Raw genomic sequence first — 72,089 nt, forward strand, 5'->3', positions numbered from 1 at the left:
AGTCTTGCAGTTTCTCGAGCATCTGTGATTTCTCCTTTAGTAGAAACACAACTGAATATGGTGAGAAATCATCTTTTATTGTTAAAAAATATTTTTGATTACCTATGGTTGCTGGTAGTGGTCCAGATATATCGCTGTGGATCGGCTCCAGGGGTCTTCCTGTCTTCCTTTCACTCTACTTAGGAAATGGCTTGTTAACTGCTTTGGACTCAAGACAACGAACACATTTAGTTACAATGTCACATGGTACAAAATCAATGCTATTAGCTAATCCCTTTTCCTTCAAGTTCTGGATTGACTCATAGCTCCAGTGTCCTAGGCGTCTATGCCACAGTTGCAAGCAGTTTTCATGCAGGCATGACTTAGCAAGGTTCACTTCATTAGGCTGGTATGCCTCAGGTTTAGACCGGGCTGGTCTTTCTCTGTCTGTAGATTGCTCCTCCACACGATAAAGACCTTTGGATTTAGAGCCTACAAGGCAAACTTCTCCATTCTGGGTAATAACACGTTGTCCATTTTAAATATACAGTTCACCGCTTTGTTTCTCTAGCTTGGATATTGAAATCAAGGACCTTGAGAAGTCAGGGATATACAAAACATCTTTAAGAAAAAATGGTTTAACAGATCCATCCAGTAACTTACAATACAAAATTCCTTCGCCTTTCTTATTGGCTTTAATTGTAGTATTATTGCCCCAATAAACAGTCTCTTCAGGAATATCCAACAGTTCAATATAGAAACCCAGATTATTTGATATATGAACAGAAGAACCAGAATCAAAAATAAACTTTTCATCGCTTTGCATCAAGCAAATATTAAAGCTTTTGTTTGAATATCTTTCTGTAAACTTAAAATCCTGAAACACATTCTTCTTAGTAAAATTGGTCCTTCTTGTCTATTTCTTAGGACAGTTTGCCACCTTGTGGCCAAATTGGTTACACAGAAAACATCTAAAGGCATTCGTCCCAGTTGGCCTCATTTCAGGAGCAGTCTCCCTGCTGGCGGTCATGTGACCTCTCTCTCTGGACTGAGTTTCCTTGGCAACGAAGCCAGACCTCTTTGTATGTAAATGTGGGTGGCCCATGCAATTCCCTCTTGCAGCATTCCCTCCCCACCTTGGTTTTCCTCTGGAATGATCAATTGTTGCTTTAAGAGCAAAGTTACTTGCCAATTCACTTTCATAGCGTGAATTCAAAACTCTTCTTCTGTTTGCTTCAGAAGATAATGTTTCCACTGCTTTCTCAAAGCTTTGATTGGTGTGGGTTTCCAATTGGCCGATTATAATGCTATAGCTGGGAGGCATGCTTTGGAACAGAGCTTCCAGCTTCTGACTCTCTGTAAATTCCTCCCCTGCCGCTTTAAACTGAAAAAAGAAACTTCCAGAAATCCCATATATGTAGCAAAACAGTCCCCATCTTTATACTGGAGATCCTGCATTTTCTTTCTCAAGTTAAAGGTGTATGCCCACCCCTTTGTCATATGCAAGGAATCTAGCTTGCTTAGCATTTCCCTTGAGGTTCCAAGATCACATATCGTATAAAGGTAATTTTTACTCACAGAAGCTGCAATCAAAGCTCCAGCTTTAGAATCCTTGAGTAGCCATTCTTCTTCGGCAGTCTTCTCAGCAGCTGTGGTTCCATCTGCGGGTGGTGGTGGTGGTGGGGGTGTCCGCTTTAATAACTTTCTCGATTCCTTCTGCTTTTAGTGCAAGCCTCAATCTGGTTTTCCATTCCAAATTATTGACTGCGTTCAGGATAGTAAGCCTGAGTTTCGCCTCTAGGTAAGTAGCCATCCTCACTGGCTCCAAAAGGCAGTTGCTGTAGATTAGCAATTGAAAGTGTCCATGCTAGATTTCACTCGATCTCCTGGAACAAACCTAACTCTATAGTTGCAGTACACGCAGCTCAAAATACTGGGCTCCCATAACCAGTTGGAAATTCTCTGTGTTGAGAGAATCCCTCTCTCATTATAGCAGAGTGCACAGAGGCACAACACAGCGGATTTAGTTAGGATGCGTGTAGGCTGAGAGTAAAGTAACTTGGAGCCAATTCATAGTTTCAAATCAGTATAAAAGGCATTTATTAGAGAACTCCATTCTAGATAGGAAAGTGAGGATTTAGGATCTCTAATCTATCTATCTAGTTGGATGCAGATGGATTCTTCATCTTCTCTGCACACATGGTGCAGGGAGAGAGGCTTGCCATGTTGCAAGGTAGAAGGGCAGGTAGGGAAGAGAGAGAGAGGAAGGAAATTAATCCCTGAGATTAGCAATCTACATATCCAAAGGGATAGTGTCAGAGCAGTGGAGAAGTGATGACCAATGTCTTGACCCTCTAGCCCTCTTCCTAACTAGTTTGTTCTCCACTGTCTGAGACAAGAGACAGCACAAAGTCCTTTAACTTCCAACACCTCTGAGCCTGTGCCTCTGTGCCTCTGTGTCTGGGCCTCTGGGCCTTTGAGCCTTGCAGGCTCGGCTGTCTAGGCCTGGCCTTGCAGCCTATGCAGGTTTCTAGGTTTGGTAGGTTAGACTCATAGCTAGCCAAACCTTAGGTTGCGTCCTATATGACCCACAACTATACCCTTTAGTTTCTGGCAACAGAGTATTAGCCTCTGCCGCCTCGCCACGCCGTGCAGCCTCTGCCGTCTCACCGTGCCGTGCATCGCCTTCCCTCGCCTTGCAGCCTCTGACGCCGTGCCGTGCCGTACCTCGCCTTGCCTTGCATCCTCTGACGCCTTGCCTTGCCATGCCGTGCCTTCAGCCTCTGCCTCTTAGCCTATGCTGATTTCCAGGGTTGGCAGGTTAGGCTCATAGTTAGCCAAACTTTAGGTTCCCGTCCGTTTGACCAGGAGCATACCCCTTAGTTTCTGGCAACAGAATTTTAGCCTGCGCTGCTTTGCCTTGCCGCTAGCCTGTGGCAGGGTTGCCAGAACCTAAGGGGTATACTCTTGATTGAAATGTGCCGTAAGCGAGAATTTGGCTTTTTAAAAGCCAAATCTGGCCACCTAGGCCTATGCCGCTTTGCCTTGCCGCTAGCCTATTCCTTTTAGCCTATGCCTTGCAGCCTTTGCCGCTTTGCCTTTGCCTTGCAGCCTCTGACAACTTTCCTTGCTTTGCCTTGGCTTGCAGCCTCTGACGCCTGCTTTGCCTTGCCCTGCCTTGCAGCCTCTGCCACCTTGCCTTTGCCTTGCAGCCTCTGACAACTTTCCTTGCTTTGCCTTGGCTTGCAGCCTCTGACGCCTCGCCACGCCGCGCAGGCTCTGACGCCACGCCACGCCGCGCAGGCTCTGACGCCACGCCACGCCGCGCAGGCTCTGACGCCTCGCCACGCCGCGCAGGCTCTGACGCCACGCCACGCCGCGCAGGCTCTGACGCCTCGCCACGCCGCGCAGGCTCTGACGCCTCGCCACGCCGCGCAGGCTCTGACGCCTCGCCACGCCGCGCCGGCTCTGACGCCTCGCCACGCCGCGCCGGCTCTGACGCCTCGCCACGCCGCGCCGGCTCTGACGCCTCGCCACGCTGCGCCGCCTCTGACGCCTCGCCACGCCGCGCCGCCTCTGACGCCTCGCCACGCCGCGCCGCCTCTGACGCCTCGCCACGCCGCGCCGGCTCTGACGCCTCGCCACGCCGCGCAGGCTCTGACGCCTCGCCACGCCGCACCGCCTCTGACGCCCCGCCCCGCCACGCCGCCTCTGACGCCCCGCCACGCCACGCCCCGCCGCCTCTGACGCCCCGCCCCGCCACGCCCCGCCGCCTCTGACGCCCCGCCCCGCCGTGCCCCGCCGCCTCTGACGCCCCGCCCCGCCTCGCCGTGCCCCGCCGCCTCTGACGCCCCGCCCCGCCTCGCCGTGCCCCGCCGCCTCTGACGCCCCGCCCCGCCTCGCCGTGCCCCGCCGCCTCTGACGCCCCGCCCCGCCTCGCCGTGCCCCGCCGCCTCTGACGCCCCGCCTCGCCTCGCCGTGCCCCGCCGCCTCTGACGCCCCGCCTCGCCTCGCCGTGCCCCGCCGCCTCTGACGCCCCGCCTCGCCTCGCCGTGCCCCGCCGCCTCTGACGCCCCGCCTCGCCTCGCCGTGCCCCGCCGCCTCTGACGCCTCGCCTCGCCTCGCCGTGCCCCGCCGCCTCTGACGCCTCGCCTCGCCTCGCCGTGCCCCGCCGCCTCTGACGCCTCGCCTCGCCTCGCCGTGCCCCGCCGCCTCTGACGCCTCGCCTCGCCTCGCCGTGCCCCGCCGCCTCTGACGCCTCACCTCGCCTCGCCGTGCCCCGCCGCCTCTGATGCCAGGCCGTGCCGTGCCTCGCCGCCTCTGCCTTTTAGCCTATGCTGTTTTCCGGGGTTGACAGGTTAGGCTCATTGTTAGCCAAACTTTAGGTTCCCGTCCGTTTGACCAGGAGCATACTCCTTAGTTTCTGGCAACAGAATTTTAGCCTATGCCGCTTTGCCTTGCCGCTAGCCTGCGCCGCTTTGCCTTGCCGCTAGCCTGCACCGCTTTGCCTTGCCGCTAGCCTACGCCAGGTTTGCCAGAACCTAAGGGGTATACTCGTGAGTGAAATGTGCCGTAAGCAAGAATTTGGCTTTTTAAAAGCCAGATATGGCTACCTAGGCCTATGCCGCTTTGCCTTGCCGCTAGCCTATTCCTTTTAGCCTATGCCTTGCAGCCTTTGCTGCCTTGCCTTTGCCTTGCAGCCTCTGACAACTTTCCTTATATTGCCTTGCCTTGCAGCCCCTGATGCCTGCCTTGCAGACTCCGACGCCTTGCCTTGCCTTGCCTTGCTTTGCCTTGCAGCCTCTGCTGCCTTGCAGCCTCTGCTGCCTTGCCTTGCCTTGCCCGGCAGCCCCGGACCGCCCTTGCCTTGCCCGGCGGCCCCGGACCGCCCTTGCCTTGCCCGGCGGCAGGTTCCCACACCTCAGAAGGGGCTTCATTGTGACAGACAATGGCTCCAATGTAATGGCAGCAGTAGAGTCAGTGTTGGAGTGTGTGAACTTCCACTGCATGGCACAAACACTCCTTCTGGCTTTCAGGGGCACCCAGGTGAAGGCATCCAGGGGACAGGGCCTCCCCATGGTAGGTGCTGTTGCTGCCCCCATGGCTGCACTTATGGATAAGTCCCACAAGATTGCAGTCCATTTCCACCAGAGTGAGAAGTCCAGGCGCCTCTTGCTCTGCAAGTGACAGCGCATCCATGGGCATCTCAAACATCCCATGCCCACAGATGTGGATACCCAGTGGAACTGCACCTTCCTCTTGTTCCAGTGCCTGCTGCAGGAGGAGGCAGCCCTCGATAACCTGGCAAGGAACGGGTCCTTGGGCGTGTGTGACCTATCCAATGTGAAATGGAAGCTCATGTCCAAGATGGTGTTGGCACTCGAGCCCTTCCTGTTTGCCATGAAGAGCTTGTGTGGCAACAGCACTCTTCTGAGTCAGACCCTGTCCACGGCTCTTCTCCTGGAGAAGCTGATTGGTGACCTTGCTGGCCACGCCAGAGGGGTGGGCTCTGGCTGGAAGGTTGAGGACTGGGGTTGTCAACAGACTGGTCAATGAGTTGGGTGACCGGGAGGAGTATGTCCTGGCTTGTCTCTGTGACCCGACTGTCAAGAGCAATGTCACAAGGGCATGTGTGGCCCGGGACACACAGAGGTTCAGTGCACAGGCGCGCGGCCTCCAAAATGGCAGCTGCGACACCAGGAGAAGGCTGAAAACCAGCCGAATAGCGCCTGACAGGCGAAAAGCTGGCTGAACCGGCCAGAGGGGGGCATGTTGAAGGCCGGCGGGGGGGGGGGGACCTCCACAGACTCCCCCCCCCACTTCCAGAAATTCCCCAGAGGGGAGTAAAGGTAAAAAATATTTTTTAAAGACAGTATAACATTCACAACGCTCCCCCCCCAACCAAACAAGGGGGGTTTCAACGGGGTGCTGGACTGAACTGGTATGGTCGGGTTTGAGTCCGTTCTGGACTTGAACCGAACCAGGCCAGCTGGTTCAGTGCACACTCCTATTCAGTGTCTGCTTTTCAAGCTAGGAATGGCTTGACCATATTTCACTGCAGTGAATAAAGGGGCAGGGTCGAGGGAATTAAGTTTTGATAAAGATGTGAAGCAAGTTCTTCCTCTTCAGAATAATTTTTGGATTCTTTGAATTCAGAACCATAATTGCTCTACTCAACTGACTCCTTGGAGTGCTTTAGTGCTGAATCTTTCAGAGTGACTATATTGGATGTGATGCCATAGAAGAGCAATCCTAACTGTACTAGGGATATTGCAGGAATAGTGCCATCTCTAAACCTTTGGGAAAGCACTAATGCAGATGTCTTTGTAGAAAAACATGAAATAATAATGTTAGATAGTTTTCCTTTCTCTCCCCAACCATGGCAAGAAGATAGGACTAAAAATCTTCAAAACTTGAGAGAGAATAGCTCAAGATAAATAAGAGTTTGTCAGGTGTGTGAATGGAATAATATATCATATTCCCAGATGAGAGTTAATATGTTCTGGGAACAATTAGTTCATGACCAACCTTTTGTACATTTCACACTGCCAGAATCTCATGACAACTTTGCTTTCAAAATAATTGCAGTCTGTTAATTATTAACACGATTTAATACCTGTTCTTGTTTTGTCAATTAAACTGACAAAAGTGGTAGGTTACAGGAATGTGTTATTGTTTCTTTTTGTTCTCAAATAGTAGTGCTTTCCTGCTTGGGAATGTGTTCAGTTGAAATATGGTTTTTCTTGCTCTACTGCATTCCTTCTGAATGAGAAGATTCCTTGAGGAGACCCAACAGGGCATCTTAAAAGATCTAGACACCTTCAGAAAGATGCATTTGTGTGCAGGGGTGTAGCTATAATTGAGCGGGTGAGTTCAAAGAACCCAGACACTCGCATTCCTGAGGGTCTCCTGCCTCCACCTCCTTATCTTCTTCATTATCTCCCTAACTCCTAGGTGGCCTGTGTTCACCCCTCTCTCTGGCTACGCTCGTTTGTGTAGTTAGTGTCTGCATTGGGAGTGTTGGGATAGGAGTGAGGATGAGAATGTACAGATGGCTACAAGGTGACACTAGAGTTCAGAATACTGCCTGACTGCTCTTAAGCAACAGATGCCCTTTTCTAGTTGCAAATAGCAACTGTCGCCAGGAGCTGACACCGACTTGACGGCACACTTTATCTTTACTTTAGATTAGTAATTTGGTCTATGCATTAAGGACATGTTTATTTTGGAAGGAATGTTTGGTTCTGATGGGTTGTAATAAAGAATGAAAAGAAATTTTCAAGATGTTCTTTCCTTCTAACTTTGAGCAAAAGCTATTGTTTAATCTTATTCTCACACTTCCATAAATATCTCAAAGATGTTTATATTGAGGTTTTGTTGATGTGCACACTTATTTAAATTTAATCAGTTAATGAATCTGTTTAAAGCCAGATGGTTACTCAACTAAAATTCTCTTAATTGGTTGACAGTCTTAATTGGAATGCTGTGAAACATGACTGAATCTAACTGCAGAAAATCAACAGACAGTGAGCAGGTTGTTGAGAGACCCACCCAAATCCATTCAGTAAGCAGATGAGTGATTTTTACATCCACACTTAAACCATGGTTTGCATGTTTTTCTCTCTTCCAGCACTTGCCCTCTATAAACAATCAAACCATGATTTACAATTCTAGTTTGGAGAGCCAAATGCAAATCATAGCATGCTCATTTGATTGCAATTTCAAACTATGGTTTGCTACAGAAGTGACAGAACCAGAGCACATTAGGGGAAGATGAGATGTAGGAACACGTGAAGGCTATTCACACAATTGCAGAAAATTAGGCTAGCCTCCGCTAGCCTGATTTTCTGCAGCCGTGAGAACCACCAGGCTCGGCTGCGAGCCCGGTGGTTCTTGAGCGGGTAACCCGCTCCTAAAACTGGGTTTGCGGAGCGAGCGCTCTGCAAACCTGGTTTTTTAAAATTGTGAGTAGTTGCACCATGGCTCCGTGCCACGGTTACTCATGAGGAGACCCCTGGAGGGGAGGCGAAAAGCTGCCTCCTGGCTCCGGGGGTCTCACCAGCATGCCCTGAGTGCTCATACAGGGCATGCTGGAGCTTCTGGGGGACAATCGGGGGACAATTGGTCCCCGCACCCCCCAGCCGCTGCCGGCTCTGTCACAGAGCCGGCAATTGTGTGGGTGGTAAATCTGGCCTCCCAGGGCTCCTGGCCTGATCTTCTGCAAGGACAGTGGGCTTAGCCCGCTGTCCCCGCTGTGCTGCACTAAGCTCACTGAGCGTGAGAGGCTCATTACAGATGGGCTCAGCTGTTTTGTTTGAGTGCTTGTTGCAAGGTAACTCCTCATGCTCTACATCAGAGATTCTCAATGTTGGGTCCCCAGATGTTATTGGACTTCAACTCAGGGGCCTTGGGTTGGGGATTATGGGAGTTGAAGTCCAATAACATCTGGGGACCCAACATTGAGAATCCCTGTTCTACATTACAAAGTGCTATAGAGATAACCTTTTAACTAGAAAGTGTTCATGTCAGTGTGCCCCCAAAAGCTATTAAAAACATTGTTATACATGTATATTTATGAGAATGTTGTTTTTCGTTAGCTGATTGTAGCTTGTACCGTCCTAAAATTGAAAACTAATGCAGCATTTGTCAGTTGGCATTCTTGAAACAAAAACTTCTCAAACTCAGTGACTCGCATCCGATGCAGATTTATGAAGGTGGAGCAAGAGCTCCAGCCTCTCAGGGAGCCAGAACACTCGATGCATTGCATGGTAGCCCAGCAGCCAGGGAGTTGGACGGGGAAGCTCTTAAGGTGGATAGCAGCAAGGAATCAGCTGAAGCAGCTTGTGATATCCTATCACAGCTTGTGAACTGTTCTGTAAAAACACTTGGACTAATTTCTACTGCTTGACCAAGCTTCATGGATTTGCCAAAGGTATTGATTGCTTACTGAAAAACACAAATCCCAAACACATAAGCTAGAGATTTGAATATTTGGAGGGGGAGGAGAAGGTCGTGCCATCAGGGCTGGACTGGGGGCACTGAGAGGGCACTGAGGGCACTGATTCACAGCTGAGCAAGGGTTTGATCCTGGACTGACTCAAACACCAAGATATTACTACATCACAATAATGCCTTCAAAACGTATTGAGGCAGCAGTCGCCCATCCTGTCTCCCACTGAGCGAGAGCACAGGCACCAACCACAGCACTCCACTGAGTTTACATAATTTTACAGCAGCCACAGCAGCATTCTGGACTAGCTGAAGCTTCTGAACTGCCTTCAATGGCAGCCCCACATAGAGCGCAATCTGGACGTTACCAAAGCATGAGTGACTGAGGTCAGGTTCAACTTCTCCAAGTAGGGTTGCAGCTGGCGTACCAGTTTCATAGGGTCCAGAAACACCCCCAAGCTGAGGACTTTGTCTTTCAGAGGAAGTGTTACCCCATCCAATACCAGATTTACTTCACTACTCGGATGGTCAGTTTTACAAACCCAGAGCACTTCCGTCTTACCTGAATTAAGTTTCAGCTTGTTTGCCCCCATCCAGAGCAGAATAGCCTCCAAGCCCTGGTTCAGAGCATCCACTGCCTCCCTGGTGTCTGCTGATTTAAAAGATAGGTAGAGCTGGGTGTCATCAGTGTATTGATGGCACTTCAGCCCACACCCACGGATGACCTCTCCCAGGATTCTGTAGATGTTAAACATCATAGGGATAGGGAAACACCACAGGATAGATCCCTGTGGCACCCCACATGCCAAAGGCCAAGGGATGGAACAGGCATCTCCCAGCACCACTTCTGAATACAATCCTCCAGGTAGGAGCAGAGCCACCATATAACCGTGCTCCCAACCATGGCCAACGGTATTGAAAGCTGCTGAGAGATCCAGGAGAATTAACAGAGTCACACTCCCTCTGTTTATCTTGAGTTGTAGATCATCCACCAGGGTGACCAAGGCAGTTTCCATTGTGTGTCCAGATCAGAAGACAGACTGGAAAGGATCTAAGTAATCAGATTCATCCAGGACTGTCTGGAACTGAGATGCTACCTGAGACCATTTCTACTAGGAGGCAAGCAGTGAGTAGGAATCGGGAGTTGCTAATGTGGCCCTTGGACAAATGGTGATCTCTACAATACATAGTGAAAGACAGAATAGGTTTTGACCATGGCCAGGATTTAGCAAGGCACATGCATGAAAGACTTTCTGATTGGTTGGTTGCAGAATCCACTTGAGCCTAATAGAATGCCATTCTAGAATATTTCCTGACTCTGGAGGCAACCCTTGCATGTGCAGAAAACCATGTGTGGCTCTTGGATCTCTTACAAGAACCATAACGTTTCTTCATAATAGTCAGTAAAGATCTTAAAAGTCTAAGGGACTTTAGACTTTTTTGGTTTATTGAACAATAGCTTCTCCCATTCTCTATGGCAAAATCTTTTTTGAAACTCAGCAGGGTGTTTTTTTTTAAAGCTTTGTCATATAGTATTAAGTCAAATTTCATTGGCCAGCTTTTGAATCATGGCTAATAATACATCTTGACTAATGGCACTGGTGCAGTAAGAGAAGCAGCAGTACTTCTGAAGAATTTCAGACTAATGCTATACCAGTGCTATTGTGGGGGTCAGGGAATTTGGGTGACCTCCCTTTCCCACATAACCCCCCAGTGTCAACTGAAAATATCTTCTTAAAGGTATATTTTTGGGTGGCACACTATGCTTCTTGGGTAAGGATGAGTTACCCAAGTTACCCCAAGGATGAGTTATCATATAAGAAGTCATTGGAAATTGCTGGCACTGCTAACCAATAGAGTTAATCGATGTACCATAGCTCAGTGGAAGAGCATCTGCTTTGTATGCAGAAGGTCCGAGGTTTAATCCCTAGAATCTCCAGGTGGGTGAGAGACTAGGAAAGACTCCTGCCTGAAACCTTGGAGAGCTGCTGTCAGTCAGTGTAGATCAAGACTGCTCAACTTAGGTCCCCTCAGCTGTATTTGGACTACAACTCCCATAATTCCCAGCCACAGTGGCCAATAGCCAGAGATTATGGGAGTTGTAGGCCAACACCTGCAGGAGGACCAAAGTTGAGCAGCCTTGGTGTAGCTGGTACTGAGCTAAATGGACCAATGGTTTGACTGGGTATACGGCAGCTTCCCGTGTTCCTTCTGAGCTATGTAGCTAAGTTAGTTGAACTTCTCAGATGCACTGGTACATCTCCCATTGAAGAGAAGCTTAACATTGTGCTTCACCCCGCCCTTAAGAGATGAGCTGGGAGCCAGATTCCAACTGGTCTGGGTGAGAAAAAGCTCCACCCATATAGATAATTGCATCTGGTGTTTGCCTGGGGTCTTTCCATGAATCCCATAAGGGCAGCACACAGGAATACCAGAGAGCTGGGAAGATACTTCAATACAATGAGGCTGTTCACATGCACATGCAAAACTGGGCTAAGGGAGCCCAGCCCGGTTTTGCACGCATGTGTGAACCACCAAGATCGGGCCTGACCACAGCGCCAAACCCACCTATGGATTCACCCTTGAAAATGAGGTGAAGGGAGCGAGTGCGGTGCATTATTGGAGCTCTTGGGGGGCAGGGCCACACAAGGCAACACATCCTGGCACCCTGACTCTTGGAGCTGCTGGTGCTCATCTGGGCAGGCAATCCGCCTGCCCAGGGATAGCAGAATGATCATCTTCAAGGAGATAAGCTCTTTAGGGCTTCCTCCCCACAAACCTGGTAGCCCTTTCTCATGGCTTGTGCGAAAGGGCTCAATGTCTGTCTTAACTGCCCCACTGTTGACAGATGAACTGGGAGGTGTGTTCCATCTGGAGCTCTGCTTCTTTAAATCTGTTGTAAGCCACTTTGGAGATCATTTGATCAGGCAGGAATACATCTTAAAAAATAAAGAGATGTTTTTGGCACAACTGAAATTCTACAATTATTTTGAGTAAGGTTTGTCTGTTCCTAATTGCCATTTCTTAATTTCCCCTCAGTTTTTGATTAGCAATGGAATTGCAAGAGAGTGCTTCTGTTTCAAGAGCTTATTTGAGCAGGAGCAGCAGCATTTCAATTATCAATGAAGCCTTGCATTTTAAAGAACAAGTAGTGGTAATGTCTTAGGAGCAAAACTAGATGTGGTGGCATTTATCACTAGGGATGTGCAAAACGTTTCGGGCACAGAACGATCTGTGCCCGAAACAGTGAATTTTGGGTGATTCAGGGCCGAACCGAATCACCCACGAAAAGATCCGAGAAATCTCGGGCATGAGCCGAATCACCGTTTTGATCTATGACGTCTATTTGAATTTCCCGCCTTTTTGCATCCCATTGATTTCAATGCAAAAAGGTTGGATGTGATGTCTGCTCGAATTTAGGGTGCCAGGGGAAAAATAGTGGGGTGGGGTGGTAGTTCCTAATGGGTGGAGCTTACCACCCCAATTGCAGAGGGTTGGGCAGAGGGCTGATTTTTGGTGAATTTCTGAAGTTTACGCATCTTTAAGGTTTTCCCCGTGAAGGGTGTATCGCTTCCCTTCGGGGGGAAAGGGGTGTCCTAGAGCGGGTTGGGGTTGGTGGTAGTGCCGGGTTGGGGCAAGGAAGCTACCTGAATTTTTTCAAAGGATTTGGGCAGAGGGCTGATTTTTGGTTAGTTGTTGAAGTTTTCGCATCTTTAAGGTTTTTCCTCATTATAAGTTATAATGGAGCTTTCATCAGCCTCATAAGTGCACTTAGGGGGTGCTGAGGTGGCCCAGAGCGAGTGGTGGTGTAGTGCACATAGGGTGCCAACCACCCCCATGGGTTTCTAACCCATGGGGTACAGGGTTCTGTTGTTTCTGAGGTTTTCTGAGTGTGGATTCTATGATAGCAGATGAGATTTTCAATGAGACACCATGAATCCACTCTAATTTGCTATCATAGAATCCACACTCAGAAAACCTCTGAAACAACAGAACCACTCTCTCTGGGCCACCCCAGCACCCCCCAAGTGCACTTATGGGGCTGCTGAAAGCTCCATTATAACTTATGAGGAAAAACCTTAAAGACGTGTGAACTTCAACAATTCGCCAAAAATCAGCCCTCTGCCCAAATCCTTTGAAAAAATTCAGGTAGCTTCCTTGCCCCTACCCGGCACTACCACCAACCCCACCTGGCACTAGGAAACCCCTTTTCCCCCGACGTGAAGCAATACACCCTTCATGGGGGAAAATCTTAAAGACGCATAAACTTCAGAAATTCACCAAAAATCAGCCCTTTGCCCAATCCCCCTGAAATTTGGGTGGTGGCCTCCACCCATTAGGCACTACCAACCCACCCCACTATTTTGCCCCTGTGACCCGCTTTTCTGCCCCGAATCGATTCAGATTCAGACCCGAATAAATTTTGATCGAACCGAATCGGGGGGTGATTCAGGAGGGCCATATTTGGCCACAGAACAGAACGGGGGTGTTTTGGCTCAGGTCCGAGCCGAAACACCGAAAATCCGAATTGCACACCCCTATTTATCACATGTTTTGGTCCTGTATGTAAAAACTGTTGATCACTATGGAGGGTGAGAAAGCTTGAGAGAGAGGGAGTCTTTAGTCTTTTGCACCTGCCTGGTTTCAAACTGAAGTGGGAGAAAAATGAGTTGCATTTGTTATTTCTACAATATTTTCAGTTATATTTGATAACAAAATATTTTAGTTATATTGTTCATAGCAACCTGGTGAAAGCTCACTAGATTCCCATTTTGCATGAGAAAACCAGACCTGAGAAATAGTGACTGTGTGAGTATAACTAACATATGAATGAGACCTCCCCTTGGTGAAATTATAGTGTGCAAGTTAGACATTTCTTTAATGGGGGTTCACATCTTAATTCAATGTGGCAGCACATCTGTAAGAAAAAGCAATTACAGAAAAAATACTAAGATTCTTTTTTCCCCAAATTTTTATTAACTTTTAACAATAATAATAATAACCATAACAATCATAATAAACACAATTACAAAATTGACTTCCCGCACACCTCTTTTCATGATAACAACTATAAATTTTACCCTTATTATAAAATTATTTTTAAAAAACACAAATTTAAACCTTCCGCCACCATTAATCTGCCCAACCTGCATTTCAAATATCAAATCCTGCTGTAAGATCCATAGTAGGAAAATAATTCTTTAAATAAACCAAAAAAGGTTCCCAATCTTCCTTGAAACATTCTAAACTTTGATCTCTAATCAGTGTTGTAAGTTTTGCCATTTCTGCATATTCCAAAATCTTTATCAGCCAATCTTCTTTTGAAGGCAGTTCATTGGTCTTCCATTTCTGTGCATATAATATTCTGGCCGCCGTAGAAGCATACATAAAAAAAATTAAATTATTTATAGAAATTGCTCCTTGTGTTATTCCAAGCAGGAAGGATTCTGGCTTCTTAGGAAATGTCACTTTAAGTATCTTCTTCAATTCATTATATATCATGTCCCAATAGGCCTTAGCCCTCCCACAGGTCCACCACATATGAAAAAAACTACCTTCAATATGCCCACACTTCCAACATTTGTTTGAAACATTTTTATACATAAATGCCAGTTTTTTGGGCGTTAAATACCATCTATACATCATTTTGTAATAATTTTCCTTCAAAGCATAACAAGCAGTAAATTTTAAATCACTTTTCCATAACTTCTCCCACGCTGCCATTTCTATATTATGTCCAACATCTTGAGCCCATTTTATCATAGTTGTTTAAACCAATTCCTCTCTTGTCTCCTCCAAAAGTAATAATTTATACATTTTGGAAATTAATTTTTCATCGTCTTGACATAATTCCTTCTCAAAATTCAAAATCTGATCTTCAAATCCAACTTTAAGGTCTTTCTTATATATCTCATTTAACTGATAGTACTGAAACCAATCTCTGACCACATTTTGTAATTCAGTTAAAGATTTTAACTTACAATCCTTTCCATAAAAATACAACAGATCTCTATACGTACCCCCCGACATTTGTATATTTACTTCTTTACGTGATAAAGCTTCGATCGGGGATATCCATAACGGAGTTTTTGGTTCCAACCAATTTTTATATTTTAACCTTACCCTCATTAAACTCCTTCTTACATAGTGATTCAGAAAATCTTTATGTACTTTAGTTTTTTCGTACCATAGATAAGCATGCCATCCAAACCTTCTATCAAATCCCTCCAGATCAAGGACTCTAGGGTTTCTCAATGTTATCCATTCCTTTAGCCATGTCAAACATACAGCATCAAAATACAACCTTAAATCTGGCAAGGTAAGACCACCCCTTTCCTTTGCATCTGTTAAATTCTTAAAGTTTATTCTTGGTCTTTTCCCCTGCCAAACAAATTTAGTTATATCCTTCTGCCATTGCCTAAAACAAGTCAAGTTATTAATTATAGGAATAGTCTGAAAAAGAAATAACATTTTAGGCAAAACATTCATCTTGACCACTGAGATTCTTCCCATCAAAGATAAATTCATTTTAGACCATCTTTGCAAATCATTTTTCATTGAGTTCCATGTTTTAACATAATTATTTGAAAACAGCACAGAGTTATTATTTGTTAACCAAACTCCCAAATATTTCACTTTCTTCTCCACTTTTAACTCACTTATTTCACCAAATCTATCTTTAATTTTCTGATCAATATTTTTAGTCAGAACCTTAGTTCTGATCAATATTTTTAGTCAGAACCTTAGTTTTAGTCTTGTTTATGATTTTACATAAACGGGATTTTACCCGCCAAATTGCTGTATCTTGTCCAAAAGTTTTTCAATCTTATCCATTGGATTCTCTAAAAATAACACAACGTCGTCTGCAAAGGCTCTCAATTTGTATTCTTGTCTCCCGATTTTGGGACCATGTAATTCATCATCTTCCCTAATAGATCTACAAAGCACTTCTAAAACCAATATTAAAAGCAATGGAGAAAGTGGACAACCTTGTCTAGTCCCTTTTTGTATTCTACAATTGTCTGATAATTCTCCATTTACAATAATCTTGGCATATTGTTCCGAGTAGATAGTTTTAATTGCTCTAATGAAATGTTTACCAGCAGCTATTTCCTCTAATAGTCCCCACATGAACTGCCACAAAATATTGTCAAAAGCTTTCTCTGCATCCAAAAAGATCATCGCCATCTGTTTATCATGTTTTTCATAGTACTCCAATACATTCAAAACTGTTCTGACATTGTCTCTCAATTGTCTCTTTGGCAAAAAGCCAGCTTGATCCTCATGAATAAAGTCTTGTAATACCACTTTTAGTCTTCTTGCCAAAACCGCAGCAAAAAGTTTATAGTCATTATTTAAAAGTGATATTGGCCTATAATTTTTGACTAATGTTAAATCTTGATCTGGCTTTGGGATTATTGTAATATTTGCATGTTTCCACGAATCTGGCATAATCCCTTTTTGTAAAATGTCATTCATAGTCCATTGAAGAGGTTGTAAAATTTGATCTTTGAGTAGCTTGTAATACAAAGCTGAGAGTCCATCTGGCCCAGGGGCCTTGTTAGATTTAGCTTGATTTATTGCTTCTATTATTTCCATAACTGTTATTGGAGCATTCATAATTTCTATTTGTTGATGAGAAAGTTTTAGAATACTTTTAGTTCTGAGAAATTGCTCGATTTTTTTAATCTTCTACTATTTTGCCTTTATATAATTCTGAATAATATTTTAAAAATTCCATCCTTATTTCCTTTCCATTATAAGAGTGCCCATTTTTAGTAAATATTTTAGATATGAAGTTTTTCTTACTTTCAAGTCTAATTTTCCAAGCTAGCAACTTGCCTGGTTTATCTGCAAATTCAAATGATCTTTGCTTGATATACTTCAAACTCTGTTCAAGTTCATTTGCTATTAACATAGAGAGTTGTTGTAGTAAGATCTTAATAGCTTGAGAGATCTTCTTCTTATCTTTAGTCCATATCAGTTCTTTTTCCTTTTTGGAAATCTGCATCAGTAGTACCTCTTTTTTCAGTCCTTTTTGTTTTTTAAAATATGCATTTTGCTGTATGAAAAACCTCTCATGACCGCTTTACTTGCATCCCAAACAATTTTGTTATCCAATCCTTGGTTTAAATTCAGTTCAAGATAATCCTTTAACTTCTTTTTGGCTTTCTCAACGACATCTGGTTTTTTCAAAAGATATTCATTCAGTCTCCACCTAAATGAAGTCACTCCTTCCTTCTTCCATGCAAAACAAATTGCATTATGATCTGAAAATGTCCTAGGTAGGATATCCATTGTTTTCATATAAGTTATAATAGTTTTAGATGTCCAGACCATATCTATCCTAGAGTGTGATTGATATCTTTCAGAAAAGTAGGTATATTCTTTTGCATTTGAGTTTTTAATTCTCCACAAATCATAAAGATCCATATGATCTACTAATTCAAAGAATGCTTTAGGAAGTTTACCTTGTAAATTCTTTTCCGATAAATCAGATTTTCTATCCAGAGATGTCGAAACAACTCCATTAAAATCTCCCAATAGAAGCAAATTAGCATTCGATAAATCTGCCATCTTTTGATCCAAATAATTATAACATTCAACTTTCCTTTCATTTGGGGCATAGATTCCAATTATCACTGTTTTAACTCCAGATATTAAAACTTCCAGTGCTAGTACCCTACCTTCTTCATCTTTAAAGATCAATTTAGGTTCAAATTGTTGTTTGACATAAAATACTACTCCTCTTTTTTTTTTCTTATCTGAAGAAACAAATTCTTGTCCCAGGGCTTTATTTACCAAAAATTTTCGATCACATTTTCTAATATGAGTCTCTTGTAAACACACTATATCCAAATTTTGTTTCTTAAGAAAATGGAAAACCCTGTTCCGTTTAATTTCTGAATTCAGGCCATTTACATTCCAAGATAAAAATCTGTAAGATTGTTTGTAATCCATGTAGAGTGATTTAAGTTATATATTTATGGAGCAGGATGTTCAGAAGATAAGTCTTTCTTGTATTTCCGCCAGAATTCTTGTGCTTTAAGAAGCTCAGTGAATCTATTCCTCTTGCTCTTGTAAAAGAAGGAGATTCCCTCTGGTAGTTCCCATCTAAAACGTATTCCTTTAGCATTTAATGCATCAACCAAAAATTTGTAATCCTTACGCTTTCTTAAGATTCTGGCTGGAATCTCTTTCAGAATTTTTATCTGATGAGTTTGAATTGTTAAAGTTGTAGTAAAGTGAGCCTGAATGATTCGCTCTACTATTGATTTGGAGGAAAAATGTACTATGCAATCTTTAATTAATTTATTTCTTATTGCAAAATCCGAGTTTAAATGAAAGACTGTCTCAATCTGGGCATCCATCTCATCAGCCGTAATTCCCAAAAGTGATGCAAGTTCCTCTCCAAGTAGTTTTCCAATATTCTGATTAGGGGTTTCAGGGATTCCTCTAAACCTTAGAAATCTCTCTTTTTGTCTTAGTTCCAACAGAGCCATTTGATCCAGTAGTTTTTCTCTATCATCTTTCAGTGATTGCACATCCTTCTCTATAGCTTCAACCCTTAATTTAAATTCTTTATTGTCCTGTGCCAATTTTTTGACAGTCTCATCAATATTTGAGGTTTTGTCATTTATCTCAGCCATATTTTGCTTCATTTGAGTTACAGCAGAAATGACCTGTTTGAGGGCAGTGGCATTTGATGCCAAAGCAACTGCATTTGACTGCAAAATCTGTTTCATCTCAGTCAGCGTTTGGTCCATGGCTACAGCTACTTTAGCTTCCCCTGCACCTGTATCTGGAAGTGAAAGTTTCCTTGATTGATGTGTCTGGCTTAGATGAGGTTTCTCCCTACCTCTCATAATGACATGAAGGAGTTAAAGAAGAAAGTTCTTTGCCCAAGTATGTTGTCCTTGATCTCAAAACAGAAAGTAAAAAAACTGAGCTTGTTCTCAAATATAAACAATTCTGCAGCGCCTGTGTCTAATCAGTAGTAGAAAATTTTCTCACGGTGGTGTGGAGTATCAAATAGAAAAACAGCAGAACGTCTCTTCTTTAAACTTGAGATGTGACAATCCCCACTGGTAGAATTCTTTCCAGATATTGTAATCAACAGCTTGTCTCCAGTCTTAATAGTTAATAAACAGAAGAAGAAGAAAAAGGAAAGTCCTTTTTTAAATTGTAATCCAAAAGAGAACTTACAGGCTTATCTGGGGAAAAAATACTAAGATTTTAAGTTTAAAATGAGAATTTGGTTTTTTTTAAAGTTAATTTATTAGCAGTTTTATAAACACCGTAGAGGACAAATTATTGATGCTAGTCTGAAAAGCAAAATAAGTAAAAAAAACCAGCACAGATTAGCTGGCAGCAGGAAGAGGGGAATACACCACCACACTGAAAATTCCAGTCAGCAGCAGCTCACTAATTTAACACTCATGTCTCATCTAGTTACCTATGATGAGTAATAATTCCCCTCAAATGACCAGGCGCATCCTTGCTCTTTCTAGAACATACCTTACGAGTGTCCCTGAGCCAGGGCAGGGGGCCACCAAGGAACCTTGCCACCCAACTCCATTGCCCTCATTTCTCTCATGCAGCATTTCATGGGCTGAAGGTGAGGAGGCTGTTGGGTTTTCCTTCCTGGAACTGGGCAAGAGAATGAATGCAGGTGGACTGAGTGTGGCCAGCACAGAGTCTGGCCTCCACTGCCACAGGCAGGAACAAGGCGGGGGCAAGCAGGAGGAATGTTGCCCTGGTGGCAGATAGAAAAATGGGTCAGCAGGCGTCTGTCCCTGAGCTGCTACCCAGTTTACTATGCCCCTTCCTTGGCTGACAGCAGAGAGAGGAAGGTATGTTAAGTCATCTTAGCATTATTTTGTGTTTTCATTGAACATTACTATTGAAAACTGCATATGTGGTGCGCTCATTCTTCTATGCTTCAACCAATTGTCTCTGCAAGGGTCACTTCATTGAGGCAACAATTTGAAGGGCCACTCTAGACATTGCACTCTTACTGGTGACTGACATGTCCATGGCAAGTTTCATAGCTGCTAGCCATATTGTTGAGAATGGGAAACTCACTAAGGGAGGTTGGTTTTCAGATCTAAAAGGGTTTCTGCAAGTATTGGTGTCTCCATAATACATCCAATTGCCTCAGTTCTTCAAATCTTTTGAGATGGTAGAAATCATATGTGCATGCATGCAAACTTCATCACAAAGCAATGTGAATGTATAATTTAGGGGGTGTGGTCTGGTATTCTTAGGTTTCTGACAATGTGAACAACTGCTACCCAATGAATTTTGAGGTTCAAAATTGTGGTTCCTTTTTTTTTTTATGAAGAGGATTCATCTGCCCATCTTCTGACACAGAAGCAAAACACATTTAGTTCATTCTTCAGCTTGATTGTCCACTGTTAACTCCTCACTCCAAAAGAATTGCGGACTTAACAGACTCATGTGTGCCAACTCTGTTTTGAACCTCTACAATTATCATCCCATATCAGAGTGTTATGGTAAGGGGAACTGGGGCAAAGATGAAAGTGGAGACTCTTCAGTATGCAAGTAATTATCACACAAGAAAACTACTTGTGGGTGAAATGCAATTGGTATGCCATTTGAAACAGGCATATGGCAGAGTTTTGTTGGAGAATGCCAGTCAACACTTTAAAAAAAATTACACTAAATGTGCATTTGGCAGCCAGGCCTTGTGCAAAAGACTTCTTTTGTTTGTTCAGCATAAGATAAAACAGTTCAGATGATTATCTTCATCTCACTAGAGGAAAGGAATCTTTTCAGTATAAAAGCTCTACCAGCTTTTGAAGAACACTGCAATGACCATCTTTTGGGCACTTGAACTTGAACTATTTATATACCGCTTTTCAACAGACGTTCCCAAAGCAGTTTACATAGATATAAACAAACAAATAAAATGGCTCCCTGTCCCCAAAAGGCTCACAATCTAAAAAACGTCCTAAGTGATCAGTGTTTGTTTGAGTAGGAAAACTACATGCTAGATCTTGTGGTGTTTGAATTGGGTAATGGAATTTCTTCATAGGCAATTTTAATGAAAGGATATTTCATGGGCAAAAACCAATATTCAAGGCTGTAAAAGAGATAAAACTGATGGTTCAGAATCACTTCATCAAATATGTGCCAGAGGTTTATGAAGAACTCCTTGACTGAATGATAAGGCTTGAAGGGAGAATAGATGTCTCTAATAGCCATGGCTAGCAACTTGTTTCCTCATGGTCCAAATATAGATGTTTCATTCCCGAAACAAATGGACTCTCCACTGAAGAAGGTAATGGTGGTGTAATTAGTTTGTATCTTCTTAAAAAGAGCCCCCAATTCAGCCAGCTTCTGATACGTTCTGAGTACAAACTTGGAACACTCGTAAGACTCAGAGGCATATCTAGGGAAAATAGCGCCTAGGGCAAGCACTGAAATTGCGCCCCTTGTCCAAACATCCAGCACCCATCTTTCAGATAACTTTACCATAATATCAGCTGAAAAATACAAGTCAAGCTCGTTAATCTTTTAATTTTTCAAAAACAATTTAGAAAACTACAAATTTCAGTATGCTGGGGCTCATGAAATACCCAAATACTATGTGGAGGTATACTTGGAAAACTAATGTCTAATTCTCTACTATGCATTGTAGCATCACTATTACATAAGTTTTTAAAAGAAATTGAGAATTTGACTTTTCCCTATTTACTCTGAAAATAATTAAAAGATATGCAGAGTAAACTGTGTCACTGCTTGGAATATATTCTAGTATTTCAGAAAGACAGTTAAAATGAGAGAAAGAGAGGAAGAAACTCCCAGTGGGCCTTAATACTAAGGCTAATTAATACGAATTTCACACTGATTGAAAGACAAACTCACCATTAATAGCCATATTATTAAGACATCACATTTAACTCACTTATAACAAGAAGCAAAGAGCAAATGAATACAATCCTAGCTCATAAGCTTCAGCTCATTATTCACAAGCCCTGATTCTCTGTACATAGTGCCAAACTGAATATGTGTACAGTGACTTATATTATATTAATTAAAAAACAAACAAACCTGTAGCCCCTAAAGGCTGTGCAGTGGGTCTGCAAAGGTTCCCGCTCCCCTTGCTGGCCTCTAGGGCTTTGCAGGGACCATTTGAGCATGTGTGGCGGCCATTTATATATATATATATCCGCTGAAAACAAAATGGCTGCCACACATGCTCAAATGGCCTCTGCGAGGCCTGGCATGAGGGCCTCACAGAGGCCATTTGAGCATGCACAGTGCCCATTTTGTTTTCAGTGGCCATTTTTTTTAAAAAAAAATTTTTAAAAATGGTGCCCCCCTTCAAGTGGCGCCCGGGGCACGTGCCCTGTCTGCCCTACCCCTAGATATGCCCCTGGTAAGACTCGAACCACACTCTGCTATGCTCAGCTGGACTGTCTTTGACTGTCTACGGTTCATAGTAAATGCCAGTTTCGTTGTCATATTTCACCCATTTGGCCATTTGATTAAAAATAGCTCCTGCAACAGAGAGAAAATAGTATATATCAAACTTACAGGAAGAAGAAAAGAGACAGCTGGCATAACATTGAGAATCCTAAGGGCACAACTGCAAGTATGTTCAGCTAAAAAAGAAATGAAATTCAATGCAAAAACATTTGCTGAATTCTGTTTATTTTGCTCTTGCTAGTTATGGAGAGGCAAATTATGAGCTATGCAGGGCATGCAGTCCCACATCCTTGGCCATCTAGAAGTATTATGCAATTACCTGTTGCATGTATTGGTTATATGGCACTTTTGTATAATATATTTGTTTTAATTTTTGTTGGTCAAGGCCTAAAACAGAGATTTGCTTTGTTTTGATTGTTTCTTTTTATCATTCGGATATTGCAGTTAGTGTTCCCTCTAATTTTTAAAATCAGTGAGTAGAAAGAGTTTTGTCCTGGACGGCAACATCAAGTCTGTGTGCGCACATAACACTCTCTCTCTCTCTCTCTCTCTCTCTCACACACACACACATACACGTTAATGACTGTGAGTGTTATTATTTGCATGCCAAATTTTTAAACCCTTTTTTCCCGGGGGGAGCTGCCGCTGCCTCTCATCCTCCCCAGCTCTGGTCTCTCTGGGCGCTGCCGAGGGGAATCTGCTGCCACCTCCTGCCCTCCTCTCCCCCTCCTCTGGCTGCTCCATCTGAGCCACGGGGCGGGGCGGGGGAGGAAGCTGCTGCTGCCGCCACCTGTCCTCCCCCAGGCCCGATCTCTCTGGGCTCTATCTGTCTGGCTGGGCAGGGGAGCCGCCTCCTCTTGTCCTCCTCTAGATTATTCAAATCTCATAAGATCTGCAGGGGGGAGAGGGCAGGACAGCAGGGGCGTAGCAAGGTTGGAGTGGGCCCAGAGACAAGATTTTAAAATGCCCCCCCCCTCAAAGTCCAGGGCCTCCGCACACCCCAGGTCCCCAAGGATTTAAGTCTGATATTTCAAAATAAGTATGCTGCCTGGAAATACATTTCACTGAATACACACACGCCACAATATATAGTGATATACATTGAGTACTATACATCTGTGCTACTTTTAATGCCTAGAACACACTAGAAAGACAAATTATTAAAATGGACCCCTCGCTGCAGATTAGCAGAGGAGACTTTCAACCATGCAGGGTGAGCCTATGTTTGTTTTCTCAGAATTCTGAACAAATTCAGTCAAGTTCGATTCCAGGAGGTTTTTCACAGGAGGCTTTTAAAGCCCTTTAACACACATCTCCTCTGGAATGGAGGTGCTGCATTCACATGTTGGCCAGATTTACCCTGAAGTCCCTGCGAGTTATTGGGGAGCAGTTCACACACAAGAAAAATACAATAAAAGCACCACACATGCTTCACAGTTCTCACTCAGACCTTCTGGGTTGCAAAACAACTTGAACATAAGTGCATTTATAAATGAATGAATGAATAAATAAAATTAATAAAATACTGTTCCAGAAGTTGTTGCAATTTTCTGCCATGAAACAAGCCACTTATAGGACTTTTTAGATAGTTTTTTTTAAGTCAGCAAATTTTCCAAGCTGTTTTAAAATAAATAGTCAGAGACTTCTAAGTCCCAACACCCATATCAAAGCCCTATGGCAAGCAGATCCCTATATATCGGGGGGTGGGAAAGGTAACCACAAAAGGGAGTTCACACTCTACCTGGCAAATGCTGGGCTGGGCTGGGCAGGGCAGCAAGGGGTCTTCTGCTGCAGAGACCAGTGGTGGCCACTCTGGCTGCTTCCTCCTTCCTGTCTTGCTTGGGCCCTACTGGAGTTCAGGCTTCACAGAGGCCTACACAGAGGCCTCCGTGGAAGCTCCGCCCACCCACCGATCAGCTTAGAAGCGGGAGAAAAGGAGCTCTTTGCAGCTTGCCTGCTGCTTCCATTGCGGGCCAGGAGAACAAGCAGGAGAGACGGCGAACAGGGCAAGTGGCTGAGGGGCCTTGGGGCTGGGCAGGGGGCAATGGGGAGTCACATGAGGTGCCTCTGGGGGGCCCCTCCAGGCAGTGGGGCCCCTAGACAACTGTCTCCCCTTGCCCGATCGTTGTTACGCGTGTGGGCAGGAGGCGGTGGCGTGGCAGCGACCTGGCTGGGGAGAGGGGGAAGTGCAATAATGCTTCCTGGGCAGTTGGTGCGCATGCATGCACCTTAGAGAGAACACAGATTGCAGTACGTTATATTACAATTCTAGAAAAAGAATAGAATGCACACTGCCCTACCTATAGCACAGTGTCTGACAGATTCCTGTAGCACAGAGTCCCAAATCAAATTTAACATGAGGAAATGGCCATGTACTCATTTTACAGCAAGCCTTGCAAGAAGCCACTCATCTAGGATGAGGGACATTTCCTTCTGGATGGATAGCTTGCCAGACCTGCTGATCAAGCCATCCTGTGTGACATGCAAAGTACAGGTAGGCAGCTTGTACACAGGCATACACACCCTAAGGGTGCCTTTTGTGGTCAAAATATGGAGAGAGGGAGTTTCAGCATGAGCTTCTCTTCACAGAACTGAAAACGCTATATTTATGCTCAAATTAAATGTAAAAATAATTATTTTTACAATCTTGTAAAATTACACACTGCCCATTTGCAATTCTGCATTAAATCACACTTACTTTAGCCATAGCTAAGATAATAGGAATGCCTTCAGCTTTACATAACCCTTCCCTTTCATCTCTCCTACTCACACTCTTCCTTCCTTTCCTTTTTAGTGCTATCCATGGTTAAAATTACATCTGCCTTGCCTCAATAAAACAGTACTCCAAACTAACATTTAGCGATTCAAAACATGCTACAGGTTTCCTTCCTCTATTCCATTTCCTCATTGCCTCTAACCATAGGTTGCTACGATGTTTGAATCAGACTAGTATATTTAGCACTAACCTCCAAACCATGGTTAGGAAGATTGTCTGAATTGGTCTATGAGGATGTAACACTTAATCAGGGTAAAGTGGTGAACAGGGAAGGGATGAAAATTTTGTTTTCCAATTTAATTTTTATTAATCAGTCGATATCTCGGCAATGTAATGTGCATATTAACTTCAAACTCTCAACAAAAAGACCTTTTTATTGTGCAAAGAAAAACAAAAACTTGGTAAACATAAAACCATAAGACATTTTGGTGTGACACACCAGCCTCAGTTAAGTTAAAACAAACGAGCATGTTGAATTCCTTAGACATGATAACACAGTTTCCTGACTGGTGGAGAGATAATGGGTGGGGAGAGAAGGGGAACACCTGATTTTTCTCACAGGTTAACAAACTTCATGGCTCCCGAGCATTAATGTCAGGTCTCAGTTTCTCTATAAATAATGCTTTTGTAGGTTTCTTTCAGTCCCCAAAATAGATATTTTAGTGGGCACTATTTGGCCTTCATGCTTAATCCTCATATGCAATGACCAGATAACATACACATTCCCTAGCTTTCAGAACATTATATCTAATGCATATTTACTAAGAAGTAAATGCCATAGAATTTAGTGGGGCTTGCTTACTGTGTGCTTAAACACAGAAACACAGCTAGAACCACTAGCTGTAAAAAGGGATTGATTATACAGGAACCTTCCCAAGCATTTCATACTAAAGGATTAGTTAATTTTTCTCAGAATATACAATATATACTCTTGTTTAACAATTCTGGGCTTTTCTGGCAATGTTCGGGAAGCTTTCCAAAGGAAGGAAGGAAGGAAGGAAGGAAGGAAGAAATCTGTATGAGGGCCACTTCAGTCTTATTGGATGTCATAGGAACATAAGAACCTGCCTTATACCGAGTCAGACCATGGGTCCATCTCGCTCAGGATTGTCCACCCAGACTGGCAGTGGCTTCTCCAAGGCTGCAGGCAGGAGCCTCTCTCAGCCTTATCTTGGAGAAGCTAGGGAGGGAACTTGGAACTTTCTGCATGCAAGTGCTCTTCCCAGAGTGGCCCCATGCCCTAAGGGAAATATCTTACAGTGCTCACACATGTAGCCTCTCATTCAAATGCAAACCAGGGCAGATCCTGCTTAGCAAAGCAATTCATGCTTACTACCACAAGACCAGATCTCCTCCTGATGTCTCATCCTGGGCTAACAATCTCTACATTCACTTCAGCCTCTGTGTAGACATTCAAGTAGCAAATCAGAGACTGAAGAGAGAGAATCTCTCAAAAGCAAGCTGAGAGAATCCACAAGCCCAAGCAACAACATAGGCTCATGATGTACCTCTCTTTCATCCTGTGTACATGATCATGTAAACAATGGGTGCATTTGCACTGACGATTGACCCCGAATTACTGCTGGATGTCTCTTACCAACACATGAGTCACAGCTGATGAGCAAAAGTCATAATGCATATAAAATTAGCTTACTTCTGTTCCCCATGAGATGCTTGAAAGACAACACAAGAGTAGAGTGTAGCTAGTTCAGCCCTCCCAGACTCTTTCACCCTCCTTTCATTATTGCAAGGGACAGCCACTGCTGCTCTGGGGATAAAACAGTTGAGAATAGCAGCAGTTTACTCCTCACTGAATTGGGAGAGCAACAATTTCGAGGAATCTACTGTTGTTTGAAACAGTACATGCAAATACATCCAAGAGAGCTCTGGACATGCATTAGTGTGATGGGGTTGTGCTAGCACTAGCACTTAGCACAAAAAAAGGGAATGTGTGTTCCAGACTAGTCCTTGAGCTAGCAGGAGATGTTGACAACCGGCTATGCAACACACCACGCAATTTTGTATACGTCCAGAAAAAAAGAAAACATTCCTGGTTGTGCAACTTAGTGAAACACCATAACTTTGTGCAGCTTTACAAGCTGCTTCACTACCCTGGATATCAGCCAGGAAGTGTTCCAAGATCATCCTGAACTCCTCATTTGAATGAACAGGCACACAACCTTAGCATAATGATCAATAATGCTGAGAAGTAAACACTTCTGAATGTAGACTGCATAAACAATGCTCATGATCATAGTATAAAAGTTTGGATTTTTACCTGAGATTGTGGACAACAGGACCAAGGTCCCATTCTCTTTCCAGTGGGCATCATCTATTCCTTCATAAAAACAGGCAGCCCCTTGGTTGCACCAGAAAGGTTCAGGCACATTAGGCCAGAGATGTGGAAATGTGCAGTTTCCTAGTTGGAAAAGTTCATACCACTCCATTGTATAGTTCTTCCCAGTTAAGGATCTCGTGAAACCAACAGCATCATGCATGATTTTTTGAAAGAGAGAAATAACCAAACTGGTTTAGGCAATGGTGAAATCATAAGAAGAGCCTGGCTGGCTCAGACCAAAGACCTATCTAGCCCAGCATCTTATAGAGTACAGTGGCTAGGACAGGAGTCACAGTGGCTGACCAAATGCTTCTGGGAAGCTCACAATGGGGGTTTTGGTCACACTGGCTTAAACTGATTCTGTACATTAACTTTGAAAACAGGATATTGCTGCTAAAATAATGGAGAGTGAATATAGTATATATGGTTTAGAAAGCTGTCCTGACTTGATTGTATGCTGGATACTGCTATCAACAATAAATAGAACAATCTGAGCTTTCATTTAAGATAAATAGTGTCTCTTCCATTTTTGCAGAGAAAAGCCTAAAAATATTTGAGCAGTACAGTATCTGCTAATGTTTCAGAAAGCAAAGAGCATGTGGGTAGTAAAATTCTCAGATCTCCTTGTGATGCTCAGAGCTGATCTCCCTGTTATTCTCACTTCAAAGATGCCCCTAAAAACAGCATCTCTGTGGTGGTGGGCTTTCCAGCCCTGGCTCTAATATGAAGCAAAATTCACCATATTAAGTTAGAGCATCATGTAGTAAGTTTTTTTGACTTTCACCAGTAGTCACTAATGGCATGGAGCAGAACATAAGAACATAAGAACAGCCCTGCTGGATCAGGCCCAAGGCCCATCTAGTCCAGCATCCACCAGATGCCATTGGGAGCCTACAGTCAGGAGTTGAGGGCATGCCCTCTCACCTGCCATTACTCCCCTGCAACTGGTACTCAGAGGCACCCTGCCCTTGAGGCAGGAGGTGGCCTACAGCCCTCCGACTAGTAGCCATTGCTAGACCTCTGCTCCATGAAGTCATCCAAACCCCTCTTAAAGCCATCCAGGTTGTTGGCTGTCACCACATCCTGTGGCAGAGAGTTCCACAAGTGGATCACGTGTTGTGTGAAAAAGTACTTCCGTTTGTTGGTCCTAGACCTTCTGGCAATCAATTTCATGGAGTGACCCCTGGTTCTAGTGTTGTGTGAGAGGGAAAAGAATCTCTCTCTCTCCACTTTCTCCACACCATGCATGATTTTATAGACCTCTATCATGTCTCCCCGCAGTTGTCTTTTTTCTAAACTAAAAAGCCCCAGGTGTTGTAGTCTTGCCTCATAGGAAAGGTGCTCTAGTCCCCTGATCATCTTGGTTGCCCTTTTCTGTACCTTCTCCAGTTCAACAATGTCCTTTTTAAGATGTGGTGACCAGAACTGTACGCAGTACTCCAAGTGTGGTCGCACCATAGTTTTGTATAAGGGCATTATAATGTTAGCTGTTTTATTTTCAATCCCCTTCCTAATGATCCCTAGCATGGAATTTGCCTTTTTCACAGCTGCCGCACATTGAGTCGACACTTTCAACGAGCTGTCCACCACGACCCCAAGATCCCTCTCCTGGTCCGTCACCAACAGCTCGGATCCCATCAGCATATACTTGAAGTTGGGGTTTTTCGTCCCAATACAGAAAGGAAACTTTCTGTACTATCTTTCTTTTCACTTTTACACCCATAATGGATGAAATCCAGGGAAATGTAAACCTCCTGAATTATCTGAAAGCCAGTGGGGTTTATGCACTTAAACAGTTACTTGAAAATCAGTCCTACTGAATTCAGTGGGACTTAAATCTATGTATACATTTAGAAACAGGATGTTCATTCAAGTGGTTTCAATGTGACTAAGCAGTTTCCCCCCCAGATTAAGCCTACTTCCAAGCCTCCAGACCCAACAACAAAAAAGGATAAGGTTGTGCAACCAGAATAAAATGTGATATTAAAATAATGTGAGCAAATTCACCAGCTCCATCTAATATATAATCTTCACAGAAGACATGCTTCCTGTTCAAAGGGCTTTCATTTGTTTTTATATGCATATATCACAGTGCTCAGCCTGCATAATCTCATAGTGGCATACAAAATTATTAATCAGATCAAGAACAATTTTCAGCCTGAAATCTAATCAAGTGCCTAAGCCTAATCAACGGGCATATGAATTTGCACAGAGCTGAGCTCTGAAACAAAGAAAACAAGTGTAAGACACAGTTGATGATACAGACTAATTGTGATGTAAAACTAAAAAAATTGAAAATCGCTTTCTCCAAAGTACTAAGTTTGACTAAAAATATTTCTGTACTCTCTTCAATTAAAAAGAAATTCTGTAAGCAGTTACATAGCAAAGAACTCGCAGTCTAAAACAAAGCACAAAGGAGCCCCAGCAACAGTCACTGGAGAGACTCTGAGCAGAATAGGAGCAGTTGCACTCCCTTTGCTAAATATAAGAGAAGCATCACTGGAAGGGTGCCTTCTTTCCCAGTTAGCAGGAGTAAAGTAGTTTATGGTATTCTTTAAAAAAAAAAAAAAACCCAACTAAGATTGTCAAAGTGACTCAAGCCTGATTTGTTCTTTTGTTTTTCATTACACACATACACACTATGCTATTATATTGGTGGCAAGCTATCAACATTTTAAACCAACAAATCATTCTGGGAAATGGTATAGTTCCCGAAAGATGGCATCAGATGCCCCCATGTGATTTTTCTGCAGGCATTTGGCCCCAAGTCAAAGCAACATTTGCATGTTTAATACCTAAAGAAGAAAATTAATTAATGCTGTCTCTGTACTATGCCAGCAATTGGCACAGGGCAGGACAATGTTTTTAACTGAAAGTTTAATGTTAGTTCTAAGAAGGAAAAAATTGACGGAGTCCCAAAATGTGAGGAAATCTTCCTGGAGAGGACCCAATAATTGCCAGAGAAATAACAGACACATAAATGTTTTCTAAAGGCATTAACTAGGTTTCAAATTAATTCATTTATGGAAATCCATTTTGTCTTACACTTTTAAAACGTTCAAGCTTGATTATGATAATAATAAAAGCATAAAAGGACAGAGATGAAAGAAAAGCAAGAAAGAAAACCTTACCACATGACCAAGGAGATCTCCACATTTGAATTCCCAGACAGGAGCCTGTAATCAATATACTTCAAGGACATCTTTATCATTCATGGCTGGAATGGGAGAGCCAGATGGGCAGAAAGTGTAACAAGCTTGACAGAAAGGTTCTGTTTTAGGACGGTAACCAAAACTCCTGCATTAAAATAAATTTAATTTATTTCGTTTTCTAAAGAAAAGCTTACATGCACACAGTAGGCTGAAAACTGGAACTTGCTCCTTGCCTGCACAGAGTTCTCCTTCTCATGGAGCCATTTCACGCATGCATGTTTGTAATTAAGTTTCTCATTAATTGATTACTTAACACTTGATGAAGCAACTGAATGTATAAGCACCATCTCTTTTGAGAAGAACTGGCCCAGTTTGGATGATATATCCAAGCTGACTCTTATCCACAGATTAAGGACACACACAAGCGCATGCTACTCCCCTTCACATCATGCCTTCTCCTTATCAAGGGAGGAGGTGGATGAACTTCCAGCACAGCCTTTCTGAAGCAACTGAAAGCTGCCCTTTTTGTTCAATTTTTTGGGCCATGACATTCCTGATTATTGTTTTTCCTGTTGCTGCTATATAGTTTATTTGCCCCAGTGCCTGTCTAATAGTTTCATTGAGTAACAGTTTTACTTTTGTAACTTTGATGTTTTATAAATTGGTTTAATTTTTCTCCCTCACATGCAATCCAAATACATTAATGCAGATGATCAAACCTACTAAAGTCGACAGCATCCATGCCCCCCCACCCCAAACCCATACCCAATAGCCTATAGGATCTGGCTGTTCTGCACTGATTGACCTCTCGCTACCCTGGGCACCTTTAGGGCACCTCAAGACAACATTTCTGGATCCAGCCATAATGTAAACAGTGATGGTAAACGTCAGATGCAAATAGGATTAGACAGCAGGCTTTACCACGGGTTTACTAAGAGGTTGAAGCTGCCCAAAGACCAACACAAAAAGTGGATTTTTTTTTTACCCCGATATAAATTGGGCTATACTGTAAGGATTTTTACACACCGCAGGCTCTACCGTGAGTTTGCCAGGGAGTTATTCGCACGTGGCTTCATGCTGTGGGGTAAGTGTGTGTGTGTGTGTGTGTATGTATACACACTATAAAACCATATCTCTCTCTCTCTCTCTCTCTCTCTCTCTCTCTCTCTCGCAAAGAACCTTTTTAGTTGAGCGCTTGCTCTAAGAGCGACTCACGGGGGTGCATGGTTCCTGCCCCGCCTGCCCCCGGAATAGAACTGAATTATGCGCTGTGATATGGGTTCCATTGAAATCCTGGATGATTGCAATAGTTTGTATAATGGGGGCCAGTTGATCTCCGTATGTTTGAAGTCAAGAAATCTTTTTCACCAGGCTGCTGGGGTGTTGGCTAGCGTGTTATTTCGAAGTAGCTAGGTTAATGTTAACTTGTAACACTAAGCATTTAAGCAAGTCAAGAACTTCTATGACACTCTAGCGAGGAAGTGGTGGCTGTTGCTGGTAACGACATACTTCTGGTTGAATAATTGCACGGCTTTTAGAAGAGTTGTGACTCACTTTGCCCTTTACGCATATATAGCTAAGAACAAGGTGCTTTTCCGGGAGTGTGTTTTGAGTAAGTGAACTCAAACTCGTACAGACTTTCATCAATGAAAGAAATGTGTCTTACTGACTTAGTGGCTCTCCTTCTGTAGGACCAAGGGACTGCAGCCATCTTAAACGCCCCTGTACATCAGTAGAAGCCACATACTAGGCCTTGACCATTTTTCTTTGGATCTAGGAGCCAGAAAATAGACACTTGACAAAATTACTGGATATTGGGCTAGTTTGCACAAACATCAACTCAAACACACAGAGAGGGTAGTGATGTGCCAGGAATGCACCAACCCTGGCGTCACTCTGTTTTATATTGGAAATTCTATTAGTTGGTATTAGAAATATAAACTAGGAATACATTAAATAACCTAAACATGGAGCTATGGGTTTTAAACCACAAACAATAATGTTTTAAAATGAAGTTGAGAACAGAAAGCTACATAAAATGTTCTGCAAAGTTAGATTAATTAATAGCCTGATCTTCTTCATCTTTACTCTGAATTAAATTTTGCTGATATCAATGGGACTTATTCCAAGTAAGTTCATTGGATTGCAGTATGAGACTATTTTGAATACACATACTTATACCACAAAGGTGATCAAATAAATAGAGCTTAATTGGTTTTTGTTTTTTTTAAAGGATTATCGGTTCCTGACTTTTAGCACAATTTTAATAATCATGTGAAGGTCTTATCTGTCTAAATGGCTTGCTGCCTAAAATGCATAAATATTCCTGGAATCTGCCTTTGGAGTTTGATTTTTACTTGTTCATAATATCAGTTTATAGTGCTTCTATTTAAACTTTCCCCCAGTATTTTTCTTTGTTTTTGCTCTTCAGGTAAAGATATTTGCGCCAAATTTAGAGCAGATGCATGCTGTAGATCATTTGAAAGGCAATCCAAATGAAGAAAAGAGAAATGTTTTAGTTGAGAGTGCCAGGCTTGCACGAGGGAACATCCAGGATTTGGCAGAATTGAAAATTAGTGAATTAGATGCAATGATTTTTCCTGGTGAGCTTTTTTTTTATTTTTAAATAAATTAAATTACTAAAAAGTGATTGCTTTAATTGACATGTACTCTTCTTTCTAACCTATGAAAATTTGGCACCACCTGAATTTTCACAAATTGGTTCTTTGACTGAATATATATTCAGTTATCAAAAAACCTTAATTTGAAGATGAGAGTTCAGGTGCTTAAAAGTTTCACTTGTGCTCTAAAAAGTATGGAAACTGCAGCTTAAGGGGCCCATCTGAACTTCCATACCTTATAGACTGTAAGGACTTTCCCATATATCATGCTGCCTTAAGAAATGAGGCTCAATGCACCCACACTTTGCCTTGGTCTTTCAGCGCAACATTGGACTGGAGAGGGATATGTCAAGGCAGAAATTCAACAGGTACAACCTCCCCAGTCACTTGCGGGATGGCCCTGATGAACTTCTGCCTGGTGCATCTCTGTATGCATCTATAGGTGCATCCAAAATGTCACCTATATAGTAACTGTCCAACAGGAAATTCACAATTCTTGATGTACTATGATGCATACCAATCAGTAATTAGAGACCATGGCTGTAGGAAAAACTACCAGTACCAGAAACACATGCATCACTCACAGGTCCCAGAAGGGAATTTAGGACAGAAAACTGTGATGCACCAAACATATATATATATTACAAATGTGTATCAGTTTTATACTCAACTGCCATGGATTCTCACAAAGAATCTTTTGTTTGGTGAAGGTGCCAAGAATTTTTCAATGAGAGATCCTTAGTCCTCCCTTATCACAAAGCTACAGTTCCCAAAATTCCCTGGGGAGGAGGGGCAGACAGTCTTATCTTAGGAAAAGTTTCTTCCCAGTACTTCATGAAGTAAATCCATATGCCTCTTCTTTCAAGGGGGCTTTGGTGTTGCTAAGAACTTGTGTTCCTGGGCTGTGGAGGGGAAGAACTGCACTGTCAATGGACTGGTGAAGTCTACTCTTGAGGCTTTCCACAGTGCAAAGAAGCCCGTTGGCTTGTGCTGTATCTCCCCTGTGCTGGCAGGAAAAGTCTTTCCAGGCTGTGAAGTCACTGTTGGCCACAACAAAAATATAGATGGAAGGTAAGGAACAGTGAATGGTTTGGAGTGCTATCCTTCCCTTGTCCTTTAAGTCTCTCTGTGTGTATGTGTGCGCACACGCATTGTGTGACTCAGCAATTATTACTGTATTCAGCCATAAATGGTATTCCCAGAGGTGAACCTAGTTAATTTTGGAGCCTGGACCTAAAAGTGTTTGGAGGCCGCCCTGCCTGCTCGAGACCCCCTCCCCCGCAAGTTAAGAATCATCCCCCTATACACACACACCTACACCATGACACACTTGTGTGTCCCCACTCCCCCCCCCCATCTCTAAAGCACGGGTCATAAGCACACTTGGCCTCCCAGTGCAGTGCGGGCCAGCAGCGACCACACCACCCAGGACAGACTAAATAGAATTGGGGGGCCCCCAGGAGGTGTGGAGGCCCTGGACTCTGGCCCTGAAGTCCAGGGGGAAGAGCACCGCTGGGTATTCCACACTGGAAACATCACTACCTTCAAGTGTATTTTTGACAAGCTGCAGGTGATTCTGGCTTGTAGTTGAGAGTCCCTATATGGCAGATGTTTGCCACAGTCACTTGAAGGTGTGCATTTAAAATGTCATAGGTGTACACATAAGAAATGTAATGAAACCTTCAGCATTTCTACAGGACTACTTTCCCCCAGAGAACAGAGATTGAAGGCATGAGGTTGGAGTCCTTCGGGAAGAAAGGAGAAAGAATGGAGGCAGTGTCTCCTGCAGAGAAATGTTGTAGGGCTTAATTGTGCTGGTATGGAATGCCATTAAGCAGCCAGAAGTAACTGGGAATAATTTAGCATGGGACTTGACAATTCCCAGGTGCCAGTTTGCCGTGGTGCCTGGAAACTTAAGCATGGCATCTGAGGCAAGTGATAGCTGTAGCCAGGAGGAGTGAGCAGAGCAGGAGCATCTGTCTGGCTCAGGCAAGTGATTGATCAACAGGACTAGGGTAGAGATGTGCACGGAACTGGTGACTACTGGTTTGAAGGTGGGGCAGGGGGTAGCTTTAAGGACCGGGGAGGGTGCTCCCCCCCCACTGTGTTTCCCCCGCCTGTGCTGTGGTTTAAAATGGTCCCACGAGGCGGCAGCATACCTCCTTGCTGCCCGAGTGCACACCGGACCAGAAGTGCCTGGTACGCATGCACACATCACAATGTGTGCACCAGTTACTTCTGGGTGCTTTCGGTCCAACACGCACCGGGGCGGCAAGGAGATACGCTGCTGCCCCACAGGACCATTTTAAACTACCCCGGCTGAGGAGGTGAGAGCACCCTCCTCAGTCCTTAAAGCTGTCTCCCCCCCACACACACACATCTTTGAACCGCCAGACTTTTGAACCAGTTTGGAGGTCCGTAAAAGAGCCTCCCTACCTGTTCCTTCTACATCCCTAGAACAGGGAGGGAGCAACCACCACCACCACCACCTTGCTTGCTCACTCATCCTCCTGGTTGTGTCTGTCCATTGCCTGCCTAATGGGTGTGAGTAGAAGGAAGAGTGAGCAAGCAAGGTGGGGGCAAGCAAGGCACGGTGTCCCCGCCCCTAGCATGGAGCAGAGGGCACTGCTGAAAGTAAGCGGTGAATTTTGGGGCTGGTTCCTAGTGCCAAAGAGAACTTGTTGAGGTCTGGTTTAGCCCACCAACCTGCCCTTGTAAAGAGTCCAGCCACAATTTAAAGTTGCCAGATGTGCTGCGGCAGTGCAGTTCCATTGGTTCACTATACATTACTGTGGCCTTCCTACACAATTGGAGTTCAGCAGGTTCTTTAAATAAGCTATTGTTAATGACAGTACAAAAAATAACCTTTCTGTTTATTTGGAGCAGGGCTGCACAACTGTGGCCCTCCGGCTGTTTTTGGATTTCAACTCCCATCATCCCCAGCCACAGTGGCTAATAGTCAGATATTATGGGAGTTGTAGTCCAGAAGATGCAGCCCTGATTTGGAAGAAGAAGCCTCCAAGGATAAGATTCACTGCAGTGCAGCAGAGATTGAAGTGCTCAGCTAAGGAAAAATAAATCACCATGCGGCTGCAATTACAGCTATGCCTGCCTGATGGAATCCACAGAACTTTGAGTTAGCTCGAAAGTTCAAACAATGGGATAATGTGTGTGATGCCCAAGAATGAATATTGCTTAGTCAAGTGGACAGATTCAAATATGTCAAAAATCTAAATAAGAAAAGCTATGAAATTTTATGGAGCAACAAGTGTCTCCAGATTACGTTGAATTAAGATGTAAAAGAACACAACCAGATTTGACCTGGTTTCAGTACATGCAAGTATGAAATCTGATGGTTTCCAGTATGGAAGATTTGAGCAGAACCTGATCAAAATTTGGGATGTCACTAATGTCTGTGATTGTGTGAAAAGGAGCTGCACAAAAAAGCTAAGGATGATGGGGTGGAATGATGTAGGCAGAAATGGGCGTGAGGTAGTTAAATGGATACTCTCAGTGAACCAGTAAAAAAAATGTCAGTGTGGAACTGAGATTTCAAGAAGTATGGCAGTTAAAGAGGACCAAGTTAAAATCTGCTCTAGTGATACAACATTGCAGTCAGGATCAAATACATGTATCCAGCAGAATTAGAGGGATGTCTGATACATAATGCAGGATATTTTTCATTTATGTTGAAACTCTGAAGCACCAAAAACATTTTGGCTTGGGGCTGTGCAAAATATTGCTGAAGTAATGGGATATCAAATTGGTTTTAATCTGTAAACCTGCATTAATAATTGAGAAAAGTAAATAGGTGACAAGAGAGCAATTGCTTGTAGGGATGTGTATGAAACTGTTCAGAGGCCCTTTTAAGGGCCTCAGAACTAGTTCAAGCAACCGGCTCCTTCGGGGCGGCAGCATACCTCCCTGCCACCCCTCCCCTCTTTGCCTTGAAGTACCTGCCCAACGTCCGTGCGCATGAGAGACGTGCATGCGCCCAGTGAGCGCATGCGCGCCCAGCACTTCTGGGCAAAGAGGGGACAGAGCGGCAGGGAGGTATGTTTCCACCACAAAGGAGCCTTGAAAAACAGCGCCGGTGGGTGGGTGGGAGGAAGCGGAGGGAGGAGTAAGTGCACCCGCCCCTGCCCTTAAAGTGCGACCCCCCACCACCTTTGAACCACCCCTGCCTGGTTCCATCCACATCCCTAACTGCTTGGCTGTGGCAATAATGCTGGTCACCAAATACTGGAGAGAGGAGAGCTGGTCTTGTGGTAGCAAACATGACTTGTCCCCATAGCTAAGCAGGGTCTGCCCTGGTTGCATATGAATGGGAGACTTGAGGTGTGAGCACTGCAAGATATTCCCCTCGGGATGAAGCTGCTCTGGGAAGAGCAGAAGTTTTCAAGTTCCCTCCCTGGGTTCTCCAAGATAGGGCTGAGAGATTCCTGCCTGCAACCTTGGAGAAGCTGCTGCCAGTCTGTGAAGACAGCACTGAGCTAGATAGACCAATCGTCTGACTCAGTATATGGCAGTTTCCTATGTTCCTATACTGGAAATGAAATATGCTGTCCATTCTGGAAGAATGACATACAACGATATAGTGGGTGGTGGTAATTAAGGTTAAAAATGGGGAAATGTAAGATTCTAACAGAATTTAAACCTGATTAGTGTACTTCTACAAAGTTTTTGTATATAAAATATAACCAAAAAACCTGAATATAACTATTACTAATGTGAAGTATTCTTTCAAGCTCTATTCATTTCAGCAGGAGACTGCTGGCTATGTGCTTTACTTATTATAAATGGCAGGGTATCCAGAAATTTATGCTTATTAGGGTGCAATTTACACTGTATAAATACAAATGGGGCACTCCTTGTGCAACATGAATGAGAGTGTGTCATAGGAATATAAACATAGGAAGCTGCCATATACTGAGTCAGACTATTGGTCTATCTAGCTCAGTGTTGTCTTCACACACTGGCAGCGGCTTCTCCAAGGTTGCAGGCAGGAATCTCTCTCTGCCCTATCCTGGAGAAGCCAAGGAAGGAGCTTGGAACCTTCTGCTCTTTGCAGAGCAGCTCCATCCTCTGAGGGGAATATCTTCCAGTGCTCACACATCAAATCTCCCATTCATATGCAACCAGGGTGGACCCTGCTTAGCTAGAGGGACAAGTCATGCTTGCTACCACAAGACCAGCTCTCTTTCAGAAGTGGACAACAGCAAAAAGTCCTATGAGTGCCACTGTGGACACTAATTTCTATTTTGGTAGGGCAGTATATCTGCAAGTGTCTTGCCAAATGAGGTATGATTTCCATCCAAATCTCCCCAGTCCTCAGGCCAAACTTATTCTTGTTGAACAGGATGGCATGTTTTCTATAACAGCGTTAAGGGGTGTGTGTGTGTGTGTGTGTGTGTGTGTGTGTGTGTGTGTGTGTGTGTGTTCAACTTACCTTCTAGGAAGATAGCTGGCCTCATTGGAAAAGTGCATCAGTCTACCTTGTACTTCAATTCCTACATTAAAAGCCAAAAGCAGATCAAGGCCAGAAACCTTTTGTTTCTTAGGCAAGGCTTCCGAAATAGCAAGGAGAGCAGGCAACAGTGCCCCAGATGGGTGTGTGGTTGGATGCCAGGTGTCGTCAAAATCCATGGAGAGAACCTTTTCAGGGGAAAAATTCTGGTTTTAAATTGAGGATTCAACCTGATATTTAAATATGTAATTCTTTCTAGGATCTCCATTCCCTCCAATTTGTTGTCTTTTCCTCGTTTAAAATCTAAACTTTGTCCCTGGCTTAGGGACAAAGGCCTGTCTATTCTCCCCCCCGCCCCCAATTTTGTTTATGTTGTTCTGTAAAGAGCTGAACATTGGTTGGCTGTTTATTAATAATATTGTTAAGCAAAAATAATTAACAGTGGATTTCATGTTTTGCGAAGGTCTACTTTCAGGTGTTTGTTAGATATCTAATGCAAACAAAAAATAAGAGTTACATATCTCTTATAGGGGCAATTGGTGAGCATGTTTACCCAAGATCTGAATAGAATTTTGACAAGGCCAGCGCTATTAAAGAAGCATCCTGGGTAACTTGCTAGGAATCCTCAGGATCTGGTAGCCAATCACACTATGATATAGGAGATCTGTGATACAGATACCTGTAAGTAGTTTTCCTCACAGAATAAATAGCAGCTTGAAGACGAGTGAGGATTTTAATAGGAGAAAATGACAGAGAAGCAAACCCTTTCCCCCAGTTTCCTGGTTTTGATCCAAATCAAGCTGGATAGTTCTGGATAGCAAATGAAATACTATTCCTCCCTCAACAAGTCATTATAACAGTCAGATAGAGTTCCTTACCGCCACACCATTCACAAAAGCTACATATAAGGGAGGTAGCCTGACATTTGGATGAGCCCAAACAGAGCTGGATGCATCTGAACTGTAGATCTGTAATAATTTTGTACAGCTTAATACTAATTTTGGGGATAATGCAAAACAGCCATTTCACTACTGCTTCTTGATGTCAATTATTTTGCAAGACAAGCACTTGTATCATTGACATAATATTCACTTTTGCAGACATGAATTGGAGAGCAACAAAGGCTAAACATGTGGTATTTAAACTGAGCTGCACACTTGAGTCCAGAGTTGTTCTCACATTTTCTAGCTGATCCAACAGCCAATTGGGCAAAGAACAATATGCAGCCTGCCCTATTGCTTACTTGAAAACAATCCTCACTGAGATCCTCAACTATGTGTAAATCAGACTGTAGCCAAACATCCTGTAGCATCCTTTAAAAACTCCTAGCATGGTCCTTCTAAAGTTACTGTAAGCACTCTTATGCCTCATGGATTTGTGTGGGGCATGTTCAAGGCTACAGTCATAAGTGTACACATCAGGGACTAAGTGCCTTGAACTTGGTGGGAACATTTACTGTTGTATAGGCATTTGTGGACTCAAATTCACTGTGATACCCCCATTGCATTAAATCCATGGTTGAGCACTAGGGAGAAACAGGATGGGTTTTGCAAGGCTGCAGCAACAGCTGTATGTTCAGCCTTTGATTTAACCACTTTTTTCCCCACTGTCACAAATAAAATGTTTCCTTGTCCAAAAGTCATAAGATGACAAATGAACCGGTAAATGCATGGCCATTCATGCACTTGCATTATGTCTGCCTTCACCCTGCTAGCCCTTGAAAGTGCATGGCCAATGTCTGGTGAAATCAATCAAGTCCTGGGGTGGAGGGAGAGGGGTTTGGTAGGATCCCAGGGGTCAGGGAGAAGAGCTTCAGTGCCCTGCTTAGCTTCCTCCTTGTGGTTAGCTGAAATAAATTATGCAAAATGAGCAATTATAAGCAACTTTGCATAATGTATATGTATATTTGACAGCAGAATTCAGCTTTCTGGGCACAGCATTTAGGTTGATTTTGGTACACAACAAAGTCTTTTAAAAATAAAAATGCAACATAGATTATTACACACAGCCCTATCCATAGCCTAGTTAAATCTTACTCACGGGCAGGGGCATAGTGATAATAGAGCAAGGGAGGACAATTGTCCCCAGGCCCACAGGGTTGGTGGGGGCAAGGCCCCTTGGCCAGCCCCCACCCCATCTCCAGCTCCCCTGCTCACCAGCCAGGTGAGCTAAGCAGCCTGCTGCAGCACTGCCTGAGTCTGCATATTCTGTGGCACATGGCATGTTTTGTCACCTCGCCTGCCTCCACCCAAAGAGAGAGTGTGAGGCACTGAGAGGGATAGAGCGAGGAGTAGGGAAAGCACCGGGTAGCTAAGCAAGATCTGCAGCAGGGCCCCGCCAGCCTGTCTGATTGCTCTTAAGCTCCACGGTCAGGGGGGCAGGGGGTGCGGCCGGCCTGTGGGAGCTGCACCGCGGCTGGGCGCGAGTGTGGCAGGCAAGGCCTCCGCCAGCCTGCCTGATCCTGTTGCTGGAGTTTCTCTAGCTTTCCTGCCAAATTCATGCCACTCTCCTCTAAAGCACATATTACTCAGATTGACGGAGGTGGAGGGCAGGTGTGTGGTGGGGATTACTGGTGTAACAGCTAATGTGTGAAATTCAGTCAATAATCACTAGTTATTTTACAAAACCACTGGCTACATCTGTTAAAGTGCAAAACGAAATATGCTACAATACAAATATACTTCAATGAAATGCTAATGTACAATCTTATGTACATTAACTAGTTATTTGGTATAAGGTTGTTGATACATAGAGTAACTAATGAAGCCAAATTTATATCAATATGAGAAAAGAAAACATCAAGGCATGGCTCCTCCATCTGCTTCCTAGAGGCATCTGGTGGGCCACTGTGGGAAACAAGATGCTGGACTAGATAGGTCTTGAGCCTGGTCCAGCAGGCATGTTCTTATGAGGCTCTCTGCTGCTATGTCTCTGCATGATTTATTGCTCTAGCTTGCCTCCTTCCAGCCACCCTCCCCCTCTGGATTGGGCAAAGATGCAGCAGGATTACCCATCTTTAGATGCAGCTCTGCATGGGTCACTGTTCTGGACTTGCCTCTTTCCAATCAGCCTCCACTGAGACTGCATCTCTGCATCCTCTACCATTGATTATGCAATCATGACTGGTATAGAGGAACAGCAAAACTACCCGTCCTCATTGGAGGATATGCTCATTTTGTCTCTGCATGACTCTCTGCTTTGGACATTTCTTCTTCTTATTAAAACGGACACTCAGAAACTGTAATGCAACTGATAGGCATTCAACCACCTGAGATTACCACTAGAGGGTGGGATTCACCCATGTTCAATAAACAATAGTCCTGTCTGTCTATTTTTAAAAATAGATAATACATGTTTATGTTAAAATGCTTAAACTACTTGAAACATACAGTATATCTTTAAAGCTTTGCTCTTTAGGTTTCCAGCGAAATATTTTCCATATTTATTATTTTGTAAACACTTGTGTGCAAGAGATATTGTTTATGGAGCAGGTTTAGATAATACTTCTCCTACCTGGTCCACCACACATCATAAAGACATACTAGTGGACCTGGGCACAGAGCATCTTCACCTCTAGTTGGGCCCAGCCATCCTCCAACCATGCCGCTGCCACCATCTCACCCCGGGGAGGGGCAGGGCCAGGCCGTCCTCCTGCCACCTCCTCCCTCCACCTCGCTGTCGTCCTCCTCGGGGTGGCGAGGCTTTGCCCACTGCCTGTCCTCCTCTCGCCGCCCATTGCCCAGCCAGCTCCTGGCATGCACTCCTCCCTCCCGCCCTTGCACGTGTCACCCCCTCTGGGCCCACCATTGGTCACGGCTGCAGCGGGGGCGGAGCTTGCCACATCCCCATGCATCCCCTCAACAGGAATTAATTATATAGATATGCTTTGTTAACACATTCTCTCCACCACCACCCCTTGCTGGTGTGCAAGTGGTTTCCCCTTGCTGGTGTGCAAGTGGTTTCCCCTTGCTGGTGTGCAAACCACTCCCTTCCGCATTAGGAAGCAGGAGTCCCTGCATGATTGAAATAAGGGAAAGGACAACACTCCTGTCCTTATCATGTATGGTGGACTGCGCAGGTGAAGGGGTCACCTGAACTGAGCTGATATGTTTTGTACACATATAGAAGAAGAGCTGTGCCTTGGAACACACGGGACTGTTAGACATTTTATTTTTATTTTTATTTTATTATTTTATTAAACTGTCTCCTGCACACTCAGATAATTTTTGTTCTTGTTTTTAGACTCAGAACTCTGATTCATGCAGAAAATATAGGCCAATGTTATGTTCAGCCTACCTTAAGTGGTGCAGTGGGGAAATGCTTGACTAACAAGCAGAAGGTTGCTGCTTCAAATCCCCGCTTGTACTATATCGAGCAGCAGCAATATAGGAAGATGCTGAAAGGCATCATTTCATCCTGCATGGGAGGAGGCAGTGGTAAACCTTTCCTGTATTCTACCAAAGAAAACCACAGGACTCTGTGGGCGCCAGGAGTCGACACCGACTTGACGGCACACTTTACCTTACCTTCTTTATAATGGTCTATCCTGGGGCTGCTGCAGACTTCAAAGGCATCGCCGATGCATTATTGAAGCAGTGTCAGAAGCAGCATTTCAGGAGGTTTCTCCATTGTTGTGAATGGGGACATCTCCAGAAATGCAGCTTCCATAATGGTGGCATTGGGCCTGCCTTTGAAGTCCGCAGCAGCCCTGGGTAGACCATTATGGAGACAGTAGGCTAGATGTGATATCAGCCAGTATGAATAGGTTTTTATTGAGCACATGTAATTCTTCAAGTAAGAATAATCTATTTGTGTATTGTTGGCTGCTAATGAGCATGTGGATAGACATAGAGTCTCAGCAAACTCCTGTTAATGGGGGAGGGGGAGCTAGGGGGGCATGCCAAAAGTGATAGTTGCCCAAAAACCAGCTCCCCAAAAGTAGAGAACATGTATGCTTTGCAGCCATGGAATGATTGAATGAACGTTCCAAAAGGGGGTTCTTCTCTTGTCACTCAATGGAACATAGCCAATTATATCAATGGAAGTGTGGAAGAAGGAAGGTAGGAGAAGGGAGGGTACATGGAGAACAGTTGGTGTTAACAGGTACACAAGACCCAGGCTATCTAAAGACGGGGGGGGGGGATAAAATGCCAGACCCCAAAACCAAAAGAGGATGTCCTAAACACAAAAAGAAACAAACATTAAAAAGAAAAGGAAAAACAAATTGTGAAAGCAACAAAATATACTCTATCAAACAAGAAAACTGTTCTCTTTTTTTGCTTTTTAAATTTTTTTATTGGTTTTTACAATATGTTAACAATCCCATTACATCTTGTTAAGTAAATATTGACTTCCCGCTCACCAATCAGCACAATTCATTAACTATACAAGTCAACCATTGCTATAGTAATTCAAAACATATATCCCACACATTGCAACTCGATTTTACTCTACCCAACCTGCTATTATTACTAAATTTCAAACCCCGCTGAAAAGTTGATATTAGAAAAATAGTTCTTTAAGTATAGTAAGAATGGTTTCCAATCTTCTTTAAAACATTCCAAGTTTTCATCCCTTATCAATACTGTAAGTTTTGCCATCTCAGCATATTCCAAAAATTTTATCAACCAATCTTCTTTTGAGGGCATTTCATTGTCCTTCCATTTCTGCGCATATACTATTCTGGCCGCCGTGGTTGCATACATAAAAAATGTTAAGTTTCTTCTGGAAAACTCTCCTTGCGTTATTCTCAGCAGGAAGGATACTGGCCTCTTAGATGTCATTTTAAAATTTTTCTTCAACTCATTATATATCATATTCCAAAAGGCCTTTGACTTCCCGCAAGACCACCACATATGGAAAAAAGTTCCTTCACAATGTCCACATTTCCAACATTTGTTTGGAACATTTTTATACATCAATGCTAATTTTTGGGTGTCAAAAACCACCTGTACATCATCTTGTAATAATTTTCTTTTAAAGTATAACATGCAGTGAACTTTAAATCCATTTTCCATAATTTTCCCCAAGCTGCCATGTCTATATTATGACCCACATCTTGAGCCCATTTTATCATAGTCGTTTTAACCACTTCATCTCTTGTCTCCTCCAAAAGCAACAGCTTATACATCTTAGAAACTAATTTTTCGTCATTTTCACACAGCTCCTTCTCAAATCTCGACATTTGATCCTCAAATCCAACTTTAAGATCCTTCTTATAGATTTCATTTAACTGATGGTACTGAAACCAGTTACTAACAAAATTTTGTACTTCAATTAGGTTTTTTAATTTACAGCCCTGTTCTTGGAAACATAACAAATCCCTGTAGGTACCCCATTCAGGTTGCATATTTACCTCTTTACATGCTAAAGCTTCAATCGGGGACAGCCATAATGGAGTTTTAGATTCCAGCCATTTTTTATATTTTACCCACACTCTCATTAGACTCCTTCTTACATAGTGATTAAGAAAATCTTTATGCACTTTACTTTTATCATACCACAGATATGAATGCCATCCAAACCTTCTATCGAATCCTTCCAGATCAAGTATTCTGGGATTTCTTAATGTTATACATTCTTTTAACCACGTCAAACAAACAGCATCAAAATACAACCTTAAATCTGGCAGGGTAAGACCACCTCTTTCTTTAGCATCTGTTAAATTTAATTCTTGGTCTTTTCCCTTGCCAAACAAATTTGGTTATGTCCTTTTGCCATTGCTTGAAACAAGTTAAGGTGTTAATTATAGGAATAGTCTGAAAAAGAAACAGCATTTTAGGTAAAACATTCATTTTCACAACTGAAATTCTTCCCATTAAAGATAGGTTCATTCTAGTCCATCTTTGCAAGTCAGTTTTTACTGTATTCCATATTTTGATATAATTATTTGAAAACAACAAAGAGTTTTTGTTTGTCAACCAGACGCCCAAATATTTAATTTTCTTCTCCACTTTCAGTTCACTTATTTCAAAAAATCTATCATTAGATTTCTGGTCCATATTTGTTTGTCAACACCTTCGTTTTAATCTTATTTATATAAAACCCAGCCAATTGGCCAAATTGTTGTATTTTTTGCAAAAGTCTTTCGATCTTCACTAATGGATTTTCTAGAAAAAACACCACATCATCCGCAATGGCTCTAAGTTTATACTCTTGTTTCCCAACTTTCAGGCCTTGTATTTGATCATCTTCTCTAATATTTCTGCACAGCACTTCCAGTACTAAAATAAAAAGTAATGGGGAAAGTGGACAGCCTTGTCTAGTTCCTTTTTGTATTTTACAATTATCTGATAATTCCCCATTTAAAATAATTTTAGCGTATTGCTCTGAATATATTGTCTTGATAGCCCTAATAAAATTATTACCAGCTCCCATTACATCCAATAGCCTCCACATAAACTGCCAGGAGACATTGTCAAATGCTTTCTCTGCATCCAGAAAAATCATAGCTATCTGTTTATCATTGCGTTTTTCATAATACTCCAATACATTCAGAACTGTTCTCACATTATCTCTTAATTGCCATTTTGGCAAAAAACCTGCTTGATCTTTGTGAATAAAAAGTCTTAATACAACCTTCATTCTCCTTGCCAAAATGGCAGCAAAAAGTTTATAATCATTATTTAAGAGTGAGATTGGCCTGTAGTTCTTTACTTGCGTTAAATCTTGATCCAGTTTTGGAATTACTGCAATATTAGCATACTTCTAAGACTCCAGCATAATTCCTCTTTGCAAAATATCATTCATCATCCATTGCAAAGGCTGTAATATTTGATAGTTAAAAGATTTGTAGTACGAAGCTGGTAGCCCAAAACAAGAAAACTGTTCTGATAAGATCCTCCCAGTCCTACATTTTGCCTTTCTCCTTCCCATCTGTGCCATATTTTGTCCCATCAGCATAGCACATGAGATTTCAGATCTGATATGACATTTTTCATATTGGTTTGAAAGCAAAACAGGCTATCCCAAAATAAGGAAGTGGTTTCTACATATTTGGGGAATATCCTGGATATGCAGAAATATATACATTTGTAAATTTTGAAAAAGGTTTCCCAAACAACCCTGCGAGTTTGTAAGACCTCATAGAATGTTAAGAGAGCAGTTAAGAGAGACCAAAGTTAGGGTGTACCTGTTGAAAAAAACCCACAGAAAAATGGAGGACACAGAAAGAAGGGGAATGGGCCTACTTAAGCTCCTAATAGCATATAATAGTTATCCTGAGCGTTTTCTGGACTACGAGATTTGCAACGGGTAAAGTGTTGCAAAGTGTGATGGAATAGTGCAATGGTTTAAAACCGAGAGTAAAGCGCTATTCAGTGCTTTGTTGTAGGTTGGTGGCCATTCATATTTTCCATCCATTGCAATGTGTTTTCAAGGCATAACTGTCCATATTCTCCTTGAAATGTGTTTATCTGCCCCTCCTCCTGCTCCATTTGGGCCAATGGAGTTGCAGGGTGTGTGTGATGTTTGTGTAAGTGATACCCGGGGATTTTTATTTTATTTTTTTTAGAGGGGGAGTGGGGTGCGTGAGGAGATCCTTTGGAGTGACAAAACAGGGAACTGCTTATTGGGCAGTGGGGGGAGCGAAAGGGAATCCTGTGGTGAGCCAGGAAGGGGGACTGCACAAACGTAAATGGTTTAGTTCAATGGGCTTCCTTTTCAGAAAAAGTGCATTAAAAAAGGGTTGGATGGATTCAGAAATCTGCTCAGCTGCACTAGTAAGAGTCTCTGGCCAAAGTAGCAAATTAAAAGGGGAACTGCACAAAATAACCCCAGTGGAAAAGTAATAATAATAATAAAACCCCTCCGATCTTCTCCCTCCCCCTCCGTCTCCACTCCCCTTCTGTGTTGACAAGCTCAAGTTATATTGGAAGGAAGTGGAGGAGAGAGGTGTGGGGTTTGGGATCTGTGAGGAATCCCAAAGGATTCCTCCCAGAGGAAAGGAGGGGAAAGCCGAGATTTCTCCCATCCTGATTCTCTCCTGTGGTGAAGGGGTGGGGGAAGCAAGCATGGGTTGGTGGGGGGAAAGTACTGTCCGTACTGCAACACGCTGCAATGCATAAACTCCGTTGCAAGCCTCCCTACCACGGAAAAATACAGCTACTTTCCTGCAATACTATTACCCCGTTATAGGGCCATAATGCATCATTAAAATTTGAAACAAGGCATCGGAAATATGGACGGCACCCTGCTGACAGTGCAGCAAGTGCGATGTCAAAACACTCGCGATACGGAGGGGCACTTATGGGACACATAGCAGCATCTAATCAAGAAAATGCCCTGGAGGATGGATTAGTGTTAGAGGGTTGTGTGTCAGAGATTAACAAAACTTTGCTCTCTGCTCTATGCATGGGTATTTGAGGAGGAAGGAAATGAAAAACAACACCTTTTCCCTTTCCACTCTCTGGAAAGGGATACCACAGCACCTCCCTATTTTATTCCCCATATTGCAATCAAATGTTCAAGTTCAGTGCTAGCAGCCCACCTCAAACCTAATCCTCAAGTACTAGATAGTACAGTGGGGCGGGAGGGAGGTCTCAAAGAAAAGAGAAAGAAAAAAGGTGATTCCCCCACTTCTCTCATCCTGTTCTGTTAACTGAAACCTTTTGGGACATAACAGTGCCATATGTCCAGTTTTAATATGGGGGTGGGGGAGGGAAGAGAGTGCCTTAGTTAACAGAATCTTTAGAAACAACAAGATCATCAACATAATACTGTCAGAGTATTTGCAATTGATTTTTAAAATTCCATATTCTTAATCTTCCGGACCAGTTCCATCAGCCTGCCCCAGCAACACGTGGGTTTTCATGTGCCAGGGTGTCTTGGCTTGCACATATCCTCTGCCTTGTGCTTAATGTCATCTGTGATCAGAATGTACATATTTGTGAATGTTCTCCCTTGTTTTTAAGATGGATATGCATAGACTGAATGCATGGACAAAGTGCACATGAGTCCAACTCTTGCTCTGGTTTTGTACTTTGGTTGACATGTTCAGGAACATATTGTTCTGCTGATGTAGTGCAAAGACAAAAAAACCCAACACCTGACATGAGAGAGAAAGCTTATGCGAGGGTTCTCCCCCAACAAAGCAGTCCATGCAGACCAAACTACACTCCTGCTCCCTTGGCAGCTTGCTGCTAGTAGACATGCACGATCATGTCCCTGGGGAGGACTTTAGGGTAAAATACCCTCAGTTTTCCATCGGACTGCACACTCACAAGTTGAGCTAAACCAACAAAGGGGGCCCTGCTTGCATGGGGGGCCCCCACTCTCTCTGGTTAATGATAGAACATTTGCACTGCAACCCCCTTCTCCCGGGGAAGCCTAGATCTGTGGAGGGCTAAGCCATGGGGAAGATGTTTAAATGGAATTCTTCCCTTCCACTTGATTGAGCCTTAATTGTTTCCTCGGTGTGGTTGAAGTTATTTTGTTATACTTTCTGTTATTTTATCAGTGAGAAATCTTTTTAATCTCTGTCGTTCCACCCAAATCGATTTGGGTCAAATCGAGGGTGATTCATTGAGGCAGCTGGCTGAGCCAGGTGCTTTTGACGAATCAATTAACGGGGTCTGTGATTCTATTCGAACTCAAATCAAATCGCAGATCTTGATTCGTGCACACCCCTATTGCAGAGTCATGTGTAAAAATGACCTTACAGTCCTGTATTACAATTCTGGTGGTTCAATTCACGGCTGAACAGTAGATTAAAGGGATATAAAGACAAAGTGTTAACAGATGGCATAGCTGGACTTTCCTTTTCCAAACAGTAAGTAAAGTAATAGGGAGAGATGCATGGCCAAGCAGGCCTCTCATTTAATGTAAAGTCCTTGGGAGAGGATTTCCCATGGGCTGAGTGAGGAGTCAATAAATGAAATCTCTGGTCAAGCACAGTCCCAAAACAATCTGTTTAATAGCAGAAGATAGTGTAATGCCAGATTCACACACTTGATGTTTTTAGTATAGATTTAGTTTTGTTTTGAGCTCAAAACAAAATGCAGAGAGCTGGAACATTTTGTCAAAACAGTGTTTGAACTGGTTGTTTTGCCGAAACAAAAAAAGCCAACAAAGAACCAAGGCGTTCACTATCCAATTGGAAGCCATTGCCAGGAAACCAATCAGCAAGCTCAAAATAGGCCTCCAAAGTGGTGCTCGAAATGTTGAAACGTTTTGAATCGAAATGGGGCTGTTTTGTTCCAAGCTCAAAACAAGCCTTTTATTTAAAGGGTGTTCTGTTTCGAGCTTGAAACGCTCGAAATGGCCCATTTCGAGTCAAAACACTTTGCACATCTTTAGTTTTTATTTATATGTTTAAAAATTCTTAGGAGTGTACCTAGAATGTGTGAATGAGCTAAATGCATGTACAGAAACACATGCATGTACATTAACATGTACACTCATTCAAGAGCAAGGACTAACTTCAATTATCTATGCAGCACATATTCTGCAGCAAGCCCACATTTTCTGCTATATTATAGGTCAGGGTTTCTTAACCTTGGGCCCCCAGATGTTGTTGGACTTCAGCTCCCAGAATCCTCAGCTGCAATGGCTTTTGCTTGGGGATTATGGGAGTTGTAGTCCAACAACATCTGGGGGCCCAAGGTTAAGAAACCCTGTTATAGGTTTGATCCAACAATAGGCTTCATCATCCATGCCTATGTGGTGGAGCCCAATGAATGAAGGCTCCACCTCCCACCATATACATGTTCAAATGTATTTGGTGGAATGCATGTTTGCAGTATCTCTATGGCTGTACAACTGCATGTGTGTTGGCAGTAGTCCATGTGGTTAGGAGCCCTGAAAAGACAGTGTTCCTGATCTTATTGGTTTCTGTCTGTCCACAGACACTTATATGCATGCAGACATGTTGAAGAAGTGTATCTGAGAATCTGTATGGTGGGATGGAGTCTGTTGCCTTCCATATGCATTCACTGTATGTGCAGAGGATGAGTCCTGTTGTCTGAACAAGGCTAATGTGTGTGGAAAGACCCCCAAACGGACATTTGGCCTTCAGGCCAGATCACAGCATGATTAAAATCAGGGTTTAGAGCAGTGATCTTCACTATTTTCCAAGTGGGGGTGGGGTGGGCATTTTGACAAAAAACAGCAAACAAACAAAAACCCCTTCAATGTGACAGTCATCTCCCACTGTGTTGACCTCTCTACAATACTGTGCTTTTCACAGTCCTGAGAGGATCCCTCAGGAGAGACGGATCCCTGTCTTAAGAACTCTAGGAGGAAAGCACTGGGAAGGGCTACACTTCCCAGTGCTCTGTGCATGCCTTCCAAGATGGTGGGGCTCAAGAAGGCTTTGTTCCTCTTAACCCCCCCCCCCCAGCACTGGGCAAAGCACAGCACTGCACAGTGGGAATAGTCACCTCCAGAGAGTGCCAGGGGGTCTGTGCAGAATATTCAGCTTTGGTCACAGCTTCACACAGGCCCAGAAAGCAAGGAGTCAGCACTGAAGATGGATGGCGGCCAACACTGGCCCCATGCCTTACAATGAAAAACACTGGCTTAGAGGAAGTATACTCAAAGGTATTTAACTTTCAGCTCCTGCCTTTTCTTTAGGGAGATCCACCTCACCACCTGGACAGCTGTTAACAAGGATTTTTAACAAAACTCAGCAATGTTCTTACTGTGCAGTTGCAAAAATGTCAACCATGTAAACAAAGACCGAATATAAAGAAGAAAACACATGCTTTGCAAGTTTCATGATCAAAGGACTCAAAGACATTTACATTCTCATTTAATCTAGATTGCTATGGCATTATTACTCCACAGATATATATTGCTATTGAACCATCTTTTTAAAAAAAAACAAACAAACCCACAACCCTTTAAACAAAAAACAAAATATTTGGATTTTTTTCTCCCCCTTCCCCTTGATCAATCAATGACCTCAGGATGATTACATGAGCACTTCATTTAAAATAGAGTTGTCAAGTATCCTGGGCCACATTCCCAATTTACAACCAATTAGACAGTGATCAATTGCACAACATTGCTATACAGCGACTGAGTTTTTGTTCTGCATCCCCCATCAATATTCTAGTGTCTAGACAGTGGGAATAAGTGCCTTCAAATAGCTTCCTGGACTGAAACATTATATTCAGCATCATGCCCTTTGCATTAGGCTATGGAGTGACCAATGAAATACTCTCATAATTTGAAGATGGGGGAAATACTGACAACCCAGTAAGCTGTTCATGAGTAAAATATGTCATGTGAAAAAAAGGGGATTTAATTCTTTCCTCCCCCCCCCCTTTTTTGGAGGCTGAGAATCCCCTAAACTTTCATAAGCATTAAATTAATCACAGGCCTTTAATTGGTGCTGGCCATATGATTACAAAGATGCTTCTAAACCCTAGTGAGCAAGGAATGACGGAGCCATTCATTAGCTGCACTGCTGGCATTGTTGGGCCTGATGGCTTCTTTTTCTTATTATCCCAACAGCAGTTTGTCAGCAGTATCCAAGGATACCTCTATTTGCGTGGAATTATGAGCTTCATTACTTTTCTTAAGTCACCATCACACAGTGGGGAGTTCATATTAAGTATAATTTCCACTAAATTCTACCAATCAGTAGCAGAACAGCTATGCCTAGAAGAATAATGTGATCATGCATGTGTGCACATCTTAGGCAGGGAAGCTGAGAATGTATGAGACTTTGGTTGTGATTGTTTTAATGCACAAGAATGTAGCGGCGACTGACAAAGCCAAGAGTGAGATTTGCAGGATAAATGCTTAATCACAGTGTGGAGAGTCAGGTGGCAAAATAAACCACGCCGAAGTGCCACAGGCTTTCAATATACACATAACTTCACTAGATGGCATCCGGAAGTATCTCTCTATATAATTCTCTTAAACCTACTCATCGCTAATCCCATGTGTGGCAGCTTTCGCGAGAGTCCGTGAGCTAGCTGCAGGGGGTGGGGAGCGAACGGGCCGGCTAATGATGGCCGGACGTCCAAAAGTGGTGCTGGGGAAAGCGGTCACTGGGGAAGCGGGGAGGCAGTGGCAAGGGGGAAGCGGGAAAGCAGAGGCTGAAATGGGCTGAGAATGGGGGAAGAGATGAGGGGGAGGGAAGGGGAGGAAAGGGGAGAGGAGGAGGGAGGACCGAGAATGAAGGAGGGGGGCTGGGGAGGGGGGAGAGCCAAGAGGGATGCAGGAGGGCTGAGAACGAGGCGGGGAGAAGGAGGGGGAGAACAAGAGGCACAGATGCTCTGCGCCTGGGCCAGCTAGTCTAGATTAATACCTGATGCTACAAACAGCATTCCTACAAAAAGACTACCATCCAAACACAATCCTCCATCATCAGCATCTTTCACATGCTACATATTAGTAATTATGCCCTGGAACAGGGACAGGCATTAGGAATTTCAGAAGCTACTGGTAGTTCCTGGATTTGTAGCTCTCCGGGTCTTTGGGTGGATTTCTCCCTCCCTCCTAGCCAACACTGCAAATCTGAGTGGAAGCAGGACTACAACCTTTTTAATTTCCGCTCTCTTTGAGTGATCAGGGTTGCTTTTATTTTTTCTCCTATTAATTTCTCTAAATCCTCTCTTGCCCTGCAAAAAAATCCTTCAGGAATCCCTTATGCTGTTGATGTAAGTTTTTGTACAAGCCATTTGGTGACTCACTCGACCTCTGCAAGCTGCTATTTGATGCTGGTAGCTCCCAAGCCTCTTGCAAAATATACAAGTAGCCCCCAGAAGATTTGTTTGCCCACCCCTGTCCTAGAATGAACAAAACAGAGGTTTACTTCACAGCATGAGCTTCGCAGAATGTCTACAGGTGACATGGAAACTCTGGCACACCACACATTATGATAGCATTTCCAGTCCCAAAGCCCCTGGCCTAGTCACACTGGTGACTTTATGGGATAGGTTATCCATCAGAGTGATGAAACCAGTTTTCACCAAAACCACACTAGGATCTGTTGATTGAAATGGATCTAGATAATCCATCTCATCCCAAAGTGCCTGGAACTGTATGGCAAAAACCTATTTAAGCCCTGCACCTCACCATTGGCAGTGCTTACATATGCACAGGGGCACAGGAGGTGCACAAGTCACTTGTGGTACGTCAGTCGCTGTGTCTACCACCCAAGTTATCCCCATATCCCACAGAGTGATTCAAAATGGACTTTTATTCTATATTGCTCTAAGGAGAACATATTAGTGAGGGATATGACCACCTCATAGGTGTTCCTATATGCTTTGCAGAGAGCTAGGCTACCCCTCCCTTTCTCCAAGAAGCTGTCATGGAGTGCCCATTTACAAACCTGTGAGTACTTTATGATTCAGTGTTCACTTCTGGACATTCTTTTTGGAAGTTATCCCTGAAAAACACATCCAGAGCTCTCTTTGTGCAAATAGTCATTTTTGATGAATCACCTGATGCCCACGGCCTATGTCAGTTATGTCATCCTCTGTAGCTGCAATTAATGTCACATAGCTATATAAAACCAGATCCACATACTATGGACAGCACTTCAGGTGTATTTTGTCATTAAAACTTCAGTCATCTTAGAACCTGTATGTACAAAGTATAAGTGGGCTCTCATATGCAGTTAAGTGAACTGTGTTGTCAGCCCCAGCAGGAACTAAATTTAATGGAATAAGAATAATGCAAGATATGTGCTCCATATCTTCCCAAAAGACTGGGATCATGAGACGTTCAAGCAAAGCAAAGGATATTCCGCAAGCTTACGGATAATCAGGTATCCAGGTGTGCTTGCCAATAAGACCAGAAAATGAAGGACTTGCAGAAATGGGCTGCCCCTCATGAGGACTGGGAAAATGTGTTTGGCAGAAGCCCGATGAACCTGATCAAGTGGGCATTAAACTAAACCCTGTGGAGGATGGTAGAACAGGCCCAAAAGGTTTGCACTGTGGTAAATAGTAAAGATAAAGGTTTGTTTGCCTGGCAAACAAAGTATAGGAAAATAAGCAAGGTGAGATGGAACTGCTTGTACAGGAAAATGCTGCTTGATAGGCAGAACTGAGAGTTGGTGGAATGACTCCCAGGATTGGAATATAGCAACTGAATGATACAATTTGTTCAAAAAGAACAGATTCAATAGAAAGGGAAGGGGAGTAGAATTATATATTAAAATCTGCATATATCCACAGAAATCCAAGGGAGCAAACATATGGAGAAAAATAAATTTAGAAGGTAATAAAAAGAACTTTGCAGCTGGGATTACTACAGACTGCCATACTAAGGAGACGATGTAGATGATTGTTCCTGAAGCTAATTACAGATTAGTTCAGGGAATAAAGAGTTAGTAGTAATGGGAGACTTCAGCTAGCCTGATATATTGGGAGACAAACTGCTAAGCACTGAATCTTCAACAGGTTCCTGACCTGTCTTGCTGACAACCTTCCCTTTCAGAGAGTGGGTGAATGAATGAGGGGATAAGCTATCCTGACTTGGTCCTAACTAATAGAGAAAAGTTGGCCAATGAGGTTGAAGTAGTAGGAACTTTGGGGGAGAATGACCATGTAATGCTGGAATTCTTGGTCTTTTGTAAAGCTAACAGTGAGCGTAGTCAAACACATGTTGGATTTCAAGAAAGTTGAATTTAATAAGATCAAAGAAGTACTCCGTAGCATTCTATAGCTAGATAAACTTAATGGTAGAGCACTTCAACAATTAAACCAATTGCCTAGTGGGTAGAGATGTGTAAGCAGGTTTGAACTCAGACCAAACCGGGCATTGCTTTGGCAATGCTGGTCCAGGTTAGAACCAATTGAGCCTGGTTTGGTTCAAACTGGTTCAAAATGGTTTGTCCTGGCGGGTAGACCAGGCCTCTGGCGGTCGGAGGCCCGGTCTACCCATCGCGTCGGGTAAACGTGAAGCTCGCGTGCCACGTGCGCGTGCGCAGAAGGCTTGTTACAGCCTTTTGCAATGAGGAGGCAGAAGGGGCGACGGGGAGGTATCCTGCCACCCCAATTTCTACAGAAAATATGGGCGCTCGAGGGGGCAAAGCGGCAGGAGGGGTAAGTAAACCCTCCCCGCCCTTAAAGGGACCCCCTCCACCCGGACCGGGCTGGCCAGGTCCGAACCGGTCCAGACGGTCCGGAGGCCTTTACAATGGCCTCCGGACCGGTCCAGACCCACCCCTACATCCCTGTTCAGAACTGGTTCATATTGGATTTGAATTCAAATTGAAACGGGGGGGCGGGGTTTGAGCAAAACCAAACCTACCCACCCAGGTTTGAAGCTAGTTCAGATTCCAACTAAACAGGCCAAGGTGGTTTTGTGCACATCGCTACTAGTGGGTGGTGGGCTTTCCCACACTGAAGGTCCAAGCAGAGCTGAATGGCCATCTGCTGGAGTTGCTATAGCTGTAAATTTCCTGCATCAAGTCAACAACTGGGCTTGATGTCCTTCCAGGCTCTCTCTCTAGGTCCATGCTTTGATCTCTATATTAGCCTGGATCTTCAATTTGATATAGTAGGTCTTGCTTCCTATTTTTGCAACCAGGAAAAGGCAAAATATAAATATATGCATTGGCTTATACAGGCTGCAAGTCTATGCACAAAGACATGTTGATGCTTGTTCCCTAAAGTTGTTAAATTATACATGTACTGATTAAATTGTTTGCATCAGTTACTTCCTCTTGTCAGTGATTAGAAAAAAGAGCAATACTTTTTGTTTTCATGGTTAGAAAAAGAATCAGAAATTGTAATCTTCCTACTAACCCAATTTTAATGAAGTGTTAAAGGTTTGATTTCCTCTCTTTACTAGATTCTGTGGGGGCAAGGGAGGGCTTAAATGCATTTACCTTAGATGAATATCGAAGCTGATCCTTAAAACCACAAATCTCAATAGGAGAAAAAGCAAAATAAGGCTATTAATTTGGTCTTGTAAGTGACAGTGATATACATTACATATTATAACAATAAACCACATGGATCATTAGTGACATGGTATCAGTAAGCATGTTCTCTCTAAGGTTTTCAGAATAAAAGTCTAATTGAGTGCCTTGTTCTTAGTGAAAACATTCTGCAAATTAATGCTGAATATTAATGCACTATATTACCACAAATTATTGCAAAAATAGACAGAAAGCTGAAATGCTTGGATGCAGCTAGTTAACATCTTCATTCATGTGATGGAGCTATGCAGAATATCACAGATCACCTTAGAGCTGCACTACAATAATTTTTCATATGAAATTTGCATTTGTGAGTTCTGTATGTTTTATTGGCCTTTTAAACTGTGGTGCTTAAAAGTCACACCATGAAGCATGCTCAAAACTTGCCAGTACATCTATTTGAAACTGCTAAATTTGTTAGGAAAGAAATTGTATCCTGCCAGGGCAAAGTCTGATGGCAGATTATACAGCCAAACAGACCTGAGCCCGTCAGTGCCTGGATTCATGACCACCTGTGAACCAGAGATGTGCAAATTGATTTGAGTCCAATTGATTCGAGCTCAAATTAGGGTGATTTGAGTGATTTAGAATAAAGGGCCTGATTTGAGTTCATATCAGCCTCAATTAGAGTTCGAATTGATTTGAGTGATTCAAGTGATGAGAACCATTTTGGAGGGCTGTTTTTCCTTTGCAGATTGGCTTCCAATGGGCTTGAGAATTCCTTGCTTCTTAGTTAGCTTGTTATCGTTCAAATCAAGTGCTGTCATCGGCAACTGTCCCCATTGGCTGGGGGAGGGAGTGGGGAATGGAGAGGCAAAAGGAGGTATTTTCAAAATGTATTTAAGGTGCTGCTTGGCAGAGAGACAGAGCCATTTGAACCTCAAGAGAGAAGGATCAGAGAGAGGCAGCAGCACTGAGAGCAGAGACTGTGGGGGTAGGGGGTGGTCTGGGTTGGCCAGCCTGCCCAGCCCAGTGAGTGGAGAAAGACAGAGTGACTGCTGGCTTATCTGTCTATTATTTTCCTCCTCTTAATCTGAAGAGCCAACAACTCGTTTTAGCCTTTTATTTTCTTTTTCTAATTTATCTAAATAGTACCAGAAGTCCCCAGTGGCTTTAACTGGATGCATCTTAGAACTTCTTAAATTTCAGTTTCTTATTCTTGCTTGTGGCCAGCCCCCAGTGGCTTTAATAATGGGTACTGTACTGATCTTCCCTCCTATTTTTAAAAACTGTACCAACAGTTAATTGTACCAACAGTGGCTGTAACTGGGTGCTGCTTTTAACAGTTTTTTTCCCTTGTGTGCATTTCCCGCCTTGCTTGTAGCACCCAGTGGCTTTAATAACTTGGGTGCTGTGCTTATTGTTTGGGGGTTTTCTGGCGCCCCAAGCTGCACCTTTGCTGCTGATGTATGTGTGCCTGGTGGGTTCATTTTTTGTAGGCTGGTGTGTTCTCTCTGGTGCCCAGCCTGCCAGGCTCTCTCTGTTAACTTTTTAAATGCGTTTTTAAAAAAAATTATTTGGGTGGATGGATGTCTGACTGGGGCCCACCTGCCCTCCCCCCAGCTGTTGAATCCCAGTGTCTGCTCAGCACAAGAGTGCCTCTGAGAGCAACTTATGGCAGACTCCAGCCAAAGATGCCAGAAGCCACAGTAGATGCCAGAAGGTGAGAAACACCCCCACTTAGGTTACAGAACTTAGAGAGCTCTTTGAATAGGGCCTAGTTTGGGGAAGGGAGGGATTAGGAACTAGGATTATAGACAGGAGGGGTGGGTATGTGTTGAAGAGGCCACCATAATCTCCTGCCCTTTGCCTTGCCTTCCCTTAGGCTTTCCCCATTGTTGTTCTTCCTCCTCAACCCCCACCCCCCAAAAAAGCCTGCTTGTTTATTTAAGGGGATTTAATTTAGCTCCAAGTCAAGCTAAAGCAGAAAAACAAAGCTAACCAGTTTCCACGATGCGATCTTAAGAATGTAACCATCATTTTCAAGACCACTATCAAGAACCACTTTGAAGTTCTGAACATCATTGAAAGGGAACCAGAGGAACTGTGGAACGAAATCAAACAAGTTGTTAAGGACAAATGCAAAAAGAGACTGCCAAAGACCAAAAACCAGAAAAAAGCAAAATGGATGTCAGAACAGATGGTGGAAATTGCCAATTAGAGGAGAGAAACCAAAGTCAAGAATGATAAAGAACTCATGAACTTCTTAGGGAATTTCAGAAAGCTGTTAGAAGAGACAAGGAGTAGTACAACAACAACACCTGTAAAGACCTTGAGGATGGAAATAGACATGGACAGATAGTAACTGATTCAGAGAAGATCAAACATAGATGGAAGGAGTATACTGAAAATCTGTACAGCAGGGATGTCAACATCCAAGATACTCTAGAAGACAATGCCTAGTTGTACGAACCTCTAGTGTGGGAAGATGAAATTAGATCAGCACTTTGATCACTACCGAGTCAGAAGGCTAAAGGAGTTGATGAAATAGCTAAAGAAATATGGCAGGCAACAGAAGAAGAATCAGTCAAGCTATGGCCAGGCCACACAGAGGCCATGTGCGAAGGCGCCCAACCCCAACATGGCCGCCAGGTGAAGGCCAAAAACCAGCCAAAGAGCACCCGAACAGGGCAAGGGGGTGATTCAGAAGGCCAGTGAGGGGAGGGGGGACCTCTGCGGACATCCTCCCTTGCTGCCTCCAGGAACTCCCCCGAGGGGAGTACAAGTTAAAAAAAACACCTTGATTTTTTTAAAAACTCATTTTCGGTCTGCGAAACCCCCCCCCCCCCAACTTTGGGGGGTGTTTGTCTGGTCTGAACCAGGTGGGGTTCAGTTAGACCCCCAAACCATCAATCCCCTGAACCAAAACCGTGAACCCCCGAACCTGTTTGCACATCGATAGTGGGCATAAGTAAGAGGTGCCTACTCTCTGATTCAGCCCCACTGATGTTGTGCGCAAGCTTTGCTTTCCAGAGGAGCCTGGTTCCACAGTGCAGATGCCTGCGGTGGCTAAGGTAGAAGGACAGGGGACAGTGGAGGAGGAGGTGCTAGCCCAGCCAGATCACTCTCTCCATCCTCCACAATCCCCATTGGCAGTGAACACTCCCCCACACACCTACACCCACCCAGGCTGAGATGAGCAGGATCAGAAACTACTTTCACTTCCTGGACCTTCTCAGCCCCTGATGGAGAGTGCTGGCAGCCCCCAGAATGAACCAGCAGCCCCAGTACTACCACCACTAAAACTATCCTGGATCAATAGCATCCTGGTGTGGGAGCACTTTGAGCTCCACCATGGTGACCCACACTATGCTGCCTGCATCCACTACAAGACAAAAGTCAGCAAGGAAAAGGACCCCAAGCACCTTACAGTGACAGGGATTGCTGCAGCACCTGCAATGGCATCACCCAGAAACCTGGCCTATTATTGCTGTCCATGCTCCTGCTGGCAGCAATAGGCCTGATTTCTCCTCAACTAGTGGCATGGCACCTGCTCCTGCTCCCAAGTAGGGGGAGTTGCCTACACATCAGAGATCTGGTAGAATTTTAAACATTAATAACTATACATGATGAACACTTACTGGGTTTGATATATAAGTTTAGTGAAATATGACTCAGAATCAGAACAAGTTAAAGACTGTATGATTAAATGGATGCAGAATGTGAATAAAACAACTGATATACAACAATGGGAATATCAATGGGAAGTGAACATTAAATGTATAGCGAATAGTACACTAAGAGAAAATTGGTAAAAAATGTATTTCCATTGGTATATTACTCCAATGGTGATTTTGAAGATAGACAATAAGTATCCCGGAAAATGCTGGAAGTGTATGAATCAGCTAGGATCCTTTTATCACATGTGGTGGGCATGCACTAAACCTCAGAAATTTTGGAAGTTGATTCACAGTAAGATGCAAGTGTTAAAAGTAGATTTTCATTTTTCTCCAGAGATTTTTATGTTAAATATTACTAAGCCTTATATACCTGCAGAATATACGGAGTTGTCCCTATACTTGATAATTGCAGCTAGAATTATTTTGGCTTCTTATTGGAAAACTCATTTGTTACCGACGTTAGAGGAGTGGCATCTTAAACTTTGGGAATACGCTTCAATGGCTAGGATTTCTTCATACATAAAAAATAAATCAGAAGATAAATTTGGCTTTACTTAGGAACCCTTTATACGTTATAATCTGTCACTGAGTCGGATACCTCATCCGAGACTTGGATTTTCTCTGTTAATGAATCCTTGAGCAAGTTTATTTTAATTTTGATATTGATTAATTTTGATTATTTAGTTATTCATTTGGATATTCTGTTTGTGTTGGAAATTCTCTGTGGTGAGAGAATCCCTTTTTCAATATAGCAGAGTGCACAGAGGCACAAACACAGCGGATTTAGTTAGGCATGCATATGTGCTAAGAGTAAAGTAACTTGGAGCCAATTGCTAGTTTCAAATCAATATAAAAGGCATTTATTAAGGAACTCCATTCTAGATAGGAAAGTGAGGATTTAGGATCTCTAATCTATCTATCTAAATGGATGCAGATGGATTCACCATCTTCTCTGCACATATGGTGCAGGGCAAGAGACTTGCCATGTTGCAAGGTCAACAGCCAGGTAGCAAGAGAGAGAAGGAGGAAGGAAGTTGAATCCCCTAAGATTAGCAATCTACATTTTAAAGGGATAGCATCAGAGCAGCGGGAAGTGATGACCAAATGTCTTTGACCTTCTAGCCCTCTGACTTACTAGTCTGTCCTCCACTGTCTGAGGCAAAGAGACAGCGCAAAGTCCTTTACTTCCAACAGTTTGAACATTTAAGATTGGTGGCAGAAAGTTCTAATTAGAATACATGTGGTTAGGAGATGTTGATAGGTGGTTAGGAGGAGGCGTTTTTTGGTTTGATGTACAAAACATATATGAGATGGTATCTACTGTACTCGTGTATTCTTCTTTTTCTGTTTTCTGTATTCCTGTATTCTTTTCTTATAACAATAAAAAAGAATTTTAAAAAAGAAATGTGTTTGGCAAAATCACAAGATGGACTAGATATTTCTTCTCTCAATCAATATGTGGTACTGCAATCACATGGGAATATTTGTCTATACTTCTCCAAACCATAGACTGGTCTTGTGGTAGCAAGCATGACTTGTTCCGTTAGCTAAGCAGGGTCTGCCCTGGTTGCAACTGAATGGAAGACTAGAAGTGTAAGCACTGAATATAAGCACATTCCCCTCAGGGGATGGAGCCGTTCTGGGAAGAGCACAAGGTTTCAAGTTCCCTCCCTGGCTTCTCCAAGACAGGGCTGAGAGAGATTCCTGCCTGCAACCTTGGAGAAGCTGCTGCCAGTCTGTGTAGACAATATTGAGCTAGATAGACCCATGGTCTGACTCAGTATGTGTTCCTATATTCCTATGTAAATCTAATTTTATTTTTTAATGCTTTTATTAGTATAATAAGTGGAAACAGAAAGGTTACATATCTGAGAGTCCAACAAAACCAAATAACATACAGAGTCTTATTCATCAAAACCAAGACAGAAAAAAAATACAATAGTATTGAAAGAAAGTCCTTAACTGGGTATCAGTAGCTATCTATAAAAGAGTCTTGAACCCTAACCCTAAAGGTGGGGGGAGGGAGAGAAAAACAGCCCAGACCTGGTTGCTCATCCTACTGTCAGGTAATCTGAGGAGGGGGAAACCAGCCCAACTATGATGTACAAACCAGAAATAATACCAGTAATTCGAACGCAGAGCCAGTCGTCCCCAATACTCTGTGGCGTGAGCTCCACCTACATGTGTTTTTAAAAATATACCTCGGATATGTGTCTCAAATATGTCCTAGTATGTAGTTTTAAATGTGCTTCAATGCCGATTATATTGTTATAATTTCAATACAATAAGGAAAGAACTGTCAGGCCAAACATAAATTGGTTATGCATTTCTCTGTGCCCAAATCACGCCTTAAATCTCACCAATCCCTTCATATTGGCCCTCTCTTTCAAAGACAATTCAGCTACCTCCTGAAGAATCTATGGGAAATTCAAAAAACAGCAGTACAGAAAAAATTTATCGGTGTTTAGGGGCTCATCTATAAATCTACTCGTCAGAGAGAATAGGATTAAAACTCTCACGGAACACTCCCTCTGGATTCAATTAATTATTAGACAACTGTGTATACAAAATGATTTCCAACAGGAATATTCAATGGAGAAGATAATAATACCTGAAAATACGAATTCTGCCATGACAAATGTAGTATGCGTGTTGTAAATACAAGGCCACATGTCCACCAACGTACAAATATCCCATCTCATTACAGACTGGTATTAAAAAAACCATAGTAAAATAATTAACGAAGATCAGCCCAAACCTCTAATAGTCCCCCTCCTCATGTAATGAAAGACAAACAAACAAGCCGGAGAGATAAATGGAGGGAGACTAAATTCAGCCCTGACTGATCTTTATAACCTACAGCTGGTAGCATAAACTATCAAACTTTAGCAGTGAGATAACCGCTCTATACAGATGTCTAATGCTTCGCAGTTTACTTCCAAATTGTTTGCATCCAGCTAAACTTCTCAAAGTGTTATTATAAAGTATTCATAACGGGTGACAAAAGCCCATAATGGGGGAGGGGAGGGAATAATAAACTAGAGCTAAGAAAAGAGAGACAGCATAATCTTCAACTGCTTGTCATTCATATCCTTTCAGAACATATAATGTCATATTATAGGGTATAGCCGGTAGTCTTGTGCCAAATGTTTAAAAATATTTGCTCTATTGTTTCAATTTGCTTCTAAGAATTAAGTTTACAAAAATATTCTCAGTTCTTCCCTGAATCCTCCATTCCCAATGCATTCTCATTTCTTCCTTAGAGAGCAAGAAGAAGAAAAAGAACCAAAAGCATAGGTATGATACCGTATGTACTTATACTCAAAGTTAGAACCTTTAAATAGATAGAAAAAAGGGAGAAACCAGCATTAAAATCTTAGGCTTTGAGAATCTTCCCACTCACAACACAAAGGGTTAATCTGAAATCTTAGAAACAATGTCCAAGGACATTCTCTCATAGGGGAGACTAAGCAATGCCGGAACTAACTTCTGAGGCTAAAACAAATGGTTATCAGGTTTCTTCTAAGAGAAATTGCTCCAGTTGAAATCATTCCGCGTAAAACCTCACCGTAGTTGTAGTTCCCAAAGCCAAATAGTTCTATTAATACACTCATAATAGGTAAACAACTGAGACAAGTAAACTTTCAAATAAAGTTAAAACTTTCAGGTCCGTTCTGGTAGAATCTTCTGAATTTATCTCATAGTAAAACACATCTTAACAGTCTCTCCCCATACCGGTTAGCCCAGCCTGTCTTTAACGAGATCAACATTCAGTAAAAGTGAAAGTAATGAGGAATGAGGAATAATAAATCTTCACCGCTCCAGCTCAGCCAAGTGATATGTATGGGAATTCTTCAAGATAAAGTCAGTCTCTGCATGAAAGAAGCAAACTCCTTTTCCAACACTTTCATTTCCCCCGTCAGAGTTTAGATAATTAGTGGCAAAAACGTGATTGTTCAGCCACAAAACACTTTTGTTGGCCATGCAAACAGAAGGAATTGTAAATGAAACTGTTAGTTCAAAGCAAAGTCTTCTAGAGTCGAGCCTCCCAGCAAGCAGGTAAGCAGAATTTTTCCACACAGGGCTTTGTAAGTCATATGTATCCCGGTTATACATGTGGCCTTGTAAAACAATAAAATAAAAACACAGAATCAAAAGAAAAAAAGCATACTTCTCTCCAAGTCTATCTTCTTCTCTATTCCTCTTCTCCATAGTAAGTTCCTGTCTACCTGGAAGTTCAAGGCGAGCGGGGGAGGGGTCACAAAGAGTTTTAAGTGGCAGAAAACCCACCAAGAACAACAACAAAAAGCCCATAATGATCTCTGACGAAAGCTATAAATGGTTTAGAGTTCAAGATTAAAGTAAGAAATAAGTAATTGCTGGGATATCAGACATAAAACAACAACAACAACTCTTCAAGACAAAACTGAAAGCTGTTAGCACTGGAATTCTGAGATCTCCAGCAAAGTAAAAATATAGCAGAAAATTGGCAAGAGCTTTCAATAAAAAGAAAGAAAGAAAGAAACCGTAGATCTGCCAAACTCACGGCTGTGGACATCTCAGAGATTTATTAGGTAAGATAAAGGGAATAGAGCAGGTCATCTGTACTTTGGTGGTGGAATGCCTCTCTTCGTTCGGTTCGATGATTGCAGAAAGGTCTCTCCAGATGTTCATCCAGGGTTTTCCAGACTTTTCAGGGTCTGAAGACCCCTCAGACTCCCACCTCTGGGAGGAGGACTGAGCCCTGCACACATACCAACCTCCATCTGACCGATGGGAGGTGATAAGACAAAATGACTGTTGAAAACCCTGACAGCTGATTTAATCAGGAGTTTTCATTCCAGACGCCATCTTGCTTTTCCTAAATCTAATTTAGGTCTTATTGTTCATTTTTCATGAACTTTGTTGTGATATGCTGATATATTTTATTGATTTTGATGTACAATATTTTATGTCACTAGGATAGCTTCCAAATATATAGTTTCATTATTAGTATTATATTAAAATATTAACATATAGTACTTGGATTCTTTATTTTGTCATACATCGCCAAATCCAATAAGGTTTTGTGGTTTTTTTCCCCTCAGTGTTTTCTCAGCACACTCTGGGGTGCATCAGCAGCACATATTTTGTCCTACTTATGTGACCCAAGGATGAAGGGCAAAGCAGCCACCCCTGCCCAGCTGCCCAGGTGAAGGGCCCTCCTGGTTGAAGAGGTAAGGCAAGCCCAGGATTGGCAGCTGGAGAGCAACCAGGATGGGGGTGTTGGGGTGCCTACTGCTAATGCACAGTCCTCTCCTAGAAGCATCACCACCATTGTCCAGCAGCGTGGTGTCCTTGGCAGGGCCAAGTGAACCAGTGGTTTCACCTCCATGTTTTACCCGGTGGTTCATGGAGGGGTTCCTTGGTGCCTTGCCAGGGGTACAGGAGGAGCCCAGCAAGCCCTGCAGCAATGCTGAGCAGTGTGTGCTGCACTACCTGCAGGAGCCAGTGGAAGGCTGAGAGATGAAGCTGATACAGTTTTGGGAGATGTGTCACCAGGTCTGCAGGACACTTCCTCTCGGGCCTGCCAACCAGCATCCAGAGCGAGAGGGTGGTCTCCATGGCTGGGGGTGTGGTGACACCCCACTGCACAGACATGAATGCTGACATGGTTGAGTGGCTGGTCTTCCTGAAGGCCAACCTCCTCCTGCTGGGCTATTCCAAGCTGGCCATGGAGGGTGAGTGACTCATCATCCCGACCCACTGCAACACCACAGGCAGCTTGTCCCACCATGGCTAACCCCAAACCAGATGTGTCATAGTCTGCCCATTAGTGCTGCTGACACACGCAGACATGCACACATGCCAACATGTGTCAGGCTGTCAGCTGGGGCCCAGCACCAATCTGAGGCTATGATGCTATCCAGACACAGGCAGGCAGGCATGGATGTACGTTGGAGAAGAAGATAAGAAAAAACTTCTTCTCATGGTATGAATATCAGCTTTGTTTCTTTTCAAACCATTGGTCCATGAGGCCACGACTGCTCTGTCCTTCTGTCCCTCTGTAGCAAGCAGGATGGAAGGAAGGATGGACCGCCTTGGGCCTATCTTTTAACGAAAGGCAGTATAAAAATGCAAATAAAATAAAATAAGGAGGGTTTGATTTTGTGGTTTTCTCAGCACTGAGTAAGTATAATATGCTTGCTATGCTATTGCTTTCTGTTTTGTTGGATCTCACACTGACAAAGGCAGAATTGGGGTGCCTGCCTGCCGTCCTTGAGATGTGGTTTGGTCTGTTTGTGAGATGATGTGGCAAGAGATGGAAAGTGGCAGCTCAGCTCTATGTGTCTATGCATAATATTTCTTGGTGACTGCTGTGATGAACTCCATGTCTGGCCTTGAGACTAACTTGTGCTTCATTCACTGCTCTGGTCTGCTCTGAAATCTGCATTCTTCATTGCAAGGTGTATTCAGCCAAAATGTGGCTTCAGATGTCACATTGCCATACTTGAGCTTATGGCTATGCTTGCTGGCTGCTAAGGATGCTGCTGTGGCAGCTGTTGCAAGTGAGCACGGAGTCATAATTGTGTGTGAGAGAGCAACTTGTGCCAATGATGCTACTGCAGCACAGGCACTGTGGATGGCAGTGGATTCTGGGTCACTGATTATTTTTTGCCATTTCTGGACTGTGTGTACAGCAAAATGTAGCGTTCGGTGTTGAGAGGGACTGTGTACTTCTGTTCTGCAGCATTTTCCAAGGCAAAATTTTCAGGCTTGCAAAATGTGTTTTTTTTGTTTTTTTTTTTGTTTTTTTTTTTGCCATAGGGAACAATGCAGAAACACCCCATTGTTCCCCATGGGTAGGTCCTAGGGACACCCAAGTGAGTTGGGTGGCAAGGCATAATGCGTGCTACCTAACACACAACCCACAAAAGAAATGGGCAAGCAGGCAATTTTTAGAAATTTTCTAACATTCCCCCCCCCCAAAAAAAACACCATAGCATCCTATGGGTTTTATGGGGAAAGGCCAATTTTAACTGCTTACCCATTTCTTTTGTGGGTTGGATGGTATGTAGTAGGGATGTGCACAGAACCAGCTTGCCTGGATCGGTTCGAGTGCAGACCGGACTTGAACCTGACTAGACCAGTGCGGGGGGGGGGGTCCACGGAAGTTTACCCCTCCCCCCGCTGGCCTCCATAATCACCCCCTCTGGCCAGCTCTTCAGCCCATTCAGGCCTGCAGAGCTCGGCATGATGGCCATTTTGGATGCTGCTGCACATGTGCAAGTGGCCTCTGCAAGGCCTGGCAACACCCAGAGCCTCACAGAGGCCATTTGCACCACCGCGCCAAGCTCTGCAGGCCCGAACAGGCCGAAGAACTGGCCAGAGGGGTGTTTACGGAGGCTGGCAGGGGGGAGGGGGAACCTCTTCAAATCCCCCAGCCGCACTAAGGAACATTAAGGTAAACATTTAAAAAAAAAACCTTTAAAAAAAATTGCAGACCTCCCTCCCACCGGGTTTTGGTCCGGAGCAATGAACTGTCAAACCCATTCAATGTCAAGCTGGTTTGCACATCCCTAGTGGGCAGCACCTGTCATGCCTTACCACCCAACCCACTTTGGTGTCCCTAGGACCTACCTATGGAGAACAATGGGGTGATTCAAGTTCCCTATTGTTCCCTATGGCGGAATCATTCAAATTGATTCAAGCTGATTCAGCTAATCAGCCAGCAATGGCCACGGTTTCGACGAATCAATTTGAGTATTTTGCTATTCAATTTGAGCTCAAATTGAATCACAAAATACAATTTGTGCACATCTCTACTGAGAGCCCCAAGTTACTTTAAGCATGTTTTATAAGGAACAGACACCTTAGCCATGCTTTATGTGTGCAGAAAAAGAGCAGTAAATAGACAAGCACCTCACATTTGGTAAGTGCATGTCCATGATGGATGAAAGGTGGGATATACATGCAGTAAATAAATATTGAAACTGACATTAGAGCTATGTGAGCAAAAACACCACCAGCAATGATATTTTCTTCAACTAAGAACTGGTAAAGCCTTCCATTAATTTTCATTTTCACAGACATTTCCTCCTTCCCTGGCCGAGCATGTTTGGGACACTTAGTCCCAATGCAAGTTTTGCACCAATAGTAGTGCTGTGGTTCCTAAATTATAATTGTGTATAGATATTGCCTACTCATTTTTCAGTAGTGAATTGAATCCCCATGCTAAAAGTCACAGGGTTCTTGGTACTATATATTAGAGCTGTGTCGGGTCTGACAGGTATGTTGGATCCAATCATCCTGACATGTCTGTATTGTGTTGGGTCTGTCAAGGAGTTCTGCCACATCAGCAAGGAGCCTTAATAGGTGAGACTCTGACTGAAATATCTGCTGTCATGTCAACACTCTGTCGGAGTTTGGACATGCCTATCAGACATGCACCCTCCCCTGCCCTCTTCCTCCATTACCTGAAAATGGGTAGGGGCCAGGGACAGCATAAGCTATGTCCTCAGCCTCGCTGCTCACCTTCCAGCACAGCTTCTATCTAAAGTATTTCCCCACTTGTTCCATTTAGTCCCCTTGTGGCACCATATCTGCAGTGGAGCGGGGGGGAGTCTTACATATGTGTTTGTTCAGGACACTTACCTGCAACAGCAAACAAGCCATTTTCACTCCGGGAGCAAAAGATCATGGCTTCCAAAACAAGAAGTCACTGGTTAACCAAAACTTCTACTTTGATGGTATTGCTTTCCTGCTCTCTAGCTGGATATGAATCAATAATATAAGCAAGCAAGTCTATGGGTGATTTTCATCAAAGTGACAGGGAAGGCTTTTACCTTTCAATTTTTGTTTTTACTTCTCAGGCTTTTTCTGTTTCAGTGATCTGCCACTTCTGATACTATTCACACAAGAGCTGGCTCAGTTGTGCCTGATCAAGCTTCAAGTCTTATTCACTCAGTGAGATCTCGACACTAATACTTTTTCTGCCAACTCATATATGATTTTCTTGGTTACTTTGCAGTGTGCAAGAAACCAGACTGTCAACACCAGTTCTTTAACCCATATTGGGGGTGGGGAAACACATGCAGTACTTTTCCTTTTCTAGATAACCCAGCAGATTCACAAACAAGGACCTCTAGGAAAAGGTCAAGGACCTTTGATAAGACATTAAAGCATGTGAAACAGGAAAAGTTAGAAAGCACCCTAATTGCTGAGCACTGTCCATCTTTAGGTTGAATGGTTGCAAAAAGACCACCGATAGTGCAACAGTGTTTTGTGCTGAAGGGCTTAAATCTAGGACTGGCAGCCCTACAGTCAGGATTTGCACCAGTCTCCAGGTAGCTATTGAAAGCAATCCTGGAAATTTTAATACCTTGATATTGTGGAAAATATTGGAGGGAAATCTCCAGGAAGAGTTCCAATCAGAGATGCAACCCTACTGAAATCAGGAGCACAGGCTCTGGTTCCCTGCAATCCAGGTTGCTGCTCATGGAAGTGCCAGAGTGAGTGACAGAGGTGAGGCAGGACGTCTTCCCAGCTTTCAGAGCTGTAAGTGTGAGCATTGAAAGTTTAAATGAGGCTAGAGAGACCACCAGATTACCTGACTTCTTGAGGCCAGATTTTCTGTTTCAGTGATCTGCCACTTCTGATACTATTCACACAAAAGGATAGGGGCACAAAAGAGAGAAACTGCATTCATGAGTGGGTAAGCTGTGTCCCATATATTAGATTTCTAAAACAGAAATGGGGGGAGAGAGAGGAGTAAGCCACTTATCTGGGGGGTACTTGCCCCCCATCTGGAGTGCCTTGCTTGAAAAACTTACTGGGCCTTGGACCCAAAGGCATCATAATATTTAAAGAAAATGCAATGGGATCAGGTGCAGAGGGAGGACAGCAGCGGCCTGGGTTCTGCTACCACCGCAGCCCCCTTAGCCCCATCCCCTGCATCTGACGTCAGACACGGGGGCGTGGTTAACTCCGGGGGCGTGGTTAACTCCATTTGGGAGTTAGATCAGCCAGCGCTGCATTCACAGTGTGGCCAGAGCAACTCTCCCTAACTTTTAAAGGCAGTGAAAGTTGTTCTGGCCACTCTGCAAACACAGCACTGGCCAATTTAGCCCCCAAATGGGGCTGTGCAGCCCCATTTGGTAGCTAAATCACGTCCCCCGTGTCTGATGTCAGGTTTAGGGCGGTGTCTGGGGTGTGAGGTGTGGCCCCTGAGCAGCGGCGGCCCAGGTTCTTTGAACCTGTCCACTCAACGGTGGCTACGCCCCTGAATGGGATGTAATGTTAATAAAACTTACCAGTTAATTACATTTGGGAAGGAAAGAATCAAAGCATTAGTGAGCAATTGGACTCTATTCATACAATCCTGGAATCAAACCGAACACAAGTTTAGTTGATTAATGTGCACTGAAGAATTTTCATCAAGTGCCTGAGAGTTAAACACCTAATAGGATAATATATTAATATTAATATATTATCCTAATAGGAAATGGGGGGGGGGTTTAAAAATGGACTTAAACAATAAGTAGTAGATGTGTTAATTAAATTGTAAGTTACCTTACCCTTCTTTGATATCCTTTGATCAAAATGCATCTATGTTAATGGTAACACACAACTTTCTTTAAATTTAATTGATTGATTGAATAGCTTAATTGATAAAGCAGCTGATAAAGCAACTAAAAATGTTTAATTTACAGCAACAGAAATTATAAATTCCATGTCCAGCAGCATTCCAGCTGCAGCTTATATCTCAATGCTTAATTCAAAGTGACAAGGACAATAAATAACTCTTTCTTAACTTAGCTGTCATGAAACTGGTTTGAAAGTTAATTTTGTATTGGAGGATAGCAAAAAAAAAAAAAAAGTGTTCAGTGACATGTGTGATTACCCATGGCATTTCAAGTAGATGTGTTTACAAATGAAAACAAAACAAAACACAGATTAACTTTGGTTAGTATGGATCAGAGGATCCCACATGCTTGTAGTTCATTTCTTTGTATTTTGTTTCAAGGGGAAACTATGAGAAGCTTTTATTTTAGAAATCTACACTTTAGTGCAACACAATTCATATAGTACCCCAGTAGTGTAATTACTGCCAAGAAACTAACTGCCTGACTAGCCACATGTGCAAAGTGGTAGCCACATGGGTCAAGCACAATTTAAGCACTTGAGCAACCATCCATTTTTGGCTAGTTATACTCAACTAACTACATAGAGTGATGCCAGAATTACTTATTTATTGGTCCAAAGCCATCATATAATAATTTGCAATTATACTGTAAACATGGTTGAATGAATCACCCTGTACTCATAAAATCGTAGAGTTGTAGAAGGTCTTGTAGGCCATCTAGTCCCAACATCCTGTATGATGCAGGAAATCCAGAGCTAGAGCATCCCCAACAGATGACTATCCAGCTTCTGTCTAAAGACCTCCAGCAAAGAAGAGCCCACCAGCAGCCTAGGTAACCAATTCCATTGTTGAACAGCTCTTTTTGTTAAGACATTTCTCCTAATGTTCAACTGAAAGGTATCAGCCTTTAATTTAACCACATTAGATCTAGTCCTGCTCTCTGAGGCACCAGAGAACAAGCCTTTGCCCTTTTCAATGCAACAGCCCTTCAGATATTTGAAGAGTGCTATTGTGGTCTCCCTCAATCTTCTCTTCTCCAGGGTAAAAACAAAAAAACAAGCCAAGCCAGTTCCTTAAACATTTCCTCACAGAGGTTGGTTTCCCAGACCATTGACCATCACCTTTGCTTTTCTCTGGAGCTATTCCAGTTTGTCTACATCCTTCTTGAAATGTGGCACACAACTTGACATAGTATGCCAGTGCATGCCTGACTAGTGCAGA

General features: G+C 43.2%; 1 protein-coding gene and 1 pseudogene across 1 annotated transcript; one reads left to right on the forward strand and one right to left on the reverse strand.

The window, feature by feature from the left end:
- Positions 1 to 20,934: 20,934 nt before the first annotated feature.
- LOC128343658 (ceroid-lipofuscinosis neuronal protein 5-like) lies at positions 20,935 to 32,360 on the reverse strand (annotated as a pseudogene).
- Positions 32,361 to 33,083: 723 nt separating this feature from the next.
- On the forward strand, positions 33,084 to 34,345 carry LOC128347962 (glutamine amidotransferase-like class 1 domain-containing protein 3, mitochondrial). The gene is made up of 2 exons (XM_053303349.1): positions 33,084 to 33,252; positions 34,137 to 34,345. Exons 1-2 carry the CDS (start codon positions 33,111 to 33,113, stop codon positions 34,343 to 34,345), a joined length of 351 nt encoding a protein of 116 aa, XP_053159324.1. The 5' UTR covers positions 33,084 to 33,110.
- The last annotated feature ends 37,744 nt before the right edge of the window (positions 34,346 to 72,089 follow it).

Source organism: Hemicordylus capensis, chromosome 2 (genome assembly GCF_027244095.1).
Source record: "Hemicordylus capensis ecotype Gifberg chromosome 2, rHemCap1.1.pri, whole genome shotgun sequence".
NCBI lineage: Eukaryota > Metazoa > Chordata > Lepidosauria > Squamata > Cordylidae > Hemicordylus > Hemicordylus capensis.

Excerpts from the sequence above, each read along its gene's own strand:
- LOC128347962 (XM_053303349.1), top strand. The coding sequence starts at position 33,111 with ATGCATGCTGTAGATCATTTGAAAGGCAATCCAAATGAAGAAAAGAGA. Across the intron at positions 33,253-34,136 it reads AGATGCAATGATTTTTCCTG|GGGGCTTTGGTGTTGCTAAG; the intron begins GTGAGCTTTTTT and ends TCTTCTTTCAAG.